The sequence below is a fragment of the Mus musculus genome, chromosome X (assembly GCF_000001635.26).
Source record: "Mus musculus strain C57BL/6J chromosome X, GRCm38.p6 C57BL/6J".
In the NCBI taxonomy this organism is placed as follows: Eukaryota; Metazoa; Chordata; class Mammalia; order Rodentia; family Muridae; genus Mus; species Mus musculus.
Genome location: NC_000086.7, coordinates 30,814,535 through 30,886,623, shown reverse-complemented (window position 1 = coordinate 30,886,623; position 72,089 = coordinate 30,814,535). Strand labels below are relative to the sequence as shown.

Genomic DNA, 72,089 nt, shown 5'->3' with positions numbered 1-72,089 from the left:
ATTTACACAAGGGAATACTACTCAGCTCCTGCTCCTTCGCCTGCTTGCTACGTGAGACTGAGTAACTGCTAGATCCTTGGACTTCCATTCACAGCTGCGACTGAACCATTGTTGGGAATTGGGCTGCCGACTGTAAGTCATCAATAAATTCCTTTACTATCTAGAGACTGTCCATAAGTTCTGTGACTCTAGAGAACCCTGACTAATACAGAAGTGAAGATGTTGTGAAGGCTGTTGTTTCACTAATTTCTTTATCAGCCTGTTTAGCCTTTGAGTAGAGAAAGGCCACTAATTTGTTTGAGTTAATTTTATATCCAGGTACTGTACTGAAGCCATTTATCAGGTTCAGGAATTCTCTGGTGGAATTTTTAGGGTCACCTTTCCCTTCATCTCTTCTCCATTTTTGTACTTTTACACAGGAACAATTCTGGGTCAGAAATTTTAACTTTGTTTTGGTAACCGCATTCCACTATCTGAAGCCCTGTCTATCTACTGGAGGTGGATGCTATTTAAGTTCCCTTTCCCCACTGTTGAGCATATCAATAATTCCTGAGAGTCTTAACTCCAAGGTCCATGGTACTTTCTAGAGGTCCATGGTACCTCAACCCCACCCTGAAACCTGCATATTTCCACTCATTCTTCTACCACTCTGGGCTTCTTTCCTGTCCCAACTAACTGATCCTCTTCCCATTTCTGTTCCATCTCCCCACTCACACCCAGGTTCCTCCTTCCCCCTGACTCCTATGATTATTTTCTTCACCCTCAAATGTTACTGAAGTATCCTCACTTGTGCCTTTCTGTTGTTAAATCTCTTAAGTTCAGTAGGTTGTATCCTAGGTATTCTGTACTTTTTGGCTAATATCCACTTACTCGTGAGCACATACTATGAATGTCCTTTTGGGTCTGAGATACTTAACTCATGATGATAATTTCCAGTTCTAACCATTTGCCTGAAAAACTCATGATTTCCTCATTCTTAATAGCTGAATAATATTCCATTATGTAAAGAAACCACATTTTCTGTCTCTACTCTTCTATTGAGGGACATCTGGGTTGTTTCCAGTTATTACATGTAAGGCTACTATGAACATAGTGGAGCACATGGACCTTTGGAATGTTGGGGCATATTTTGGATATATGCCCAAATTAGTCGAGCTGATTCTTCAGGTAGAACTATATTCCAATTTTCTGAAGAATAGCCAGATTGTTTCCCATAGTGGTTGTACCAACCTGCAATCCACCAGCAGTAAGGGAGTGTTCCTCGGGTTCTACATACTCACCAGCATGTGCTGTCACATGAGCTCTTGTTCTTAGGCATTCTGTTTGGTTTAGGGTGGAATCTTAGGGTTGTTTTGATTTGCAGTCCCATATAACTAAGAACTTTGAACATTTCTTTAAGTGCAACTTTGACTCCATTCAGAAATACATCAAGACTATCATCCATGATGATCAAGTAGGCTTCATCCCAGGGATGTGGGGATGGCTCAATATATGAAAACCAATCCACATAATCCACCATATCAACAAATTGAAAGAAAATATTCACATGATCATCTCATAATATGATGAAAAGGCTTTCAAAAAAATTCACCACCCCTTCATGTCAAAAGTTTGAGATCAGGGATATAAGGCACATACATAAACATAATCAAAGCAGTATATGGAAAGCCAATCAACAACATAAAATTAAATGTAGAGAAACTTAAAACAGTTCCACTAAATTGGAGACAAGTGAATGCACCCCACTCTCTCACTATTTATTTAATATAGTATTAAACGTTCTACCCAGAGCAATAAGTTAACTGATGGAGTTCACAGAGATACAAAGTAGAAAGGAAGAGGTCAATGTATCACTATTTGCAGATGATATTATAGTAAACATAAGCAAGCTGATAAACACCTCCAGCAAAACAGCTGAATATAAAGTTATTTAGAAAATAATACATAGCCTGCCCTCCTTTGATAAATGATAAATGGGACAACAAATAAATTAGGAAATCAACTCTTTACAATAGACACGAACAATATAAAATATCTTTGTGTAACTCTAATCAAGCATGTATAAGGACTTAAATGAGAAGAACTTCAATTCTCTGAAGAAAGAAACTGATGAACATATCAGAAATGGAAAGATCTTCAATGCTCATGGGGCAGTAGGACTAACATATTGAAAATGATCATCTGACCAAAAGCAATTTATAGATTTAATGCAATCCTTATCAAAATTCTAACACAATTTTTCCAGACATTGAAAGAACAATTCTAAGATTCATACAGATAAAAAAACAAAAAAAAACAGGATAGCTAAAACAATCTTAACCAATAAAAGAACTTCCAGAGGTACCACCATACCTGTCCTTGATTTATAATACAGAGAAATAATATTCAAAGCTGCATTCTATTACTATAGGAACAAACTGGTGGATCAATTAAATTGAATGGACGATCCTGAGATGGCCCCACAAACGTATGGACATTTTCTTTTTGACAAAGAAGATAAAACAATACATGGAAAAAGGAGGCATCTTCAACAAGTATTGCTGGTCTAACTGGATGTTTGCATATAGAAGAATGCAAATAGATCCATATCTATCATGCACACACCTGAAGTCCAAATGGACCAAAGACCTCAACATAAATCATATACACTAAATTTCATAGAAGAGATAGTAGGAAATAGGTTCAACACATTGGTACAGGAAACAAGTTCCTGAACAGAACACTAATACTTCATGCTCTAAGATCAAGAACTGATAAATGGGACCTCATGAAACTGGAAAGCTTCTGTAAACCAAAGGACATAGCCCATAGTACAAATCAGCAACCTACACATTATGAAAATTTTTCACTTAACAGACATCCCATAGAGGACTAATGTACAAAATTTATCAAAAACTCAAGAAGTTAACCTCTAAAACACCAAATAACCTAGGTGAAAAATTAGGTACAGATAATTCACAGCAGAAGAATCTTGAATGGCCAAGAAGCACTTAAAGGAATGTTCAATGTGCTTTGTCATTAGGGAAATGCAAATCAAAACATCTCTGAGATTCTGTCATACTATAGTCATATTGGCTAACATCACAAATTTAAGTGGTAATGCATGTTAGTTAGGATGTGGATCAAGGGGAACAAACCTCAATTGCTGGTGGAACTGCAAACTTCTGCATCAATTTTGGAAATCTATTTGGTGTTTCGTAGAAAACTGTAAATATTCTATTTAAGTTCTATTCAAGAGCCAGCTATACCACTCCTGTGCATATACCCAAAAGATATTCCACTGTCCCGAAAAGGACACTTGCTCAACCATGTCCATAGCTTTATTCATAATAGCCAGAAACTGGAAACAGCCTAGATGTCCTTCAACTGACAGATGGATAAAGAAAATGTGACACATCTACACAGTGGAGTACTATAGAGCTATTAAAAACAAACACATCATGGATTTTGTAGGAAAATAGATGGAATGGAGACTATCATCCTGAGCTAGTTAACCCAGACCCCAAAGGACATGTATGGCATGTAGTCACTTATAAGTTGAAATTAGTCTTAAAATACAGGATAAACTTGCTGTGCTCCACAGACCCAAGGAAGCTAAACAAGAAGAAAGGACAATGTGAGGATGCTTGAATCTCACTTTAAAAAATCATGGGCAGCAGATTGGCAAAATTAAGTGAGTGAGAGAAAGAATGGGTAATGACATGGCAGTGTTCAGAATCCAGTGTGGGTAGGGGCAGGGTAGATGTCTAGATGACCATGAGAAATAAGGAAAACTGAAATTTGCAGGGGTATAGAGTGTAGGGGTGTGGCATGTTGAGGATGAGACTGAGACCTGGGAAAGGGAAGGCACTCAAATATCAATGTCGATGATCTTAACTGTGACTTACAATATTGTGCTATGGAATCTGAATGGTCCACATCTTGTGTCTATGTAGGAACTCCAGTGAAGCTATCGTCACACCAACACATCTTCAAACTTTGGACCTAAATTTTATTCTGTCTATGAGAAATACATTGACAAAGGATAGAAAAAACACTAATGCAATGGCAAATCAATAACTGGCCAAACTAGTGACCCATCCCATGGGCAACAAACAATCCCTGACAGCATTAATGATACAGTGATAGGACTGCAGACAGAAGCATGTTGACCTCTAGGAGGCTCTACTCAGCAGCTGACTCAGACAGACACAGACATCCACAGCCAAATATTGAATGGAGCTTGGGTCTCTTATGGTAGAGTTGGGGAGAAAATTGAGGGCCCCAAGGGGGATAAGAGCTCCAAAGGAATACCAACACAATCAAACAACTTGGATCACTGAGGCTCTCAGATACTGAACTAGCAACCAAGGAGCATACACAGGCTGAAGCTGGAGCTCGTACACATTTGTTGCAGAGTGCAGGTCCAACATCAGTATAGATTCCATGATGTTTATTGCAAGAAAAATCAGTGATATTATCGTAGACTCAGAGGGAAGAAGAGATCATGCAAATAAATTTCTTCTCCAGTGGCAGGATGGATCATTGACATCAATTGCGAATCTTGTGTCAAAAAGGGTATTTAATTAATATGATCTGCATTGAGGGCTGCATACATGCATCAAGGAATTCACTATAGTTACTTGTGTCAGGCAGGATCTCAATAATACCTATGTATACCATCTTTTTTGCTGGTAAAATCAAGTATTATTAATATTAGTATAGCTTTCCATTGTAAGTAGGAACACACACATATCTGAGGTGGAAGTCAGAACACTCCACATGAAGTAGGTAGCAGTACTGTCCATGAACTTCAAGATAGATTCTTCTGGCAGTAGGGCTCACAGACATCACCAAGCTCTTGAGAGCAAAAACTGACTAGGGATATCAACATGGTTAACAAAGGCAGCAGGATTAAGTGACATCAAGATATTTTCCTATGCAACTGAGATCAATGATATAATCAATAGGGTCCAAACTGACAGCAAGTATCCCTCATCTTCTTGTGGCTAATGGCAGCCATCATCTGAGATGAACCATGTTGTTTGTTGCCAGGAGGTATCATTGGCATGTACACAGTTTCAGAGGACATATAAGACCATAGACAGTAATGTCCACTCTAGTGGGAGGATAGACCTTTGACATCAAATTGGTTAGAGCTGGCAGTACACATCATATACATAACATGGTGTCAGTTGGCAGAAGTGTGGATTGATGATATCAGTATATATTTTGGTGGCATTTGGAGTAGCTTGTATTAATGTTCCAAGTGGCAGCAGAGAACATGTACATCCTGGATGATCCTGGATGATCCTGGTATCAAGGATTGTGGATATACAACAATGGTATCTTTTCCCAAATTATATCAATGAAATCAATATAACATATCTTAGAACACTTCACAACATGACCTCAAGCAGCAGTATTGACCTTAAAGTTCAGAATATACTCTGGTGGCCACAGGGCTCCTTGATATAAACAATTCCATCAGAAGCAACACAGACCATACATTTCAATATAGATGCTTGTTCCATCATTGGTTATGGATATCAAAATACTTTCTGACAGCACTTTGAATTATTGATTATAATATGGTACTCATTTGCAACAGGGGTCACTGAAATCAAGGTTGCCTGTGGTAGCATAGATCTTGGGGGAAATAAAAAATGGTTACTGTTTCCAGGTGTATCTTTGACATTAGCATAGATTCAGAACCTGGGAATAGTATTAACATAAGTGTCTTCTCCATTGCCAGGATGGATCAATGATACTGTGATCAGTTCTTCTGGTTGCAGTAAAGAGCGTATAAATTATTAAAAAAACCAGGAGGGGCTATATGCATAAATCATGGACATTTCATAGATTCCTGTGCCCCATAATATCTTGAGAGGAACAATAATCACTGTCGTGATTACTGATGTCAGTAGGCAGTCAGGTCACAGGCATGAAAATCATAACTGATTGTAACACAGTACACTTAAGTAAACATGACTTAGGCAAGAGTATTTACCAAAAATTTCAAGACAGAGTCTTCTAGCAGTAGGGATAATAGATTTTAGCAAGATCTTCAGAGGCAGCACTGTCTATAGATATGAACAGAGTTACATGCAGCAATATGGATGGCTATCATCATAATTTTACTATAGGTAGTTGGGAATCACTGATATCATCATGGTCCAAAGTGGCAGCACAAATCTCTAATATGATGTTTGCTATTGGGGGTAAGAATTGTAGATATAGTATGGTATCTGCTGACAAGTGTATCACTGATATTGAAAAGATTCAATTATGGACATAAATCTTTTCTCTGGTGGCAGGAGGGATCAATTACATCAAATATCTTCTTGCAGCAGCAAGGATATTACCCACAACAAGTTCTACAAAAGAAAATACATTCATGTATCAGATATATCAGCACAGTTTTCAGCAGCAGGTAAGCTCTCAGACATCAAGCTTATCCCCAATGCCAGCTCAGAACATTCACCTCAATGTATAACTTTGTACATCAATATGAACCTTGGAATTCAGTCTGTTCTCATGCAGCAAAACAGATCATTGACATTAATAGGTTCTTCCAAGGAATAGAAACTATGGATACAATCATGTTTCCTGGGTTCAGCATATAGCAGTGACAGCAACATAGGTTCAGGTTGTAAGTCACATCAGAGGCTTAAAACAAGTTTCCTATAGGAAAACACACTACTAACCTCATTGGGATCTTGGGCAGAAGTTCTGACCATGCATTTCATAATTGATGCTTTTGTCCACAGTGATCATAGACATTACCAAGATCATCAGAGTCAGCACAAGTGGTTACAAATGGTACAATGGGAGAGTAAAATCAACATATTTATCTTAGCAAATAGGACAATTGGTATCACAATCTGGTCCAAACTGTCAGTAGGTATCATTAACATCCTGGTTGCCTGTGGCATCAAAGTTCTTGGATATACCATGGCGTCTATTGCCAGGAAGAATCAGAACATCGTGATTCTTTCAGAGAGCAGGGAGAACCATGAACAGAAATCACATCTATAGTGTCAGAATGGAGCATTGACTTCAAAATTATCACAGCTAAGAGTATATATATATCTCATAAAAGCCATTCCCACAGGTGAGAGAAGCATATATCACTGACATCAGTATAGATTCCAATGACAGTTGGAATCACTCATATTAATGTGGCCCTAAATGGGAGAAAGGATCAATGACAACATTGTTGCTTGTGGTATCAAAGAGTATAGACATAGAACGATTTGTCTTCCCATGATGTATATATTAGTGAACTCATGGTCCAGAGCAGGGGCTACATGCATATATCAGGGATATCAACAGAATTTCCTGTGGCCAATAGGATCTCAGATATCAATGTGATCTCCATTGCACCTCAGATCCTGTACCTCAATATGATATCCAGTGTCAGTATGGACCATAAAATATGGAATTACCTTAAACAGCAGCAGAGATCATCCTTATGATCATGGTCTCCATCACCTTCAGTAATAGAAACAATGGAATCCATCATGATTGCTGGTCAAACCATTCATTACCCAAATCAACATAGTTTCAGGTTTCAAATACCATTCCAGGTTTCGAAAGTATCTCCAGTAGCAGCACACAGCACTTACCTCATTATGACATTAGGCAGCAATAGTGATCATGAACTTTACAATCGACTCTTTGACTAAAGGATCATAAACAGTACAGTATTCAAAGTCAGACTCTTCAAAGTCAAGACTGTCTCTGAATCTCAACATGTTTACCAGATGCTTTATCGATAAGTAATGTCAATACTTTTAACTTGGCAATTGGGAAGTTGGGATCTCTGATGTCATTACCTGTTCCAAAGAGGCAGTAAGAATTCCTCAGGACCTGGTTGCCAGTGGCAGCTTAGAACTGGTATATACCACCTTGTTTGATGTCAGGAAGTAGCAAGGCCATCAAAATATTTAAGAGGGCATGAATAACTATGTACAGAATCTTCTTCTCTGATGGCAGGATGGATCTTTGATGTAAAAATTGTTGCAGCTGAAAGCATACTTCTCATAAATAACAGCAGAAAAATTTGGATAACTGATATCAGTAGAGATTCTATAGGCAGTTGGAGACGCTTATATTTATGTTGCCCCATAAGTTAGCAGAGATTATTGTGATCACTGCTGCTTGAGGCCTGAAATGTCATGAATATAAAAATGGTATCTTTTGTCATTATGTGTCCTCAGTGTAACAGAATATGAAACTGAACATGACATGGAGGAACAGTATGACCTAAATTTTCACCTTATGTTCAGATGGTCTCATAGATCCTGGACATTAACAATCTCATCAGAAGCATCATGGACTGTGGGTTTAATCAAGGCCACTGATGGCAGCATAAAGGATATCATCATATTTTCTGTAGGCACTTTGAGTGAGTGGCATTAATATAGTTCTCAGTGGTAGCAGAGATCACTAATGACAAGTTGGCCAATGACAGCAAGTAACAAAGGCCATACCATGGAATCTATTGCCATTTATATGTCAATGGCATTAGCATAGATTAAAAGGGAAGAAAAATTATGATCATAAACCTCTTATCAGGTGGCAATATTTATCTTGACAGCGCAATTCCAGGGGCAGTAACAACCATGTACATTACATGGTTGATAGCAGGCAGGAAGATCAACAGAATTTCTTATGGAAGATAGAATCTCAGACATCAATCTGATCTACTGTGTCACCTCAGAACACTTACCTCAATATGACCTCTACCATTAACATGAACCTTGTAAGTCAGAACGTTCTCAAACAACAGGAGAGATCATGGCCATCACCAGGTTTTTCATCAGCAATAGAAAAATAAATGGACTCCATCATTATTGCTGGTCACAGCATGCAGCACTCACATCAAGGTATTTTCAGGTTTCAGTTAGGATTACAGGCATCAAAATAGTCTCCAGTAACAGCGAACAGCACTTACCTCATTATGAACTTAGGCAGCAATAATTACCATGGACTTTACAACAGATTCTTATGGTTGATTTATCATAGACATCATGTAGCTTTTCAATGACCACACAGACTATGGGTGTCAAAATAGTTACCAGTGACAGCATGAATCAGTAATGCCAATATATTTTCCTTGGTAGTCAGGATCACAGATATCTTCAGTATTGTCCAAAGTGGGAGTAGAAAACACTCCTAATCTGTTTGTCTATGGCAGCAGGGATCTCTGATATAACATAGTATCCATTGCCAGTAAGTACAAGGGACATAAAAATACTTTCAGAGGGTTTCATGCAAACAAATCTCTTTTCCAATTGCCAGGTGCATTGTTACATCAAATTGCTTATGGATGGCAAGATACTTCTGAGATTTTATACAGAAGAATAGATAACAGTCATCAGTAGTAATTCCATTTTCAGTTAATGAAAGTTATAATTTGGGCAGAAGAGTCATCAGGGACCACTGACATATTTTCTGCTAGAGGCCTGAAGTATCATGGACATACAGTGGTATCTGATGCCACTACACACACACACACACACACACACACACACACACACACACACACATATATATATATATATCATCATATCATACCTCAGAACATGTAACTCCACATGACCTAAGATAGCATTATTGACTGAACTTCATTGAAGATTCTGACGGTCTCAGGGATTTTTCACATTTACAATCCCTTCAGGAGCAACACAGACAATGGATTTCAACATGGCTACTAGAGGCAGGATGCATGATTCACATCATCCACATTTCTGTGGCACCTGTGCATTAGTGAAGTCAACATGGTTCCAGTGTCAACTAGGATCACTGACAATAATTTTGCCATTGCCCACAATATTCTCAGACAATACCATGGGGTCTGTTGCCAGGTATATATTAGTGACATCAGCATTGATTCAGAGGGCATAAAGAAATTAGGGTCATAAAACGCTTTTCCAGGAACAAGATAGATCACTGACATCACTACCTCTTTTGGTGGTAGTAAGAATATTGTACATTTCATGGATGATAGCAGGTGCTCCATGAAAGTATCAGGGACATCAACAAAATTACCTGTGGTAGGTTGGATCTCAGGCGTCAATCTGATCTCCAGTGCTACATAAGAGCACTTACCTCAACATGACACCAAGTGTCAGTATGAATTTTGGAATTCAGTATGTTCTCTAGAAAAAGCACAGATCATAGACATCACCAAGGTTTCCATAAGCAATAAGAATTGAGTTCATCATGATTTCTGGTTGCAGAATACAACAATGACCTCAACATAGCTTCAGGTTGCAAATATGTTCAGTGGCATCAAACATGTGTCCAGTAGCAGCACACAGCACTTATATCATTATTACCTTAGGCACCAGTACTGACAATGAACTTCAGAACACATTATTCTTGTTGATTTATCATAGACATCACGACATCTTCAAAGACACTGAATGAGGATCTCAACATGGTTACCAGTGGCAGCATGGATGAGTGACATCAATTTCCCAATTCCCTTGGCCAGTTTCCCTAGCATTTGGGATCACTGATATCAATTTGTTCCAAAGTGTTAGTAGTGATCACTCACTGCCTGGTTGCCTGTGTGAGTAGGAATCTGAAATATACCATTGTATCAGTTTCCAGGGATATCAAGAGAGTTTCAAATGTAGATATGAACATGTAAAGAAACTCCCCTAGTGGCACTTTGAATCATGATATCAAAATGTTTACAGGTAGCAGGATACTTGACATAAATTTGACAGAAGCATTGATAACAGACATCAACAATGATTCCATTGGCAGTAGGAGACAGTGATATTAATGTGGTCCCATAAGGCAGAAGGTATCACTGCCATGGATGATGGATGCTTGAAGTATATGTAACAAGCAACAGTGTCCATTGCCACACTATATGTGACCTCCACATAATATATCTCTGAACATGTAATTCAACATGATGTGACACAGCAGAATTTATCTAAAATTTCACCTAAGTCTCTGCTAGCTTCAGGGATCCTTGACATTAACAATAATCCAAGAAGCATCATGAACTTTGGGTTTAAACATGGCTACTTGAGGCAGAATGGATGATTGATATCACCATAGTTTCTACAGGAACTATGTAATAGTGATATTAACATGGTAACCAGGGACAGCAGGGATCACTGGCAACCAGGTTGCAAATGGTAGCATGGACCTAGGGCAATCCCATGGGGTGTGTAGACAGTTATATATTAATGATATCAACCTCAAATCACAGAGAAGAATAAATCATTATCATAATTGCCTCATTTAGTTGCAGGATAAATCACTGATATCCACATTATTTCAGGTGGCAGTAAGGATCTTGCACATTACTTAGTCAACATCATGCAATGTATTCATGTATCAGTGAAATCAACAGAATTTGTTGTGGCTGTTAGGATCTTAGATATCAATCTGATCTCCATTATTGAGAACACTTACCTCAATATAACCTATCATTTCACTATGGGCCTTTGAATTCATCAGGATCTCAAGAAACAACACAGATCATAGCCATCACCAGGGTCTCAATTAGCAACAGGAATAAAAGACCCCATCATGATTGCTGGTCATAGCTGCATCACTGACTTCAAAATAGCTTCAGGTATCCAGCAGGATCACAAGTATCAATATTTATCACATGTTAGATATTGTGAGCTACACATACATGAGAAATACCAATTGATGATCCTGTTGCAGGTAGGTTTCCAGATTTTAATCTGATCTCCAGAACCAGATAAGAATACTTCCCTCAAAATAAACTTGGGCATTATTGTGGACCTTGAGGTTCATTATATTTTCAAGCAGTAGCACAGATCATAGCCACCACTAGGGTTTCCATTAGCAATAGGAATAAAATCAAACTTGGACTCCATCAAAATTGCTGGTATCAACATAGTTTTGTTTTTTGTTTTTTTTTTTTTTTTTTTTTTGGTAACAGGTAGTATCATAATAATGAAAATACCATACATGTTTCACATCAGGAGCTACATGAATGCATCAGGGACATCAACAGAACTTCCTGTGGTGGGTAGGATCTCAGACATCAATTTTCTATCCAGTGTCAGATAACAACACTTACCTCAATATGGCATTATGTATCAGCATTTACCTTGGCATTCAGCAGTTTCTCCAGAAGCAACACTGCTCATAACCATTACCAGGGTCTCCATTAGTAATAGGAAATTGATGTAATAGATTCTATTATGCTTGATTATCACAGCAAACAGCAATGATATCAGCATAGCTTCAGCATTCAGATGTGATCACTGACATCAAAGGGAACTTCAATAACAGTACACAGCTCTTTTGTCATTATAAACTTAGGCAGCAGTACTGACAATGATGTTCACAATAGACATTTATGATTGGGCATCTCAGATGTCATGGACCTCTTCAAAGATAACACATGTTGCTACACCATTCCTGCTACAAACTCTGACTATAAATCTCAACATGGTTACCAGTGACATCATGGATGAATGACTATATGGCCTTTGGGATCTCTGATGTCATTAATTAGTCCAAAGTAAGAGCAAGCTTCACTTTGCTTTGGGGTCTCTGGTGTCATTAATTAGTCTAAAGTGGGAGCCAGATTCACTTTGCTTTGAGGTCTCTGATGTCATTAATTAGTCTAAAGTGGGAGTAAGATTCACCCCTGACCTGGATGCCTATGACAACAGGCATCTGGCATACAAAGTGAAGTTTGTTGCCAAGAAGAATCAGAGACATCAAGGTAATTCAAGAGGCAGGATGCATAGTGACATCACAATTGTTATAGATGGTAAGAATCTTCGCACAAATTGAGCAGAAAAATGGATAACATACATCTGTAATAATTCCATTGACTGTTGGACACCCTCATATCAATATTGTCCCAAATGGCATCAGGTATTACTGGCATGAATGCTGGAGGCCTGAAGTAACATGAACATATACCGATGTCTGGTACCACAATTGATATGTTTTCAACATAACATATGCTAGAATATGTAATTCAACATGACAATAGGCAACACTATTGTACTTGAACTTCACATTTTTCTGATGGTCTCAGGGACCCTTAGCATTAACAATACCTCCAGAAGCAACATAGGTTATATGTTTCAAGAAAGCTAATGGTGGCCCTGCTGGTCCACTCCAGCACTGGGGTTCCTTGCCCACAGAGTCTCTGGACACGTGCAAGGACTCCCACAGGATCCCCCATGGGATCTTAAGACCTGTGATGAGGGGAACAAACCATCTACTCCAATCCAATCACGTGGGACATGTGACTGCCTTAATTAGGGAAGCAGAAAAACCAGCCTCATCAGGGTCACAATTCCCTTCTTGTCCATACCAGCACCGGGGTACCTTGCTCACAGTGTCTCCGGACACCCGCAAGGACCCCCACAGTGTCCCCCACGGGATCTTAAGTCCTCTGGTGAGTGGAACACAGCATCTGCTCCAATCCAATCGTGCGGGATCTGAGACTGCCTTAATTAGGGAAGCAGAAAAACTGGCAAATCAGGGTCACAAGTCCCTTCTGGTCCACACCAGCACTGGGGTTCCTTGTGCGCAGAGTATCTGGAGACCCCCAAGGTCCACACAGGACCCTACAAGGGATCTTAAGACCTCTGGTGAGTAGATAACAACTTCTGTCAGGAGGCATGTTCGAACACCAGATATCTGGGCACTTTCCCTGCAAGAAGAGAGCTTGCCTGCAGAGAATACTCTAACCACTGAAACTGAGGAGAGAGCTAGCCTTCCAGGTCTGCTGATAGAGGCTAACAGAGTCACCTGAGGAACAAGCTCTAAACAGAGACAACTATAACAGCTAGCCTCAGAGGTTACCAGATGGAGAAAGGCAAACGTAAGAATCCTACTAACAGAAATCAAGACCACTCACCATCATCAGAACGCAGCACTCCCACCCCACCTAGTCCTGGGCACCACAACACAACTGAAAATCTAGACCCAGATTTAAAAGCATATGTCATGATGATGGTAGAGGACATCAAGAAGGACTTTAATAACTCACTTAAAGAAATACAGGAGAGCACTGCTAAAGAGTTACAAGTCCTTAAAGAAAAACAGGAAAACACAAACAGGTACAAGTCCTTATAGAAAAACAGGAAAACACATCCAAAAAGGTGATAGAAATGAATAAAACCATACTAGACCTAAAAAGGGAAGTAGACACAATAAAGAAAACCCAAAGTGACTCAACGCTGGAGATAGAAACCCTAGGAAAGAAATCTGGAACCATAGATGCCAGCATCAGCAACAGAATACAAGAGATGGAAGAGAGAATCTCAGGTGCAGAAGATTCCATAGAGAACATCGACACAACAATCAAAGAAAATACAAAATGCAAAGGGATCCTAACTCAAAACATCCAGGAAATACAGGACACAATGAGAAGACCAATCCTATGGATAATAGGAGTTGATGAGAACAAAGATTTTCAACTTAAAGGGCCAGCAAATATCTTCAAGAAAATAATAGAAGAAAACTTCCCAAACCTTAAGAAAGAGATGCCCATGATCATACAAGAAGCCTACAGAACACCAAGTAGACTGGACCAGAAAAGAAATTCCTCCCCACACATAATAATCAGAACAACAAATGCACTAAATAAAGATAGAATATTAAAAGCAGTAAGCGAGAAAGGTCAAATAACATATAAAGCAGGCCTATCAGAATTACACCATACTTTTCACCAGAGTCTATGAAAGCCAGAAGGGCGTGGACAGATGTTATATAGACACTAAGAGAACACAAATGCCAGCCAAGGCTACTATACGTGGCCAAACTCTCAATTACCATAGATGGAGAAACCAAACTATTCCAGGACAAAACCAAATTCATACATTATCTTTCCACGAATCCAGCACTTCAAAGAATAATAACAGAAAACAACAACAACAACAACAACAAAAATACAAGGACAGAAATCAGACCCTAGAAAAAGCAAGAAATTAATCCCTCAACAAACCAAAAAGAAGACTGCCACAGGAACAGAATGTCAACTCTAACAACAAAAGTAAAAGGAAGCAACAATTACTTTTCCTTAATATCTCTTAATATCAATGGACTTAATTCCCCAATAAAAAGACATAGACTAACAGACTGGCTACACAAACAGGACCCAACATTCTTCTCCTTACAGGAAACCCATCTCAGGGAAAAAGACAGACACTACCTCAGAGTGAAAGGCTGTAAAACAATTTTGCAAGCAAATGGCCTGAAGAAACAAGCTGGAGTAGCCATTCTGGTATCGAATAAAATCTACTTCCAACCAAAAGTTATCAAAAAAGACAAGGAGGGACACATCATACTCACCAAAGTTAAAATCCTCCAAGAAGAACTCTCAATTCTGAATATCTATGCTCCAAATGCAAGGGCAGCCACATTCATTAAAGACACTTTAGTAAAGCTCAAAGCACACATTGCACCTCACACAGTAATTGTGGGAGACTTCAACACACCACTTTCATCAATGGACAGATCGTGGAAACAGAAACTAAACAGGGACACAGTGAAAATAATAGAAGTTATGAAACAAATGGACTTAACAGATATCTACAGAACATTTTATTCTAAAACAAAAGGATATATCTTCTTCTCAGCACCTCACGGGACCTTCTCCAAAATTGACCATATAATTGGTCATAAAAGTGGCCTCAACAGATACAAAAATATTGAAAATGTGCCATGCATCCTATCAGACCACCATGGACTAAGGCTGATCTTCAGTAACAACATAAATAATGGAAAGCCAACATTCACGTGGAAACTGAATAACACACTTCTCAATGATACCTAGGTCAAGGTAGGAATAAAGAAATAAATTAAAGACTTTTTAGAGTTCAATGAAAATGAAGCCACAACATACCCAAACCTATGAGACACAATGAAAGCATTTCTAAGAGGGAAACTCATAGCTCTAAGTGCCTCCAAAAATAAATTGGAGAGAGCACACACTGGCAGCTTGACAACACATCTAAAAGCTCTAGAAAAAAAGAAAGTAAATTTACCCAAGAGTAGTAGACAGCAGGAAGTATCAAACTCAGGGGCTAAATCAACCAAGTGGAAACAAGAAGAACTATTAAAAGAATTAACCAAACAAGGAGTTGGTTCTTTGAGAAAATCAACAAGATAGATAAACCCTTAGCAAGTCTCACTAGAGGGCAGAGGGACATCATCCTAATTATCAAAATCAGAAATGAAAAGAAAGACATAACAACAAATCCTGAAGAAATCCAAAACACCATCAGATCCTTCTACAAAAGGCTATACTCAACAAAACTGGACAACCTGGATGAAATGGACAAATTTCTAGACAGATACCAGGTACCAAAGTTAAATCAGGATCAATTTTATGATCTAAACAGTCCTATATCCCCTAAAGAAATCGAAGCCGTCATTAATAGTCTCCCAGCCAAAAAACAAAAAAAACAAAAAAACAAAAAAAAAACAAAAACAAAAAAAAAGCCCAAGACCAGATGGGTTTAGTGCAGAGTTCTACCAGACCTTCAAAGAAGATCTAATTCCAGTTCTGCACAAACTATTCCACAAAATAGAAGTAGAAGGAACTTTACCCAACTCATTCTATGAAGCCACATTTACTCTGATACCTAAACCACAGAAAGATCCAACAAAGATAGAGAACTTCAGACCAATTCGCTTTATGAATATCGATGCAACAATACTCAATAAAATTCTTGCTAACCGAATCCAAGAACATATTAAAGCAATCATCCATCCTGACCAAGTAGGTTTTATTCCAGGGATGCAGGGATGGTTTAATTTACGGAAATCCATCAATGTAATCCATTATATAAACAAACTCGAAGACAAAAAAACACATGATAATCTCCTTAGATTTGGAAAAAACATTCGACAAGATTCAACACCCATTCATGATAAAAGCCTTGGAAAGGTCAGGAATTCAAGGCCCATACCTAACCATGAGAAGAGCAATCTAGCAAACCAGTAGCCATCATCAAAGTAAATGGTGAGAAGCTTGAACCAATCCCACTAAAATAAGGAACTAGACAAGGCTGTCCACTCTCCCCATACCTATTCAACATGGTACTTTTAGTCCTAGCCAGAGCAATTCGACAGCAAAAGGAGATCAAGGGGATACAAATTGGAAAAGATGAAGTCAAAATGTCACTTTTTGAAGATGATAGGATAGTATATATAAGTGACCCTAAAAATTCCACCAGAGAACTTCTAAATCTGAAAAACGGCTTCGGTGAAGTAGCTGGATATAAAATTAACTCAAACAAGTAAATGGCCTTTCTCTACACAAAGAATAAACAGTCTGAGGAAGAAATTAGGGAAACAATACCCTTCTGAATAGTCACAAATAATATAAAATACCTTGGCGTGACTCTAAATAAGGAAGTGAAAGATCTGTATGATAAGAACTTCAAGTCTCTGAAGAAAGAAATTAAAGAAGATCTCAGAAGTGGGAAGATCTCCCATGCTCTGGGACTGGCAGGATCAACATTGTAAAAGTGGCTATCTTGCCAAAAGCAATCTACAGATTCAATGCAACCCCCATCAAAATTCCAACTCAATTCTTCAACGAATTAGAAAGAGCAATCTGCAAATTCATCTGGAATAACAAAAAACCTAGGATAGCAAAAACTTTTCTCAAGGATAAAAGAACCTCTGGTGGAATCACCATGCCTGACTTAAAGCTGCACTACAGAGCAATTGTGATAAAAACTGCATGGTACTGGTATAGTGACAGTCAAGTAGACCAATGGAATAGAATTGAAGACCCAGAAATGAACCCACAAACCTATTGTCACTTGATCTTCAACAAGGGAGCTAAAACCATCCAGTGGAGAAAAGACAGCATTCTCAACAAAGGGTGCTGGCACAACTGGTGGTTATCATGTAGAAGAATGTGAATTGATCGATTCCTATCTCCTTATACTAAGGTCAAATCTAAGTGGATCAAGGAACTCCACATAAAACCAGAGACACTGAAACTTATAGAGGAGAAAGTGGGGAAAAGCCTCGAAGATATGGGCACAGGGGAAAAATTACTGAGAAAAACAGCAATGGATTGTGCTGTAAGATTGAGAATTGACAAATGGGACCTCATAAAACTGCAAAGGTTCTGCAAGGAAAAAGACACCTTCAAAAAGACAAAAAGGCCACCAACAGATTAGGAAAGGATCTTTGTCTATCCTAAATCAGATAGGGGACTAATATCCAATATATATAAAGAACTCAAGAAGGTGGACTTCAGAAAATCAAATAACCCCATTAAAAAATGGGGCTCAGAGCTAAACAAAGAATTCTCACCTGAGGAATACCGAATGGCTGAGAAGCACCTGAAAAAATGTTCAGCATCCTTAATCATCAGAGAAATGCAAATCAAAACAACCCTGAGATTCCATCTCACACCAGTCAGAATGGCTAAGATCAAAAATTCAGGTGACAGCAGATGCTGGCAAGGATGTGGAGAAAGAGGAACACTCCTCCATTGTTGGTGGGATTGCAAGCTTGTACAACCACTCTGGAAATCAGTCTGGTGGTTCCTCAGAAAATTGGACATATTACTACCAGAGAATCCTGCAATACCTCTTCTGGACATATATCCAGAAGATGTTCCAACCGGTGAGAAGGACACATGCTCCCCTATGTTCATAGCAGGATTATTTATAATACCCAGAAGCTGGAAAGGACCCAGATGTCCCTCAATAGAGGAATGGATAAAAAAATTTGGTACATTTACATAATGGAGTACTACTAAGCTATTAAAAGGAATGAATTTATGAAATTGGTAGGCAAATGGTTGGAACTGGAGGGCATTATCCTGAGTGAGGTAACACAATCACAAAAGAACTCACATGATATGTACTCACTGATAAGTGGATATTAGCCCAGAAACTTAGTATAGCCTAGATGTGAGATACAATTTGCAAAAACATGAAACTGAAGAAGAATGAAGACCAAAGTGTGGACACTTTGCTCCTTCTTAGAATTGGGAATAATCGCCCATGGAAGGAGTTACAGAGACAAAGTTTGGAGCAGAGACGAAAGGATGGACCATCTAGAGACTGCCATATCCAGGGATCCACCCCATAATGTGCCTCCAAACGATGACACCAATGCATACACTAGTAAGCGTTTGCTGAAAGGAACCTGATATAGCTGTCTCTTGTGAGACTAGGCTGCGGCCTAGCAAACACAGAAGTGGATGCTCACAGTCAGCTATTGGATGGATCACAGGGCCCCCAATGGAGGAGCTAGAGAAAGTATTCAAGGAGCTATAGAGATCTGCAACCCTGTAGGTGCAACAACATTATGAACTAAGTAGTTCCCTGTAGCTCTTGACTCTAGCTGCATATGTATCAAAAGATGGCCTAGTCGGCCGTCACTGGAAAGTCCCATTGGACATGCAAACTTTATATTCCCTAGGACAGGGGAACGCCAGGGCCAAAAACTGGGAATGGGTGGGTAGGGGAGTGGGGGGAGGGTATGGGGAACTTTTGGGATAGCATTGGAAATGTAATTGAGGAAAATACTTAATAAAAAAATGAAAAAAAAAAAGAAAGCTACTGCTAAAAAGGATGATAAACATTATCCACGTTTCTTCAGACACTTTGGTTTACTGATCTTAACATGGGTTCCAGTGGCAGCATGGATCACTGACCACAATGTTGACAAAGGAAGTATGTATTATGGGCAATAAATACCATGGTGTCTATTGCCAGGTATATACATGTGACATCAGCATAAATTTGGTGAAAACAAATTTATGGGCATAAACTTCTTCTCCAGTGGCAGGATTGGTAGTAGACATCACTACTAATTCTGGGGGCAGTGGCGATTTTATATACTACATGATCAACAGCAGAAAGTACATGCATGCATCAGGAACATCAACTGAATTTCCTGTTAAAGATAGGATGTGACATCAATCTGATCTCCATTGCCAGCTAAGAACACTTACCTCAGTATGCCTTCAGCATTAATTAGTAGGGACCTTGGAATTTTTCAGATTCTCAAGTAGCAACACAGATCATAGCCATCACCAGGATCTCCCTCACCAACAGGAATAATGGACTTCTGCACAGTTGCTGGCCAGAGAATGCACCACTGACATCAGCAAGGCTTCTTGTTACACGTATAATCATAGGCATCAAAATAAATTATATGTTTGACTTTGGTGACTATATGCATGGATAAGGAACATCAACAGAATTCCCTTTGACACTTTGGATCTCCAGTGCTAGTTCTTAATACTTACCTCAATATGACCTCTTGTGTCAGTACAGACCTTGGAATTCAGCATGTTATCCAAAATCAAGATAAATCATAGCCTTTACCAGGGTCTCCATCACTAATAAGAACAGTGAATCCATCATGATTGCTGATCACAGCTCCAGCACTTTCATAAGAATAGCTTCATGTTTTCGGTAGGGTCACAGGCATCAAATTTCTCTCCAGTAGCAGCACACAGCACTTATGTCATTGTGATTTAGACAGCACTACTGAGCATGAATTACAGAAAAGACTCCTCTGGTTCAAAGATCTCACATATCAAGGAGCTCTTCCAGGACAACACTGACTTTGGTTCTCTACATGGAGACCAGTAGCCTCACTGATGAGTGACACAAATATATTTCCCTTTGCAGTTGGGATCTAGTCCAAAGTGGCAGTAAGGTCCAAAGTGGCAGTAAGGGTCACTCATGACCTTGGTGCCTATGGCAGAATTTATCTGGGTATACCATCTTGTCTTTGCCAGGAAATATCATGCACATTCAGACATTTTCAGATACCTAGTAGGACCTTGTAGAGAAACCTCTTTTCTAGTGGTAGGATGCATCATGACATCAAAATGGTTAGGCTGGGAGTATACTTCATCTAAAATAGACAGGAACATGGATAATTGATGTAAGTAAATTTCCATTGATATTCAGAGACACTCATATTATTATGGTCCCACATGGGAGCAGGGATAACTGACATCATACCTGCTGGAAACCTGAAGTCTAATGGATATACAATGGTGATAGTTGCCACTATATATGTTACTCAAAATAACATCTCAGACCCCAAAAATAAAAATATTCTGAGAAAACTGTATTGTTAAATTCTCTGTGGACGTTGCTGGCCTCAGGGATCCTTGACATTAACAATCTCCCCAGAATCATCATGTACTATGGGTTTAAATGGGGTTTCTGAATGATGATTGACATCAACATAGTTTCTGTAGGCACTTTGGATTACTGTTATTAACATGGCTCTCAGTAGCACAGTGATCACTGACAAAGTTGTTGCCAATGACATCGTGTCATGGTATCTGTTGCCAGGTATACAACACTATGTTTAATATCTATTAAGAGTGCAGAAGATATTATGGCCATGCACATCCAGTGGCAGGATAGTGTTTTTTTTTTTGTTTTTTTGTTTTTTGTTTTGTTTTGTTTTTGTTTTTATTTTGTTTTGTTTCATTTCTTTTTTGACATCTCTGTTTCTTTTGGTAGTAGTATAGATCTTATAAATTACATGGTTAACTATGGGCCAACATGAATGTAGTAGAGTCTCCAACAGAATTTCCTCTGGATTGTTTGATCTCAAACATCAATTGGATTGCAAGTGCTAGCTCAGAGATACTTACCTCAATATCACCTTGAGAATCAGGATGGACTGTCAAATTCACCAGATCGCACCAACACAGATCACCGCCATAGATTAGGTCTCCATCATCAATGGGAATAGATTCCATCATTATTGCCATTCCTATCATGCCACTCTGACTTTAATATAGCTTCAGGTTTCAGGTAGTAACATAGGCATCACAGTACATTTCATTTTTAACATCTGGGGCTATATCCATTCATCAGTAAACATAAAGAGAATTTCCTGTATCGGGTATTATCTCAGACATCAGTCTGATCTTCAGTGCCATGTAGGAAAATTTACCTCAATATGAATTCAAGCATCAGTAAGGACTTTGGAATTTATCAGATTCTCAAGCAGCAACACAGATCATAGCCATCATCAGCATCTCCATCAGCAATAGATATAATGGACTCCTGCCCAATTTCTGTTCCCAAAATGTATCACTGACATCAGTATAGCTGCTTCTCACAGGTAGGACCACAAACATCAAAATACATTGTTTGCTTGAAATTGAGGTTGAAATTGATAAATCAAGAACATCAACAGGATTCCTTATGATATGTAGAATCTCAGCCACTGATCTGTTATCCAGTGCTAGCTCAGAATACTTACCTCATAATGATCTTGGGTATCAGTATGGACCATAGAATTCAGCAGTTTCTCCAGAAGCAGTACAGATCATAGTCATCACCATTATCTCCATCAGAAATATTAAAAATAGACTCTATCTTGTTACTGGTGACAGCATCCCGCTGGTATGACCATGACTGAAACCTCTTATCTAGTGACAGAATGAAAATGGACATAAAAATGTTTATAAATGGCAGAACACTTATCATGAATGTGGCAGAATTATACATAATTGACATCAGTAATTATTCTAATGCAGTACAAGACTGTCATATTAATGTGGTCCCATAATGCAGCAGGGATCACTGACATGATTGCTGCTAAAGGCCTAAAGTATCATGGCCATACATTGTCTGTTGCCAGTATATATGTGACCTCAACAAAACATATATCAGAACATTTAACTCAACATGACCTGAGGGAACAGTACTGACTGTGAAGTTCACTGTAAATTCTGATGGTTTCTGGGATCCTTGACATTAACAATATCTTCAGAAGCAACATGAAATGTGGGTTTCAATATGGCTACTGATGGCAGCATGGATAATTGTGATTGTCATAATTTCTGGAGACACTTTGGAGAGTCAGGTTCTAATGAGAAAGATTAATGTAGAAGGAATAGGGAAGAAGGTAAGATAAACTAAGGATATCTGCAAAAGTCATAATAAATCTCACTACTAACTTCATAAAAACCTATACCTCACATAAGCTATAAGTGAATGAGCATGTACAGTTTAATTAGAACTTTACAGTTTCAATTTACTTATTAAACCAATGTATGCAATTGTTTATGTATCTTTTATTTCAAATTATATAACATTTTCTATTTATATATGTTTTGCTCAAATAATAAAATTAGGTTCATATTACTGCTAAATATTACCCAAATATGCATGATGGTTTTTATGTGGGGATTTATTGATACTGTATACATATAGCTAAAAATAATAACAATAGGTTCTCCCCTATGTCCTATCACACCCTGAGCTATTGCTTTTTGGTCAATTTTGCATTAATGAGCACGGTTCCTCTCCTGTGTAGTGAACCTTGAATCTAATAAGAAGCCCAATATCTATTGACTAAAGTCACTTAATTTTCTTATTCTTAGGTCAAGGGTGTTTAGGATCCACTCCCTGTTTTATCCATTCTATTCCTTCCATATCCCTGTAGGAGTAAATGTCTCCTTCATATTTTATCTGTTCTTTCTGTTAAACCCAAGTATTAGCTCCTTTCCAGCTGCTATGATAAAATAACATGACCAAGGCACCTTACAGAAGGAATAGATTTTGACCATAAACTTTCAGATAGAAAAGACTTGATGATGGTAGGATTGTATGTCAGCAAGTGTCAGGAATAGAATGAGGAGGAAACACTGAGCCCTCTTCTTTAACAAGCACAAAGAAGGGGACTAAATTGGAAATCCAGCAGTGTTAAGTATTCTCAATGCCTGCCTCCAATTACACACTTCTTCAGGCATCACCATAAATAACTGCACCTCCGTAAATACCAGCACCAAAGTAGGATAAAGTATTCAAATGCCTAAGCCTATAGGAGACATTTCTCATTTAACCCACCATATTGAGGTTCTTCTGTCATTAGGTGCATCCTTCATATCCTGAAAAAAAAAAAAAAAAGCTAACTTCCATCTCCCAATTGTGACCAGAAAAATAAAAAGTGGTTAAAATTCCTTAGCTAGCAGTGGGATGTTCTAAAGATCTCACCCCTAAATGCTGGGCTTTGTCTGGCTTGATATTGAATTTGTCTTCTACATATAATTATAGTCACTATCATTTCACATGTACAAATGCCTTATTGTTTCTGGAAAACAGACTTTCTTTGTAATCATTCACTACCTTTGGTTCTTGCAATCTTTCAACTATCTTCTCCATGGTGACCTCTGAACCTTGAGAGAAGAAGGTAGTGTTGTGATTTAAGTAAGAAATATTTCCCATAATCTTTAGAATTTATACAATTGGTCCCAAATGGTTAATATTGCTTGCAGGTTTAGAATAGGGGTTAGGAAGGAGTACATTATTGCAGGCTGAATATCAGGGCAATTACCATCTCACTACCACGAATTAATTCTCTCTGCTTTCTGCTTTCAGTTCATGATGTGAGCTCTCACTATCCTGATCTAACATGTATAAGCAAATGAACCTAAGAAGCAACTCGGTTTATCCATTCTAATATCAGAGAGAGAGAGAGAGAGAGAGAGAGAGAGAGAGAGAGAGAGAGAGAGAGAGAGAGAGATTTCAAACCAAAATAAATTAATGCAAACACAAAAAGACACTTCATATTCATCAAAAGAAAAAGTTTCACCAAGGTAATCTTTTAATTTTTAGCATCTATGCCATAAATGGAAGGGTACTGGCATTTGTAAACAAAATGAACAGCATTAAAGCTTAAATTATACAAATTCTTATCAGACTGCTAAAGGACTGATAATGCCAATACTACTGGAATCCATTCACAAAATATAAACAGACAGAATATTTCCAAGTTCATTTTATGAGGCAACATTTATCCTGACACCTAAACCACACAAATATTTAACAAAAAAAGTATATCACAGAACAATTTCCCTCATGAACATTAATGCAAATATACTCATAATAAAATACTCACAAAACAAAAAGACATTATATCACACACCATGATAAGGTACATCTCCTCCCAAAGATGCAGAGGTGGTTCAACATACAACAATCAGAAATGTAATCCATCATATAAAATACTGAAACTGTCATGGTTCCCTGTGAAGCAGAAAAGATTCTGTAAGGCAGAGAAAAACACCGAGTGGCAAAACAGTAACCCACAGAATGGGAAAATATTTTCATCAAGCCCAAATCTGACTGAGAGCTAATGTATAAGAAACTCAAGGAACCAGATATTAAGAAACCTAATAATACAATTAAAAATGGGTTACCTTATCTAAAATGAGAATTCTCAAGAGGATATCAAGTGTCCAAGAAACATTTAAAAATTCTCAATATCTATAGCCGTCAGGAAAATGCAATTTAGAACTACTTTGTGATTCCATCTTACACCTATCAGAATGCCTAAGTTCAAACCACAAGGAATAGCAGATGGTGGCAATCAGTTGGAACAAGGGGAATATGTCTCTATTGCTGATGGAAGAGCAAACTAGAGAGCCAGAGAACCGGACAGCTTCTGGGACAGGCGGAAGCACAGAGCCGCTGAGGCAGCACCCTTGGCGGGCCACAGACAGCCGGCCACCGTCTGGACCAGAGGACAGGTGTCTGCCTGGCTCGGGAGGCAGCCTCAGCCTCAGGAGCAGCGGTTGCCATCTTGGTTCCAGGACTCCCTGGAACTTAGGAATTTAGTCTGCACAGGTGAGAGTCTGCACCACAGAAGCTGACAGCTTCTGGGAACTGCCAAAGCAACACAGCTTCTGAGAAAGGCCCTGTTTTGGGCCTTCTTCTTCGACCAGGAGGAGGTCCAAAAACAAGATATCTGCGCACCTTCCCTGTAAGAGAGCTTGCCAGCAGAGAGAGCTCTGAACACTGAAACTCAGAGGAGAGAATCTGTCTCCCAGGTCTGCTGATAGACGGTAACAGAATCACCAGAAGAACAATCTCTAAACAGAGTCAACTATAACTACTAACTCCAGAGATTACCAGATGGCGAAAGGTAAACGTAGGAATCCTACTAACAGGAACCAAGACCACTCACCATCATAAGAACCCAGCACTCCCACTTTGCCCAGTCCAGGGCACCCCAACACACCCGAAAACCTAGACCTAGATTTAAAAGCATATCTCATGATGATGGTAGAGGACATCAAGAAGGACTTTAATAAATCACTTAAAGAAATACAGGAGAACACTGCTAAAGAGTTACAAGTCCTTAAAGAAAAACAGGAAAACACAATCAAACAGGTAGAAGTCCTTACAGAAAAAGAGGAAAAAACATACAAACAGGTGATGGAAATGAACAAAACCATACTAGACCTAAAAAGGGAAGTAGACACAATAAAGAAAACTCAAAGTGAGGCAACACTGGAGATAGAAACCCTAGGAAAGAAAACTGGAACCATAGATTTGAGCATCAGCAACAGAATACAAGAGATGGAAGAGAGAATCTCAGGTGCAGAAGATTCCATAGAGAACATCGGCACAACAATCAAAGAAAATGGAAAATGCAAAAAGATCCTAGCTCAAAATATCCAGGAAATCCAGGACACAATGAGAAGACCAAACCTCCGGATAATAGGAGTGGATGAGAATGAAGATTTTCAACTCAAAGGACCAGCAAACATCTTCAACAAAATTATTGAAGAAAACTTCCCAAATATAAAGAAAGAGATACCTATGAACATACAAGAAGCCTACATAACTCCAAATAGACTGGACCAGAAAAGAAATTCCTCCCGACACATAATAATCAAAACAACAAATGCACTAAATAAAGATAGAATACTAAAAGCAGTAAGGGAAAAAGGTCAAGTAACATACAAAGGCAAACCTATCAGAATTACACCAGATTTTTCACCAGAGACTATGAAAGCTAGAAGAGCCTGGACAGATGTTATACAGACACTAAGAGAACACAAATTCCAGCCCAGGCTACTATACCTAGCCAAACTCTCAATTACCATAGATGGAGAAACCAAAGTATTACACGACAATATCAAATTCACACATTATCTCTCCACGAATCCAGCCCTTCAAAGGATAATAACAGAAAAAAAAATACAAGAATGGGAACAATGCCCTAAAAAAAACAAGAAGGTAATTCCTCAACAAACCTAAAAGAAGACAGCCACAAGAACAGAATGCCAACTTTAAAGACAAAAATAACAGGAAGCAACAATTACTTTTCCTTAATATCTTTTAACATCAATGGTCTCAACTCCCCAATAAAAAGACATAGACTAACAAACTGGCTACACAAACAAGACCCAACATTTTGCTGCTTACAGGAGACACATCTCAGAGAAAAAGATAGACACTACCTCAGAATAAAAGGCTGGAAAACAATTTTCCAAGCAAATGGTATGAATAAACAAGCCAGAGTAGCCATCCTAATATCTGATAAGATTGACTTCCAACCCAAAGTCATCAAAAAAGACAAGGACGGGCACTTCATTCTCATCAAAGGTAAAATCCTCCAAGAGGAACTCTCAATTCTGAATATCTATGCTCCAAATACAAGGGCAGCCACATTCATTAAAGAAAATTTAGTAAAGCTCAAAGCACACATTGCACCTCACACAATAATAGTGGGAGACTTCAACACACCACTTTCACCAATGGACAGATCATGGAAACAGAAACTAAACAGGGTCAAGTTGACATTCTAAACAGTCCCATATCCCCTAAAGAAATAGAAGCAGTTATAAATAGTCTCCCAGCCAAAAAAACCCAGTACCAGACGGGTTTAGTGCAGAGTTCTATCAGACCTTCAAAGAAGATCTAATTCCAGTTCTGCACAAACTTTTTCACAAGATAGAAGTAGAAGGTACTCTACCCAACTCATTTTATGAAGCCACTATTACTCTAATACCAAAACCACAGAAAGATCCAACAAAGATAGAGAACTTCAGACCAATTTCTCTTATGAATATTGATGGAAAAATCCTCAATAAAATTTTCGCTAACCGAATCCAAGAACACATTAAAGCAATCATCCATCCTGACCAAGTAGGTTTTATTCCAGGGATGCAGGGATGGTTTAATATATGAAAATCCATCAATGTAATCCATTATATAAACAAACTCAAAGACAAAAACCACATGATCATCTCGATAGATGCAGAAAAAGCATTTGACACCCATTCATGATAAAAGTTCTGGAAAGATCAGGAATTCAAGGCCCATACCTAAACATGATACAAACAATCTACTGCAAACCAGTAGCCAACATCAAAGTAAATGGAGAGAAGCTGGAAGCAATCCCACTAAAATCAGGGACTAGACAAGGCTTCCCACTTTCTCCCTACCTTTTCAACATAGTACTTGAAGTATTAGCCAGAGCAATTCGACAACAAAAGGAGATCAAGGGGATACAAATTGGAAAGGAGGAAGTCAAAAATATCACTTTTTGCAGATGATATGATAGTATATATAAGTGACCCTAATAATGCCACCAGAGAACTCCTAAACCTGATAAACAGCTTCGGTGAAGTAGCTGGATATAAAATTAACTCAAACAAGTCAATGGCCTTTCTCTACACAAAGAATAAACAGGCTGAGAAAGAAATTAGGGAAACAACACCCTTCTCAATAGTCACAAATAATATAAAATATCTCGGCGTGACTCTAACTAAGGAAGTGAAAGATCTGTATGATAAAAACTTCAAGTCTCTGAAGAAAGAAATTAAAGAAAATCTCAGAAGATGGAAAGATCTCCCATGCTCATGGATTGGCAGGATGAACATTGTAAAAATGGCTATCTTGCCAAAAGCAATCTACAGATTCAATGCAATCCCCATCAAATTTCCAACTCGATTTTTCAATGAATTAGAAGGAGCAATTTGCAAATTCATCTGGAATAACAAAAAACCTAGGATAGCAAAAACTCTTCTTAAGGATAAAAGAACCTCTGGTGGAATCACCATGCCTAACCTAAAGCTTTACTACAGAGCAATTGTGGTAAAAACTGCATGGTACTGGTATAGAGACAGACAAGTAGACCAATGGAATAGAATTGAAGACCCAGAAATGAACCCACACACCTATGGTCACTTGATCTTCGACAAGGGAGCTAAAACCATCCAGTGGAAGAAAGACAGCATTTTCAACAATTGGTGCTGGCACAACTGTTTGTTATCGTGTGGAAGAATGCGAATCAATCCATACTTATCTCCTTGTACTAAGGTCAAATCTAAATGGATCAAAGTACTTCACATAAAACCAGAGACACTGAAACTTATAGAGGAGAAAGTCGGGAAAAGCCTTGAAGATATGGGCACAGGGGAAAAATTCCTGAACAGAACAGCAATGGCTTGTGCTGTAAGATCGAGATTTGACAAATGGGAACTAATGAAATTCCAAAGATTCTGCAAGACAAAAGACACCGTCAATAAGACAAAAAGACCACCAACAGATTGGGAAAGGATCTTTACCTATCCTAAAACAGATAGGGGACTAATATCCAATATATATAAAGAACTCAAGAAGGTGGACTTCAGAAAATCAAATAACCCCATTAAAAAATGGGGCTCTGAAATGAACAAAGAATTCTCACCTGAGGAATACCGAATGGCAGAGAAGCACCTGAAAAAATGTTCAACATCCTTAATCATCAAGGAAATGCAAATCAAAACAACCCTGAGATTCAACCTCACACCAGTCAGAATGGCTAAGATCAAAATTTCAGGTGACAGCCGATGCTGGCGAGGATGTGGAGAAAGAGGAACACTCCTCCATTGTTGGTGGCTTGTACAACCACTCTGGAAATCTGTCTGGCGGTTCCTCAGAAAATTGGACATAGTACTACTGGAGGATCCAGCAATACCTCTCCTGGGCATATATCCAGAAAATGCCCCAACTGGTAAGAAGGACACATGCTCCACTATGTTCATAGCAGCCTTATTTATAATAGCCAGAAGCTGATAAGAACCCAGATGCCCCTCAACAGAGGAATGGATACAGAAAATGTGGTACATCTACACAATGGAGTACTACTCAGCTATTAAAAAGAATGAATTTATGAAATTCCTAGCCAAATGGATGGACCTGGAGGGCATCATCCTGAGTGAGGTAACACATTCACAAAGGAACTCACACAATATGTACTCACTGATAAGTGGATATTAGCCCAAAACCTAGGATACCCAAGATATAAGACACAATTTTCTAAACACATGAAACTCAAGAAAAATGAAGACTGAAGTGTGGACACTATGCCCCTCCTTAGAAGTGGGAACAAAACACCCTTGGAAGGAGTTACAGAGACAAAGTTTGGAGCTGAAATGAAAGGATGGAACATGTAGAGACTGCCATATCCAGGGATCCACCCCATAATCAGCATCCAAACACTGACACCATTGCATACACTAGCAAGATTTTATCGAAAGGACCCAGATATAGCTGTCTCTTGTGAGACTATGCCGGGGCCTAGCAAACACAGAAGTGGATGCTCACAGTCAGCTAATGGATGGATCACAGGGCTCCCAATGGAGGAGCTAGAGAAAGTACCCAAGGAGCTAAAGGGATCTGCAACCCTATAGGTGGAACAACATTATGAACTAACCAGTACCCCGGAGCTCTTGACTCTAGCTACATATGTATCAAAAGATGGCCTAGTCGGCCATCACTGGAAAGAGAGACCCATTGGACACGCAAACTTTATATGCCCCAGTACAGGGGAACGCCAGGGCCAAAAAGGGGGAGTGGGTGGGTAGGGGAGTGGGGGTGGGTGGATATGGGAGACTTTTGGTATAGCTTTGGAAATGTAAATGAGCTAAATACCTAATAAAAAAATGGAAAAAAAAGAGCAAACTAGTACAGCCACTATGAAAATCCACATCATGGTTCCTCAGACTATGGGAAACTGTTTTGTCTCAAGATCCAGATATACCTATCTTGAGCATACACCCAGAATACTCTCCATATTACCACAAGGACACTTCCTTAATCATCTTCATTGCAGCTATACTCATAGTGGCCAGAAATTGTAAACAACCTAGATGTCCCTCAACTGAATAGTAACTAAAGAAAAAGTGGTGAATATACACAATGGAACACTATTCTGTGAGGAAAAAAAAAGATACCATCCTTAAATTTGAAGACAAATGGATGGAACTAGAAAAAATTATACTGAATGAGGTAACCCAGACACAGGAAAACACACATGGAATGTACTCATTTATATTTGAACATTCGTTTTTCTTTAAAGGAAAATAATACTACAATCCTCAGATACAGCAAGCCTAAGCAAAACATGAAGAGCTCAAGGAGGGGGAACTTATTGATCTCCTTAGGAAGGGAAACAAATTTTGTAGGTAGATTTGAGTCAGGTGCGGATGAAAACATGAGGAATGAGTGAGTGCATGAGAAAGATGGAGGAACAGAGTACTAGGAGAGAAACTGATAAAAATACAAGAAAAATGAACACCATTGAAATCATTTGACAGTAACAAAAAATGAAATGTCATTAAGGTACTTTGAAAACCAAAGGATACTTAATACTACTCTTACACTAATAAGCACTGATGGGAAAACAATTGAAGTAATATTTATCTAAATTTAATTTTTAATAAAGATTTGTATCTTAAGGTAGCAGGTTCCACGAATAAATAATAAAGCTTATATTGATAAAACCAAACCAACATAGCATATATTATTATATTCAACATGTACATTAAAACCACGAAAAGAACTTCATTGGTAAATAAAATATAAAAGTTTATATAATAAAGGAGTGGGGGTAGGGGAAGAATTGGCACAGTTACACAAACATGGGCAATTTAAACATCAGAGAGTAACTCTAAAGGGAGGGTGTTTGTCTTGGTGGGCAGGACATCTGGCTAAGCTCAAACCATATCAGCAGGTGGTCCACTACTCATCTTGAGCTTGTCTGGGGGATTATCCTTGCATGCCTTTCTTACCTCAAAGGCTAGTTGGTTCCTGGGATGACTTTACATCCTTTGTTCTTTGCTCTAAGCCCAAAAAGCCCTCCTAACTAGCAAGCTGCATGAGACATGGACCTTGAATAAACTTTCTGGGTAGGGCTTTAAAGTCTTGAATTTAGTTTTCTTTGTTTCAATAGGAACCAAATTTGAGATATTAACATAGTCTTTCCTTTTATGGTTACATTATAATTGGCTATAAAGGAGTCTCCATTGTTCTGCACAACCTTGATAAAACATTTTACCATGAACAAATGTAACAATTTTTTTTAAAATTACAATTATAAAAGAAGCAACAAATATATATATATATATATATATATATATATATATATATATATATATATATATATATATATATGTTTGTTTGGGGTGACCACAACATAGGGAACAGTATTAAAGGATTGCCAGCATTAGGAAGGTTGAGGACAACTGCTATAAATGGTACAAATAAGCTACCAGATGCAAGGTAATAACAAGTGAGTTTATAGTAATAGTCCTCTGAAAATACTACAGGCCTTGATACAATGGTCAAGATATGATTAGATATTTCCTAATAAACAGACTAGTTTTATCTAGTTGAAGTAAGACTACACACACTAACATTTTCTGTACCTTGCTTTTTGTCTTGTTGAGAGTGTCCTTTGCCTTACAGAAGTTTTGCAGTTCCATGAGGTCCCATTTATGGATTGTTGGTCTTAGAGTCTCAGCTATTGGTGTGTTATATTCAGGAAATGTCTCACTATGCCATTATATTCGAGTTTACTTTCCACTTTCTCTTCTATTAAATTCAGTGTATCTCGTTTCATGTTGAGGTCCTTGATCCACTTGAATGTTAGCTTTGTGCATGGTGATAAATATGAATCAGTTTGCATTCTTCTACAGGCAGACTGCCAGTTAGACAAGCACCATTTGTTGATGCCTTATTTTTTTCCACTGTATGGTTTTAGCTTTTTTGTCAAAGATCAAGTGTCCATAGGTGTATGTGTTTATTCCTGGGTTTTCGTTTTTTATCTCATTGATCAACCTGTCTGTCTCTGTACCAACTCCATGTGGGTTATTATTATTATTATTTTTTTTATTATTAATTTTTCTTAAGTGATTCTTCTAGATATTCTTTTATTGTTCAGAATTGTTTTGGCTATCCTGGTTTTTTGTTTTCCCATATGAAGTTGAAAATTGTTCTTTCCAAGTCTGTGAGGAATTATATTGGAATAGTGATGGAAATTGTATTGAGTCTATACATTTTCAACCTAAAATTGTTCCTATGTAAAAGAAATGCGGGGGAAAATGAAGTAATAACTAAAGGAATGGCAGACCAGTGACCAGCCCAACTTGGGATCTATCTCATGGGCAGGTACCAAACCCTGACAGTATTACTGATGCTCTGTTGTACTTTCAGAGAGGAACCTAGCAGAGAGGAACCTGATCTCTGATATGCTATACCAACAACTGAATGAGACAGATGTAGATGCATATATCCAACTACTAGACTGAGGTCAGAGACATGTATGGAAGATTTAGGGGGAGGAATGAAAAAACTGAAGGGGTTGGCAACATGGAAGACCAACAGTGTCAACTAATGTGTACCACTGGGAGCTCCCAAAGACTAGGTCACCAATCAAAGAGGAAATAAGTCTGGTCTGAGGCCACCAATATATATGTAGCATTGGACTGCCTTGACTGGCCTTAGTGGGAGAGGTTCTGCCTAATCCTGTAAAGAGTTGCAGACCCAGGGAAGGGGGATGCCTATGGTGATACCCATCTCAGAGGCAAAGTGAGAGGGAATAAGGTGAAGAACTGTGCAAGGGGGTGCAGGAGCAGGACAGTATTTGAGATGTAAATAAAACAATGATAATGGTAATAATATGCTCTTTAAATAAAGATGAAAAATAACATTTTTCTGACTTCACTGGATCTCAGAACAAAGGAAAAAAAGGACCAATGAAAAAAGAATATGAAAATATTATGGAAACATAGAAAGACAGACTATGTGTGAAAGAGAACTTGGTTGGCACAGCTGGAGACATTGAAGTCTCAGTATATTTCTACTGTGTCTTACATGATCATTTCTGGGGGAATCTAATCTTCACCTTTATCCAACAGAGTCCTTTGAAAATATAAAAATTATGCCTTTTTTAATAATAATAATCACATAACATATATGCACAGTGTGTGTATAAATAGAACCAATTGATATGAAATAATGATTATTAATTTTTAGGCAGATAAGGTAATAAAAGACCAAACAGTTAAAATAGTGTGTTCCTGGAGACATTAAAGCCTGAGTATCATTGGTCTTAGGAGGATTGCATTATAATACATTGTGACTGGTGCAAAAGCTAGAAGGGGAATTGGGGTTGGTATAAAATAAAAATAGAAAATAAAAAGATAGTAGGGGATAAAGACTGAGTATCCAAATACCACTCATGCATTTTGCTTACTGAGAGATTAGACCATGATTGATAGAGATTACAAATGGATTGTCAATCTTTTCCAATTGTTAAAAAGCACCACAGAAAGACATAGGAATCAGTGGACTACTCATTGATAACTTGTGAGTTTGGACATTTGATGGAATTCACTTTGGGAGTTGAATGTGTAGTGTGCACATGCTAAGTGTATAGTTCCATGAGAGAGATAAACAAATAATGCAAGAATAAAGCCAAAGCTCCTGAACAACAAACTATATTAACTATTCTGCTTCTAAGTAACTAACAAAATACACAGGCTGGATCTAGGCCTCTCAGCTTAAAGGTAATAGATGTACAGCTTGGTCGTCACGCGGGTCCTGAAGAACTAGAATGGGGGTTATCTCAAAAGAAACAACAATTTGAAAATTCATTGGGAATAACAAAAAACCTAGGATAGTGAAAACTATTCTCAACAATAAAAGAACTTCTGGTGGAACCACATTCCCTGACCTCAAGTTGTATTACAGAGCAATTGTAATTAAAAAAAAAAAAAAAAAAAACTGCATGGTATTGGTACAGGGACAGGCATGTAGACCAGTGGAATGGGATTGAAGAACTAGAAATGAGTCAACACACATATGTTCACGTGTTCTTTGACAAGGGAGCTAAAAATAATCCAGTAGAAAAAAGACAGAATTTTCAACAGATGGTGCTGTTTCAAGTAGAAGTTAGCTTGTAGAAAAATGCAAATTGATCCATTCTTGCCTTCTCGTACAAAGCTCAATTCCAAATGGATCAAGAACCTCCTCATAAAACCAGATACATTGAAACTAATAGAAAAGTAAGTGGGGAAGAGACTTGGGCACATGGGCACAGGGGAAAATTTCCTGAACAACAAGAGTTAACAAATGGGACCTCATAAAATTGCAAAGCTTCTGTAAGGCAAAGGACACTGTCAATAAGAAAAAATGGAAACCAACAGAATGGGAAAAAAAATTTTAACAATCCTACATCAAATAGAAACCTAAAATCCAGTATATACAAAGAACTCAAAAAGTTAGATGCCAGAGAAAAAATGACCCTATTAAAAATGGGGTACAGAGCTAAACAAAGAATTCTCAACTAGGGAATATCTAGTGGCTGAGAAGCACCTAAAGAAATGTTCAACATCCTTAGTCATCAAGGAAATGGAAATCAAAACAACCCTGATATTCCACCTCACACCATTCAGAACGGCTAAGATCAAAAACTCAGATGACAGCAGATGCTGGCAAGGATGTGGAGAAAGAGGAATACTCTTCCATTGCTGGTGGGGCTGCAAGCTGGTACAACCATTCTGGGAATCATTTTGGTGGTTCCTCAGAAAATTGGACACAGTACTACCTAAGGACCCAGCTATACCACTCCTAGGCATGAACCCAGAAGATGTTCCAATTTGTAATAAGGTCACATGCTCCACTATGTTCATAGCTGTCTTATTTATAATAGCCAGAAACTGGAAAGAACCCAGATGTCCTTCAACAGAGGAGTGGATAAAGAAAATGTGGTATATTTATACAATAGAATACTACTCAACTATTAAAAATTAATTTATTAAATTCTTAGGCAAATGGATGTCTCTGGAGGATAACATCTTGAGGGAGGTAACCCAATCACAAAACACATGATATGCACTCATTGATGAGTAGACATTAGCCCAGAAGTTCTGAATGCTCATGAAAAAATTCACAGACCACATAGGTGTAGATGAGAATGAAGAATTTAAACATAAAGTTACAGGAAATATCATCAAAAAATATATAAGAAAACTTCCCATACCTTAAGAAAGAGATGGCCATGACCATACAAGAAGCATACACAACTCCAAATAGACTAGACCAGAAAAGAAATTCCTCCTGACACATAATAATCAGAACAACAAATGCACTAAATAAAGAAAGAATATCAAAAGCAGTAAGGGGAAAAGCTCAAGTAACATATACAGGCAGAACTATTAGAATTACTCCAGACTTCTCACCAGAGACTGTGAGAGCCAGAAGATCATGGACAGATGTTATACAGACATAAAGAGAACACAAATTTTTGCCTAGGCTACTGTACCCAGCAAAACAATCAATTACCATAGATGGATTAACCCAAGTATTCCATGACAAAAACAATTTCACACAATATCTTTCCACAAATCTAGTCCTTCAAAGGATATTAATGGGAAAACACCAACACAAAGATGGAAACTACATCCTAGAAAAAGCAAGAAAGTAATCCTTCAACAAACCTAAAAGAAGACAGCAGCAAGAACAAAATCGCAACTTTAACAACAATAATAACAGGAAGCAACAATTACTTTTCTTTAATTTCTCTTAGCATCAATAGACTCACTTCCCCAATAAAAGACATAGACTAATAGACTGGCTACAAAAACAGGACCCAACATTTTGCTGCTTGCAGTAAACCCACCTCAGGGAAAAAGACAGACAGTAATTCAGAGTAAAAGGCTGGAAAATAATTTTCTAAGCAAATGGTCCCAAGAAACAAGATGGAGTAGCCATTCTAATATGGAATAATATTGACTTCCAACCCAAAGTTATCAAAAAAGACAAGGTGGTGGGAATCATACTCATAAAAGATAAAATCTACCAAGATGAAATCTCAATTTTAAACTTCTATGCTCCAAATGCAAAGGCATCCACATTCATAAAAGAAATTTTAGTAAAGCTCAAAACACACATTGCACTGCACACTATAATAGTGGAAGACTTCAACAACCCTCTCTCATTAATGGGCAGATTTTGGAAACAAAACCTAAACAGACACACAATAAAAGTAACAGAAATTATGAAACAAATGGATTTAGTTGATGTCTATAGAATATTGTATCCTAAACCAAAAGGATATCCCTTCTTCTCAGCACCTCATGATGCCTTCTCCAAAATTGACCATATAATCAATAACAAAACATGCATCAATAGATATAAAAATATTGAAATAATCCCATGCATCCTATCAGATCACCACAGACTAAGGCTGATCTTCAATAAAAATATAAATAATAGAAAACTCAAATACACGTGGAAGGTGAACAACAATCTACTCTATGATAACTCTGTCAAGTAAGAAATAAAGAAAGAAATTAAAGACATTTTAGAGTTTAATGAAAATGAACCTACAACATACCCAAACTTATGGGAAACAATGAAAGCAGTCCTAAGAGGAGAACTCATAGCTTTGAATGCCTCTAAAAAGAAACTGGATAGTGGATACAGGAGCAGCTTGACAGAACAACTAAAAGTTCTAGAACCAAAGGAAGCAAATTCTCCCAAGAGGAATAGAAGGCAGGAAACAATCAAACTCAGGACTGAAATCAACCAAGAAGAACAAAAAGAACTATAAAAAGAATCAACCAAACCAGGAGCTGGTTGTTTGAGAAAATCAACATGATAGACAAACCCTTTGCTAGACTAACTACAGGGCACAGGGACAGTATCCAAATTATCAAAACCAGAAATGAAAAGGGAGACATACCAAAAGAAATTTAGGAAATCCAAAAAAAATCATCAGATTCTACTACAAAAGCCTATACTCAACAAAACTGGAAAATCTGGATGACTTGTACAGTTATCTAGACAGATATCAGGTACCAAATTAAAACCAGGATCAGATAAACCATGGAAATACTCCCATAACCCCTAAAGAGATAGAAGCAGTCATCAATAGTCTCCCAAACAACAACAACAAAAAAAGCCCAGGATCTGATGAGTTTAGTATAAAATTCTATGAGATCTTCAAGAAGACCTAATACCAATACTATTCAAAATATTATGCAAAATCAAAAGAGAAGGAACACTATTCAATTTGTTCTATGAAGCCAGAATTACAATTATACTCTAACCATATAAAGACCCAATGAAGAAAGAAAACTTCAGACCAATTTCCCTTATGAATATCAATGTAAAAATACTCAATAAAATTCTTGCAAACTGAATCCAAGAATACATCATGATCAAGTAGTAGTCTTCATCCCTGCGATGAGAGGATAGTTAAGTATACAGAAATCCACCAACTTAATCTACTAGAGAAAAAAACTCAAAGACAAAAACCACATGATCATCTCATTAGATGCTGAGAAAGCATTTGACAAAATACTACACCATTTATAGTAAAAGTTGAGGAAAGATCTGGAATTCAAGGCCCATACTTAACATAATAAAAGCAAGAGACAGCAAACCAGTAGCCAACATCAAACTAAATGGTGAGAAACTTGAAGCAATCCTACTAAAATCAGGGACTAAACAAGGTTGCCCACTTTCTCCCTACTTATTTAATATAGTACTTGAAGTCCTAGCGAGAACAAATCAACAACAAAAGGAGAACAAATAAATACAAATTGGGAAGATGGCAAAATATCAATATTTCCAGAAGATATAATAGCATGTATCAGTGACCCCAAAAATTACACCAGATAAATCCTAAACCTGATACACAACTTCAGTGCAGTAGCTAAATATACAATTAACTGAAACATGTCAGTGGCCTTTCCCTACACAAAGAATAAAGAGGATGAGAAAGAAATTAGGGATACAACACACTTCACAACAGTCAAAAAATATAAAATACGTTGATGTGACTGTAACTAAGGAAGTGAAAAGTCTGTATGACAAGAACTTCAAGTCTCTGAAGAAAGAAATTGAAGAACTCAGAAGATAAAATGATCTCCTATACTCATGGATTGGCAGGGTTAATATAGTAAAAATGTCTATTTGCCGAACAAAATCTACATATTCAATGTAATACCCATCAAAATTCTAACTCAATTCTTGACTGAGTTAGAAAAGGCAATTTGCAAATTCATCTGGAATGACATAAACAAAAACAAAAAACAGAAAAAAAAACAAAAACAAAAAACTAGGATAGCAAAAACTATTTTCAATAATAAAAGAACCTCTAGGGGAATCACCATGGCTGACCTCAAGCTGTACCACAGAACAATTGTGATAAAAACAGCATGGTACTGGTACAGCAACAGACAGGTAGATCAATGGAATAGAATAGAAGACACAGAAATGAATCCACCCTGAGATTCTACCTCCCACCAGTCAGAATGGCTAAGATCAAAAATTCAGGTAACAGCAGATGCTGGCAAGGATGTGGAGAAAGAGGAACACTCCTCCATTGTTGGGTTTGCAAGCTTGTACAACTCTGGAAATCAGTCTGGCGGTTCCTCAGAAAATTCGACATAGTACTACTAGACGATCATGCAATTTCTCTCCTGGGCATATATCCAGAAGATGTTCCAACCAATAAGAAGGACACATGCTCCACTATGTTCACAGAAGCCTTATTTATAATAGCCAGAAGCTGGAAAGAACCCAGATGACCCTCAACAGAGGAATGGATACAGAAAATGTGGCACATTTACAAAATGGAGTACTAATCAGCTATTAAAAAGAATGAATTTATGAAATTCCTAGGCAAATGGATAGACCTGGAGGCCATCACCATGAGTGAGGTAACCCAATCACAAAAGAACTCACACAATATGTACTCACTGATAAGTGGATATTAGCCCAGAAACTTAGAATACCCAAAATATAAGATACAATTTGCGAAACACATGAAACTCAAGAAGAACGAAGACCAAAGTGTGGACACTTTGCCCCTTCTTAGAATTGGGAACAAAACACCCATGGAAGGAGTTACAGACACAAAGGTTGGAGCTGAGGTGAAAGGATGGACCATCTAGAGACTGACATACCCGGGGATCCATCCCATAATCAGCCTCCAAACACTGACACCATTGCCTATACCAGCAAGATTTTGCTGAAAGGACCCTGATATAGCTGTCTCTTGTGAGACTATCCCGGGGCCTAGCAAACACATAAGTGGATGCTCACAGTCAACTATTGGATGGATCACAGGGCCCCCAATGGAGGAGCTAGAGAAAGTACCCGAGGAGCTGGGGGTATCTGCAACCCTATAAGTGGAACAACGATATGAACTAACCAGTAACCCCCGGAGTTCATGTCTCTAGCTACATATGTATCAGAAGATGGCCTATTCGGCCATCAGTGGAAAGAGAGCCCATTGGTCGTGCAAACTTTACATGCCCCAGTACAGGGTAACATCAGGGCTGAGAAGTGGGAGTGGGGGAGGGGAGGGGGGGGAGTGGGTCGGGGACCGTGTGGGGGACTGTTGGGATAGCATTGGGAATGTAAATGAAATAAATACCTAATAAAACTTAAAAAAAAAGAAATGAACCCACACAACTATGGTCACTTGATCTTTGACAAGAGAGCTAAAACCATCCAGTGGAAAAAAGACAGCATTTTCAACAAATGGTGCTGGCACAACAGGTGGTTATCATGTAGAAGAATGAGAACTGATCCATTCTTATCTCCTTGTACAAAGTTTAAGTCAAATGGATCAAAGACCTCCACATAAAATCAGAGACACTTAATTTTATAGAGGAGAAAGTGGGGAAAAGCCTCGAAGATATGGGCATAGTGGAAAAAATTCCTGAACAGAACAGCAATGGCTTGTGCTGTAAGATCAAGTATCAACAAATGGCACCATATAAAATTGCAAAGATTCTGTAAGGTAAAAGACACTGTCAATAGGACAAAAAGGCCACCAACAGATTGGGAAAGGATTTTTACCAATCCTAAATCTGATAGGGGATTAATATACAATATATACAAAGAACTCAAGAAGCTGGACTCCAGAAATTCAAATAACCCAAAAAAATGGGGTACAGAGCTAAAAAAGAATTCTCAACTGAGGAATACCGAAGGTTTGAGATGCACTTGAAAAAATGTTCAGCATCTTTAACCATCAGGGAAATGCAAATAAAAACAACCCTGAGATTCTACCTCACACCAGTCAGAATGGCTAAGATAAAAAATTCGGGTGACCTCAGATGCTGGCGAGGATGTGGAGAAAGAGGAGCACTCCTCCTTTGCTCGTGGGATTGCAAGCTTTTACAACCACTCTGTAAATCAGTCTGGCAGTTTCTCAAAAAATTTAACATAGTAATATCTGAAGATTCAGTAATTCCTTTCCTGGGCATATACCCAGAGAAGGACACGTGCAGTAGTATGTTCCTGGCAGCCTTTTTTATAATGGCCAGAAGCTGGAAAGAATCCAGATGTCCCTCAACAGGGGAATGGATACAGAAAATATGGTACATTTACACAATGGAGTACTACTCAGCTATTAAAACAGTGGATTTATGAAATTCCTAAGCAAATGGATGGACCTGGAGGACATCATCCTGAGTGAGGTAACCCAATCACAAAGAAGTCACTTGAAATGCACTCACTGATAAGTGGATATTAGCCCAGAAACTTACAATACCCAATATACAATTTGCAAAAAAAAAAAAAAAAAAAAAAAAAAAAAACACAAGAAAATCAAGAAGGAAAACAACGCATGGACACTTCATACTACCTTAGAATAGGGAACAAAATACCCATGGAAGGAGTTACAGAGACAAAGTTTGGAGCTAAGTCGAAAGGATGGACCATCCAGAGACTACCCCACCCAGGCATCCATTCCATAATTAGCCACCAAATGCAGACACTATTGCACATGCCAGCCAGATGTTGCTGAACAGACTCTGATATAGCTGTCTTGTGTGAGGATATGCCAGTGCCTGGCAAATACAGAAGTGGATTTTCACTGTCATCTATTGGATGGAACACAGGGTCCTAATGGAGGAGCTAGAGAAAGTATTCAAGGAGCAGAAGGGGTCTGCAACCCTATAGGTGGAACAACAATATGAACTAACCAGTATCCCCAGAGCTTGTTTCTCTAGCTTCATATGTAGCAGAAGATGGCCTAGTCAGCCATCACTGGGAAGAGAGGCCCGTTGGTCTTGCCAACTTTATATGCTGCAGTACAGGGGAGTGCCAGAGCCAAGAAATATGAGTGGATGGGTATGGGAGCAAGACGGGGAGGGGGAGGGTATAGGGGACTTTCAGGATAGCATTTGAAATGTAAATGAAAAAAATATGTAGTAAAAAAATTGAAAACAAACAAAAAACAAAGAAAAGGAATACACCTCACAAGGAAGTTGTACAAGGCATGAAATAGGACAAAAGGAGTTATAGAGAAATATGCAAATTAAAAAATATCAGTGGGTTTTGTGTGTGTGTGTGTGTGTGTGTGTGTGTGTGTGTGTTAGGTCAACATTAATTTAAACACACCAGATGCATGCCTGGTACCTGAAGAAACCATAGGAATGCAAATAAGTGCACAAAACAGTGGTTGGAAAAATGACTCATCTGTTAAAATCACCTGTTCTATGCAGATGACCAGGCACAAAACACCCACATCGTGGCTCACAATTTATGCACAGCTAAAGTTTCAGAGAATCAGTGCACACTTCCAGCCTCTGTAGGCAACAGAGGCATAAGTGAGAGAGAGGGCCAGAAGGGTCTAGCATGTTCTTGTAATCAAGGTCAGTACTAGGAAGGTGGAGACAGGAGGGTACCAGGGGATATAGGGGATCTGGATGCTCCCTTCTGATCTCTTAGGACAGAATAAACTCTTGTGGTGTGCTTATGTACATTCAGAAAGAGTCCACACACATTCATTGTTACGCATATGAATAAATACAAACCAAAATGGCATGCAAGAGCCTCTACTGTTGAAATAAAGTAGTGCCGTTTGCAGTGTTTCATATGTTTCACATTTGTTCAAGTTTTTCAAGTATGTAAGGGCTTAAAACCTAGAAATTGTCTTAAAGCCAGTAGTAGCTCATTCCCACCTTCTGAAAACTCCCTTTGAAGCGATGGTGCCTGGTACTCCATGTACGCATGAGCAGGATATATTCAGCCAATCAGCACAGACCTGATTTCTCCAGCTTGCATCACAAAGGGTCCTCAGAATCCTCAGTCCAGGAATCTCTGCTGACAACGGTTTTTTACCATTGAGGAGTTGAGCACGGAAGGGTGCAGTTGTGAAGGTGTTCACCTCTGAGATAACCTTTAAGTGATAATCGGCTCTGCTCAGGGTTGTTGGACAGTTAATCGAGGTATGACAGGGTGGGGCATATCAGGCCCAGGTGGCCACTAGGTGAGGGAATGCCTCATGATCGCCATTTCCTATGGCTTCTGATTGTTAACTGAAGGTGGAGGACCATATTCATGGCAGAGGATTGAACAGGTCAGGGCCTTAGAAGATTGTGAACCCTTGGAGGACACAATCATGGGGCCTTGGGATAGGATCAGAGAGCTGGCTGCAGGATTGTGGGTCGGGGGAGCATGGGGCTGTGAGTGAGGAGCCTTGGCGCTTGTCCTGTGTGCTGTAAGGAGCCTTAGGGTCCAACTTGGCGCTTGCCCTGTGTGCTGTCCCGGATCCAATTAAAACACACTGAGGATTCCTCCCTCTTCATTGTCTTCTCTACGGTGTGTTCCTTTGGTATAGACTGTATGGACATTGCAGAGAGGGGAGTGGCGTAGGAAGAATGAATGAAAAGAAGAAGAGGAGACATTACAAGAGATTAATAAGTAATCTGGGAAGGATTCTGAACAGGGATCCTCCTGTCTAATCGCCCATGTATTGGGATTAAAGACTTGGACCACCAAGTTCAGCTTTTTCTCTCAGTTTTAGTTCTGTAGGATGGGATCTTCCTTTGTAGCTCAGACTGGTCTGGCTTGGGCTGGCCTTTAACTTATAATCTTCAGATGTTTGAAATCCTCGGCTTCCCCCAATCCCAAATTTCTCCAATATAAGGATTTTCTGTGTGGGTAGTGGTGGTGAGTGTTTGTTGTAGACTGAGCATTGGGTCTTCTTGACATGAATATATAGTTACCATGTTCATCATCTTTCTGGATAGTACTATGAATTTACTTTAAAACTGAGATATACTGAAAATCAGAATTGCTGATGTTTTGTTTAAAAAGAATCTTTGGGAGATAGTACCAAAATTCAGATGCCTCAAAGTTTAAATGCAAACACATTTTGCTCATCATTTTTGGTGAGAAAGGGAGGACTCACGTATTAAAGGCTGGCCTGTTTTTGCCTTTTTTAAACTGAGAAATGACAGATTGTTAACTTGGGTTCTAAAGAAGGATTTAAAATAAGTAAGTTAAAGAAGATTTTAAAACAAAGTTGGGAGGGAGAGGGACATGATAAATGGGATACATGAAGGAAATTTTAAGGGGAAGCATATATATATATATATATATATATATATATATATATATATATATATATATATATATGTGTGTGTGTGTGTGTGTGTGTGTATACATATACACATACACACACACACATACACATGTACACGTGTGACCATATTGAATATGTATGCAAAACTCTCTGATAAAAACAAATTATTAAAAATATAAGTGTTAAAAAACAAAAGAAACAATCTTTCAATGAGCTAAGATAATTATATAATTATTTGACTTTTTGACATTTTTAACTATTTAAATGATACCTTTGGATTTAGATAACTACATTTTTTTCTTTTTTCCTTTTTATTTTTATTTTTTAACTAAGAAGACAACTGAGCGCTTAAGAGAAAAATGTCTATTAAGAAACTGTGGGTGATACCAAAGGATGGTTACTTATTACTTCTTGACTATGATTCAGATGAAGAAGAAGAGCAGGCTCATTCTGAAGGTATCCAGTCTTCAGTATTGATTGTGTCCTGAAGTTCATTAGACCTTTCCCAACTCACCTGCAATGGAAGAAGTCTTTTCTAAGTTTTCATATACTTCATTTCTAATTTTACCTATATCTATATATTCCTATACCTGAGTTTTAGCAGTGCATATACCTACTCTTGGCACTGTAGACATAATATGTTGAGAAACGATAACTTGCTATGATTTTACCCCAGAAAAAGACATGAACGTTGTTCCTATATGTTAGCAAAACATGAATTTATTTCATAATATCTGCAAATAAATTATTTCATTCCTTTTTTCTATTGTATATTTTCTTTATTTACATTTCAAATATTATCCCCTTTTCTATTTCCCCTCTGCAAATCCCCTCTCCTCTTACCTCTCCCCCTGCCCCCAACACACCCACCCCCAATTCCTGGCCCAGGCATTCCTTAATACTGGGGCATAGGACCTTTACAGTACCAAGGGTCTCTCCTCCCGTTGATGACATACTAGGCCATCCTCTCCTACATATGCAGCTGGAGCCATAAGTCCCACCATCTGTTTTATTTGATTGGTGCTTTAGTCCCAGGGAACTCTGGGGGTACTGGTTAGTTCATATTGTTCATCCTCCTATGGAGCAGCAAACCCCTTATGATCCTTGGGAACTTTCTCTAGCTCCATCATTGGGGACCCTGTGCTCAGTACAATGGATGTCTGTGAGCATTCACTTCTGTATTCGTCAGGCACTGACAGATCCTCTCAGGAGACAGCTATATCAGTCTCCTGTCCCCAAGCTCTCGTTGGCATCTGCCATAGTGTCTGGGTTTGTTGATTATTTATTGGATTGATCCCTGAGTGAGGCAGTCTCTGGATTCATTCAGTCTCAGCTGCAAACTTTGTCTCTATAACTCCTTCCATGGACATTTTGTTTCCCATTCTAAGAAGGAATGACGTATCCACACTTTGGTCTTCCTTCTTCTTGAGTTTCATGGGTTTTGCAGATTGTATCTTGGTTATTCTGAGCTTCTGGGATAATATCCACTTATCAGTGAATGCATATCATGTGTGTTCTTTTGTGATTGGGTTATCTCCCTTAGGAAGATATCATCCAGATCCATCCATTTGTCTAAGAATTTCATGAATTCATTGTTTTTAATAGCTGTGTAGTATTTCATTATGTAAATGTACCACATTTTCTGTATCCATTCCACTGAAGAGGGACATCTGGGTTGTTTTCAGCTTCTTGCTATTATAAATAAGGATGCTATGAACATAGTGAAGCATGTCATTATTACAAGTTGGAATATCTTCTGAGAATATGCCCAGGGAGGAGTATTGCTGGATCTTCCAGTAGAACTATGTCCAATTTTCTGAGGAAACACCAGACTGACTTCCAGAGTGGTTTTACCAGCTTGCAATCTCACCAGCAATGGAGGAGTGTTCCTATTTCACCACATTCTCGCCAGCATCTGCTGTCATCTGAGTTTTAGATCTGAGCCATTCTGACTGGTATGAGGTGGAATCTCAGGTTTATTTTGACATGCACTTCCCTGATAATTAAGGATGATGAACATTTTTAGGTGCTTCTCAGCCATTCGGTTTTCCTTAGTTGAGAATTCTTTGTTTATCTCTGTCCCCATTTTTTAATGGGGTTATTTGATTTTCTGGAGTCCAGATTCTTGAGCTCTTTATATATATTGGATATTAGTCCCCATCTGATTTAGGATTGGTAAAGATTTTTTTCCCATCTATTGGTTGCTGTTTTGTCCTATTGACAGTGTCCTTTGACTTATAGAAGCTTTGCAATTTTATAAGGTCACATTTGTCTATTCTTAATCTTACAGCACAAGCCATTGCTGTTCTGTTCAGGAATTTTTCCCTTGTGCCCATGTCTTCGAAGCTCTTCCCCACTTCCTCCTCTATAAGTTTCAGTGTCTCTGGTTTTATGTGGAGTTCCTTGATCTACCTAGACTTGAGCATTGTACAATGAGATGAAAATAGATCAATTTGCATTCTTCTACATGCTAACTGCCAATTGAGCCAGCACCATTTGTTGAAAATGTTGTCTTTTTTTCCACTGGATGGTTTTTGCTCCTTTGTCAATGATCAAGTGACAATAGGTGTGTGGGTTCATTTCTGTGTCTTCAGTTCTATTCCATTTATCTACCTGTCTATCAGTATACCTGTACCATGCAGTTTTTATCACAATTGCTCTATAGTACAGCTTGAGATCAGGCACGGTGATTCCAGGAGAGATTCTTTTATTGTTGAGAATAGTTTTTGTATCCTAGGTTTTGTTCTTATTCCAGATGAATTTGCAAATAGCCCTTTCTAACTCAGTTAAGAATTGTGTTGGAATTTTCGTGGGGATTGCATTAAATCTTTATATTGCTTTCGGCAAGATAGCCATTTTTACTACATTAATCCTGCCAATCAATGAGCATGGGAAATCTTTCCAACTTCTGAGATTTTCTTTGATTTTTCTTCAGAGACTTGACATTTTTATCATACAGATCCTTCTTTCACTTACTCAGTTAGAGTCACACCAACGTATTTTATATTATTTGTGACTATTGTGAAGGGTGTTGTTTCCCTAATTTCTATTTCATCCTGTTTATTCTTTTTGTAGAGAAAGGCCACCGATATGTTTGAGTTAATTTTGTATTCAGCTACTGCACTGAAGCTGTGTATCAGATTTAGGATTTCTCTGGTGTAATTTTTGGGGTCACTTATATATACTATCATATCTTCTGGAAATAGTGAGATTTTGCCTTCTACCTTTCCAATTTGTATTCATTTGTTCTCCTTTTGTTGTCTAATTGCTCTGACTAGGACTTCAAGTACTATGTTGAATAGGTAGGGAGAAAGTGGGCAGCCTTGTTTAGTCCCTGATTTTAGCGGGATTGCCTCCAGTTTCTCACCATTTAGTTTGATGTTGGCTACTGGTTTGCTGTCTACTGCTTTTATTATGTTTAGGTATAGGCTTTGAATTCCTGATCTATCCTGGACTTTTACTATGAATGGGTGCTGTATTTTGTCAAATGTTTTCTCAGCATCTAATGAAATGATCATGTGATTTTTGTCTTTGAGTTTGTTTCTATAGTGGATTAAGTTGATGGATTTCTGTATATTAAACCATCCCTCATCACAGGGATCAAGTGTACTTGATCATGATGGATGATCATTTTTATGTATTCTTGGATTCAGTTTGCAAGGCTTTTATTGAATATTTTTGCATCAATTTTCATAAGGGAAATTGGTCTGAAGTTTCCTTTCTTCATTGGATCTTTGTATGGTTTGAGTATAATTTTAATTCTGGCTTCATAGAACAAATTGAATAATGTTCCTTCTCTTTAGATTTTGCATAATGGTTTGAAGAGTATTGGTATTAGGTCTTCATGAAGATCTGATAGAATTCTTTACTAAACCCATCAGATCCTGGGCTTTTTTGTTTGGGAGACTATTAATGACTGCTTCTATTTCTTTAGGTGTTATGGGAGTATTTCTAGGGTTTATCTGATCCTGAATTATATTTGGTACCTGATATCTGTCTAGAAATGTGTCCATTTCATCCAGATTTTCCAGTTTTGTTGAGTATAGGTTTTTGTAGTAGGATCTGATGATTTTTTGGATATCCTAAGTTTCTGTTGTTATGTCTCCCTTTTCATTTCTGGTTTTGTTAATTAGGATGATGTCTCGGTTTCCTTTAGTGAGTCTGGCTAAGGGTTTACCTATCATGTTGATTTTCTCAAACAACCAGCTCCTGGTTTGGTTGATTCTTTGTATAGTTCCTTTGTTTCCAATTGGTTGATTTCATTCCTGAGTTTGATTGTTTCCTGCCTTCTATTCCTCTTGTGAGAATTTGCTTCCTTTTGTTCTAGAGCTTTTAGTTGTGCTGTCAAGCTGCTCCTGCATCCTCTATCCTGTTTCTTTTTAGAGGCATTCAGAGCTGTGAATTTTAGTCTTATTACTGTTTCCATTGTGTACCATATGTCTGGTTATGTTGTAGCTTCATTTTCATTAAACTCTAAAAAGTCTTTAATTTCCTTCTTTATTCCTTCCTTGACCAAGTTATCATTGAGTAGGTTGTTGTTCACCTTCCACATATATGTGGATTTTCTATTATTTATATTATTATGGAAGATCAGCATTAGTCTGTGGTGATCTGATAGGATGCATGGGATTATTTCAATATTTTTATATCTGTTGAGGCATGTTTTGTGACTGATTATATGGTCAGTTTTGGAGAAGGCCTCATGAGGTACTGAGAAGAAGGGATATCCTTTCGATTTAGGATACAGTGTTCTATAGATATCAACTAAATCCATTTGTTTCATAACTCCTGTTGGTTTCACTGTGTCTGTTTTTAGTTTTTGTTTCCAGGATGTGTCCATTAATGAGAGACGGGTTTGGAAGTCTTCCACTATTATAGTGTGCAGTGCAATGTGTATTTTGAGGTTTACTAAAGTTTCTTTTATGAATGTGGCTGCCCTTGCATTTGGAGCATAGATGTTCAGAATTGGGAGTTCCTCTTGGTAAATTTAATTTTGATGAATATGAAGTGTTCCTCCTTGTCTTTTTTGATAACTTTGGGTTGAAAGTCAATTTTATTTGATATTAGAATGCCTACTCCAGCCTGTTTCTTGTGACCATCTGCTTGGAAAATTGTTTTCTAGACTTTTACTCTGAGGTAATATCTGTCTTTGTCTGTGAGGTTTGTTTCTTATATGAAACAAAATGCTGGGTCATGCTTACACATTAAGTCTTTTAGTCTATGTCTTTTTATTGTGGATTTGAGTCCACTGATATTAAGAGATATTAAGAAAAAGTCGTTGTTGGTTCCTGTTATATTTGTTTTTAGAAATGGAATTTTGTTCATGTGGCCATCTTCTTTTAGTTTTGCTGCAAGATTACTTTCTTGCTTTTTCTAGAATGTAATTTCCCTCCTTGTTTTGGTGTTTTCCCTTCATTATCCTTTGAAGGGCATGATTTGTTGGAAGATATTGTGTAATTTTGGTTTTGTCATAGAATACCTTGGTTTCACCATCTATGGTAAAAGAGTTTTACTGTTTATAGTAGCCTTGGCTGGCATTTGTGCTCTCTTAGGGTCTGTATGTCAACTGTCCTGGATCATCTGGCTTTCATAGTCTCTGGGGAGAAGTTAGGTGAAATTCTGATAGGTCTGCCTTTATATGTTACTTGAACTGTTTTCCCTTACTGCTTTTAATATTCTCTTTTTTGTGTGCATTTGGTGTTTTGATTATTATGTGATGGCAGGAATGTCTTTTGTGGTCTAAAGTATTTGGGGATCTGTAGGCTTCTTTTATGTTCATGGGCATCTCTTTCTTTAGGTTAGGGAAGTTTTCTTCTATAATTTTGTTGAAGATATTCACTGGCCCTTTAAGTCTGAAATCTTACTTCTCATCTATACCTATTATCCTTAAGTTTTGTTTTCTCCTTGTATCCTCAATAACCTTGATGTAATTATTTCATTTATAAAACTGTTTGAAAAACTCACGTGGGCAGTTTTTCCAGAGAAATGCAAATTGAAAATACTTTATTAACTATTACTTATATAGCATACTTTCAAATGTTTCCATTTTCTATTGTCAATATAGTAAAGAGGCCAGCATTTGGCAAACATGAGAATATGCCGCCTCACGTAGAAGCAGATGAAGATATAAGGTAATATTTTCAATTTTTCCCAGTTCAATAGAGTACTTCAAAAGTAGTGTTTGTGATCCCTTCACTGGAGGAGTAGATTCAGGAAAATCAACAATTCATGGTCAGATGCAGCTATATATTGAGTTCAAGCCCAGCTTGGGGTCCTTAAGTCCTTGTCATCACAAACACATAGCAACTAGGACAATATACCCACCTGCATGGGATCTTCCCAGATATACACACAAACAAAAGGAGAAACATAATAAAAATAAGAGGGGGACCATCTGGGAAGAAGAAGGGTCTCAGCAAGTGTGGGAGAGTTATGAATAAACTACTGTGTGTTGTAAATGTATGAATTGTTAAAAGTAAATAATTCAGGTTCACTTTGGTTGTCTGCCATGTATTTTATATGCAAATGACATTTGTTCCAAACCAAACATTATATATTTATTCTAAATAATTAAAAGAAGTTCCTGTGTAAAGTTTTTTGTGTGCTAGGCAAATGCTCTACCAGTCCACTATATTTCTAGCTTTAAAATTTTATTGTCCTTTCTTCACAGAGATGAACAAGACAGTATGTTGGATAAATCTGGAGGTAGGTGTTTTTGGAGATATTTGCCTGTTGTTTGAAGAGGACATAAGATGGCATCAGATCTCTATAAACCCTACAGCATAAGAGGATAATTTTAGGTTTCACAGTAATTGTAGTTTTCTTTAAAACACATACAGATGACTACTCACCCAACATTCAGAAACAAAGATTAGCTGAAGGTGTACCTCAGTGGTACAGCACCATGTAAAAGCTATGAGTTTCATCTTCAGTGGTGAAAAAACAAAACAAAACCCAACCAACACACGAAATTAACAAAACACCCACCAAACAAACAAAACACAGCAATAAGCCTAGCAAATGAAATGTTAGTTTTCCCAGTTTGCCCAATTAACTGTAAAGTGAGCAAGAAATGCAATTGGCTATTATAAGGAAACAAACAAAACCAGCATTAAGCATTTTAGGAACCTAAATTTAGGCATGATTAGAGAAATACACCCCCCCCCCCAAAAAAAAAGACAGTGGCTACAGCAACATAACAAACCTTGCAGAGTGGCTAGAATTATGGCTCACTTGGTAAAGTGCTTTCCTTGAAAATATATGGACTTAAGGTGGGGACCTAGAATCCACTTTAAAAATGCAGGCTGCAGTCCAGTGCTGAGTAGGTAGAGATAGCTAGCTGGCTAGCCAGGCTAGTGACGTTGGTGAGCTGCAGATTCAGAGACACCCTGTCTCTGAAGATTTAAGTTGGATCAGGCAGTGGTGGCGCATGCCTTTAATCCCAGCGTTTGGGAGGCAGAAGCAGGGGATTTCTATGTTTGAGGCAACCCTGGTCTACAGGTTGAGTTCTAGGTCAACCAGGGCTATACGGAGAAACCCTGTCTGGAAAAACAAACAAACAAAAAATGTAAGTTGGAATATGATTGAGAATAAAGCCTTCTTCTGCACACATATACTGAAATGTATACACATCATTTTTGCTGAATCTCTTTTTATGATTTACAGAATCCTTTAAAATTATGTTTTTTTTCTTTTTCTGGAAATAGACAATATTAGGAAAGTGTCATATTTCTATAATCTCCACTGTATATTAAAAATAAACATCTATCGAGAGAAATGATCCAGCATACCTTAAAACACACACAGGACAGGGATGGAAAGATAGCTTTCAAATTAAGACCACTTGTTGCTCGAAAACCAAGGTTTAGTTCCTAGGACCCATATAATGGCTCACAACCATTTGTAATTCTAGATCCAGGGGAATTGGCATCCTATTCTAGTTTCTATGAGCACCAGACATGCATGTTGAACAAATACAAACATGCAAAAGCACGTTAGTTAAATAAATAAAACAAATCCGAAATACACATAACAGCCCCTTCAACTGAAACAAAGTAGGAGAGTCTTCTTTAGGGTTCATTTTATTTTAAGTTTCAAGTTAGTATTGCAAACTTGGAAAATGGAAAACTTCTGGGTAGTAGTGGCAGCTAAAATACTATCTCTTATTTGCTGCTTGGATGACAGATGACTGATAGAGCCTCTCTCACTTTAGTAAGCATGTGCAAACACGGCCAATCAGCAAGGGGCTTGGCTGAGATTGTTTTCCAGCTGCCCAATCCCTGTTACCCAGTATGCTTTGTGGTGGCCACGAAGCTGAGTTCTTGAGGAAGGGAAGTTTCTTGAGGAAGCATGGTAGGGGGAAGTCTCTGTGGAGGTAGTCAGTGACCTGTTAAAAGATGGTTAATAATGGTTCAGGTGGGGGTCCGGGTGGGGTGAAGGTGGCGGGGCGGAGGTGTTACTTCCAGAGTAAGGAGAGGAGGTGACCCTCCCTGGACTCCTGATAGCACTGCTGCTGGGTTCACAATCGACTTTACCCACTTAGACCTCTGCGGTGAAAAACGGAGAACTTCACTAAGGGCAGGAGTTTGAAAAGCCTAGCATCTAGCAGAAAGCAGGAAGGCCATGGAATTGGAGACCCTGAAAGTCTTCCTTGGGCCTGGGGATGTGAAGTGTGAGTAAACTGGAGGTCAGTTAGTGGCAGAAACAGACTAGAACCTTTTCTGTGCTGCTGCTACCCGACAGAAATTCATTAAAAACAAACTGAAGACGAGTCTTCATTTTCTTCTACCTGGTGTTGAAAGGCCAGATTGCCGAAATTTGTATATATATAGGATCCAAACGGCCTCAAAATCCCGAGGCTCCTCTCAGCCTCTGAAGTGCTGGAACTTCAGACATACTTCAGGCCAGGCTGTGTTTATTTATGTGTTGTTTTGGTTTAGGGAAGTAAGCTCTAACTCTGTATCTCAGGAGTGTCTGAAACCTCATGTGCAGCTTGAACTGGCCTCGAAACTGAAGTCCTCAGCCTTACAAATGTACTGGGACCTGAGGAAACATACTTGTTTTATTTTTTACTTTTAAAATTTGTGGGGGTTTTTCATAGTTGAAGATTGAACCCAGAGCTTCTTGCTGTAGCAGTGAAATATATGTCCAGCCAGACAGAACTTTATAATTTAGATTTGTATTTCGATGAAAAAGATTGAGGAGCTTGGTTGTGATAATAGCAACTATGATTTTATTTGGAGATTGAGATGCAGACACATTTGCTCTAACTTATCAAAAACCTTGCAGGAATGGGACCAACATGCAGATCCTCCTATGTTTAGATATAAACCCACATGAAGTCACAGTTAAAGCCATCATAGTGTGTGTGTGTGTGTGTGTGTGTGTGTGTGTGTGTGTGTCTGTGTGTGTGTGTGTGTAAAAGAGAAAGAGAGAGAGAGAGAGAGAGAGAGAGAGAGAGAGAGAGAGAGAGAGAGAGAGAGTTTTAAACTAAAAAATAACAAACCTCTATTCTTTTATAGTAAGGAAGACCAAGATACTTTATTCAACTTAAATAATTCTTTTTAAAAATGTGTACATATTAAAGTTAAGGTTATTAATGGCTATCTTTGAAGCCAACTATTGTGTTCCATGTTTAAATACTAAAGTCTTTAGTATTAAATCAGAGGGTAATAGAAATATGGTTTTATCTTTAAACTCTTCATGCAATTATGAAGTGCTGTTTTTGTAAAAATCATTCCTTAATGTTATTTTATATTTCAATTTTATTAGTTTAAGTGATTTTTTATTCAAAAGGCTTGAGAAAATTTCTTTTTTTATTTTAAATCAGAAAACGTAAGTTTCTCAGAGGAATGGCAGCGTTTTGCACGTTCTGTAGAGACACCAATGGAAAACTGGAATTTGTTAAGTGGTGAACAGCAAGTTAGGAATGCTTCAGAATTGGACCTTATGGAAGGTACCAGATATTTAATGATGGGCATTGATGTTACACTTCCTTTTTTTCTCAGTTGTTCTTCTTAGGCTTGTAAAGGAGATCAAAAATCTCATATTGTATCTCTCGTCTTTAATCACAACATATAAATAAATAGCTTAAAACATATTTTTAGATGACAATTAGACATTACTTGATTTTGTTTAACTTCTAGGCAAATAATAGATCTGCTTTAAAACCTAATGTTGGCACTATGCCTGAATGATCACAAAGTATTTCATTAAAATTTGCAAAATAACATAATTGTTTTAATATCTTGTTTTATTACGAACCCAGTACAGAATCCAGTAACTCATGATGATGGGAATGCAAATCCTGAAGAAGTAGTTGGAGATACACGGTAATATGTTCAAACTTACTATTTCCTTCTTAGTGTAAGTACTTCCAGAAAAGTTTAATTGATTGTATAGCAAGTAATGTATATTAATAATTGAAATATGATATATACTATAAACAATATTTCTATAAGATTAATCCTTAATTTGAATGGTTTTCTTGGAGGCTGTAATGTTGTGGGTCAAACTCTCATCGTCCTGCTTGTAGGACAAAAGCTGAGCAATCAAACAGTATCCCCAGCATCCTTACTTTGTAAAGCTTTAATTACTTCACAGATCTCCAGTACAAAATATACTGGGAAATTTTGAAGGTACATTTTTGGATATATAATTTGTTTAAAACTATATAGTATTAACATAATTTATATATTAGATAATATTGATTAATATACTATATGACATCTTAATGACTTATTTATATGTAGTATTTTGTGAATATTTTTATTTTAATTTAATTTATTTATTATGTGATAATATCTTTATTTACATTTCAAATAATAGCCCTTTCCTGGTTTCACCCCAGAAACTCCCTATTCCATTACCCCTCCCTGTGATACTATGAGGGTGTTCGCCCACCCACCCACTCCCACTTCCCCACCCTCGCATGTGCATACACTGGGGCATTGAACCTTCACAGGACCAAGGACCTCTCCTCCCACTGATGTCTGACAAGGCCATCTTCTGCTATATATGCACTGGAGCCATGATACCCCCTCTTTTGTTGATGGCTTAGTCCCTGGGTGCTCTGGGAGGTCTGGTTCATTCATATTGTTGTTCTTCCTATAAGGTTGCAAACCCCTTCAAATCCTTCAGTCCTTCCTCTAACTCCTCCACTGGGAACCCTATGATCAGTCTGATGGTTGGCTGTGAGCATCAGCCTCTGTTCTTGCCAAGCTCTGAAAGAGCCTCTCAGGAGAAAGTCATATTAGGCTCCTGTCAGCAAGCACTTGTTGGCATCCACAATCGTGACTGGGTTTGGTGTCTGCATATGGGATGGATACACAGTTTGGGCAGACTCTAGATGGTCATTCCTTCAGTCTCTGCTCTGTACTTTATCTCCATGTTTCCTCCCAGGAGTATTTTGTTCCCCATTCTAAGAAGGACTGAAACACGCACACTTTTGTCTTCCTTCTTCTTGAGCTTCATGTGGTCTGTGGATTACATTTTGGGTATTCTGAGCTTTTAGACTAATATCCACTTATCAGTGAGTGCATACCATGTTTGTTCTATTGGGATTGGGTTACCTCACACAGGATTATATATTTTAGATCCATCCATTTGCCTGTGAATTTCATGAAGTACTTGTATCTGTACCATTACCATACATTTTTATCATTATTTCTCTATAATACAGCTTGAGGTCGGGAATGATTCCCCCTGAAGTTCTTTTATTGTTGAGAATAGTTTTTTGATATACTGGATTTCTATTATTCCAAATGATTTTTCAAATTACTCTTTCTATTTCTATGAAGAATTGAGTTTAAATTTTGATGGAGATTGCATTGAATCTGTTGATTGCTTTTGGCAAGATGGCCATTTTTACTAAATTAATTGTGCCAATCTATGAGCATGGGAGATCTTTCCATCTTTTGAGATTTTCAATTTCTTTCTTCAGGGACTTGAAGTTCTTATCATACAGATCTTTCACTTGCTTGGTTCGAGTCACACCAAGGTATTATAATTTGTGACTATTGTGAAGGGTGTTGTATCCATAATTTCTTTTTCAGCCTGTTTATCCTTTGAGTAGAGGAAAGCTACTGATTTGCTTGAGTTAATTTTACATCCAACCACTTTGCTGAATTTGTTTATCAGGTTTAGGAGTTCTCTGTTGGAATTTTGGGGGTCACTTACATATACTATCATATCATCTGCAAATAGTGATATTTTGAATTCTTCCTTTCCAATTTTTATCCCTTTGACCTCTTTTTGTTATATAGTTGCTATGGATATAACTTCTAGTACTATAAAATTCTACTATATTATATACTACTGTGAATAGGTAGGAAGAGAGTGGTCTTGTCTTGTCTGATATTAGTGGGATTGCATCAAGTTTCTCTCCATTTAATTTGATGTTGGATACTGGTTTGCTCTATATTGCTTTTACTATGTTTAGGTATGGGCCTTGACTTGATCTTTCCAAGAATTTTATCATGAAGAGTTATTGAATTTTTGCAAATGATTTCTCAGCATCTAATGAGATAATACTGTTTTTTTTTCCTCAAGATTTTTTACATAGTGGATTACGCTGATGGATTCCCATATATTGAACCATCCCTGTATCCCTGGGATGAAGAACACTTGATCATGAAGGATGATCATATTAACATGTTCTTGGATTAGGTTTACCAGAATTTTATTGAGTATTTTTGCATCAATATTCATAAGTGAAACTGGTCTCAAGTTCCCTTTCTTCATTTGGGTCTTTGTATGTTTTGGGTATAAGTGTAATTGTGGCTTCATAGAAAATTGAATAGTGTTCCTTCTCTTTTGATTTTGCATAAAAGTTTGAAGAGTATTGGTATTAGGTCTTCCTTGAAGGTCTGATAGAATTCTGTACTAAACCCATCTGATCCTGGGCTTTTATTTTTTGTGAGGGGGTTGGGAGCCTATTAGTGACTGCTTCTATTTCTTTAGGGGTTATAGGAGTGTTTACAGGGTCTATTTGATCCTGATTTAAATTGGTACCTGATATCTGTCTAGACAGTTGTCCATTTCATCCAAATTTTCCAGTTTTGTTAAGTATAGGCTCTTATAGTAGGATCTGATGATTTTGGGGGGGGGGGGTTCCTAAGTTTCTGTTGTTATGTCTCTCTTTTCATTTCTGGTTTTGTTAATTTGGATACTGACTCTGTGCCCTCTCTTTAGTCTGCCTAAGGGTTTATCTATTTTGTTGATTTTCTCAAAGAACCAGCTCCTGGTTTGGTTGATTCTTTGTATAGTTCTTTTTGTTTCCACTTGTTTGATTTCAGCCCTGAGTTTGATTATTTCCTGCCTTCTACTCCTCTTGGGTGAATTTGCTTCCTTTCGTTCTAGAGCTTTTAACTGTGCTGCCAGGCTGCTAGTGTATGTTCTCTCCAGTTTCTTTTTTGGAGGCACTCAGAGGTATTAGTTTTTCTCTTAGGAATGCTTTCATTGTGTCCCATAAGTTTGGATATGTTGTAGCTTCATTTTCATTAAACTCTAAAAGTCTTTAATTTCTTCCATGACCGAGTTATCGTTGATTAGACTGTTGTTCACCTACCACGTGTATATATATGGGTTTTCTATTATTTATATTTTTATTGTTATTATTATTATTATTATTATTTGGGGGGTTAAGACAGGGTTTTTCTGTGTATCCGTGGCTGTCCTGGAACTCACTTTGTAGACCAGGCTGGACTTGAACTCAGAAATCCACCTGCCTCAGTGTCCCGAGTGCTGGGATTAACGGCATGTGCCCCCATGCCTGGCTTATTTCTATTATTATTGAAGATAAGCCTTAGTCCGTGGTGACTTGATAGGATGCATGGGATTATTTAAATATTTTATATCTGTTGAAGCCTGTTTTGTGACCCATTATATGGTCAGTATTGGAGAAGGCATCATGAGGTGTTGAGAAGAAGGCACATTCTTTTGTTTTATGATAAAATGTTCTATGATATCTATAGATATAGATATCTGTTAAAACCATTTGTTTCATAACTTCTGTTAGTTTCACAGTGTCTCTGTTTTGTTACTGTTTCCAGGATCTGTCCGTTGCTGAGAGTGGGGTGTTGAAGTTTCCCACTATTATTATGTAGGGTACAATATATACTTTGAGCTTTAGTAAAGTTTCATTTATGAATTTGGTTGCCCTTGCATTTGGAGCATGGATGTTCAGAATTGTGAGTTCATCTTTGTTGATTCACCCTTTGACAAGTATAGTGACAGTCCTTATCTTTAAAAAACAAAAACAAAAACAAAAACAAAACAATAACAAAAAAAACAATAACAAAAACCTTTTGGTTGTAAGTTGATTTTATTCCATAGTAGAATGGCTATTCCATCTTGTTTCCTGGAAATATTTGCTTGCAAAGTTTTTTCCAGACTTTTCCTCTGAGGTAGTGTCTGTCTTTGTCACTAAGGAGGGTTTCCTGTATGCAGCAAAATCCTGGGTTCTGTTTATGTATCCAGTCTATTACTCTATGTCTTTTATTGGGGAATTGAATCCATTGCTAAGAAGAAATATTAAAGACCAGTGACTGTTGGTTGTTTCCTGTTACTTTTGTTGTTTGAGGTGGAATTATGTTTATATTGCTATCTTCTTTGGGGTTTCTTGAAAGAAGATTTCTTTCTTGATTTTTGTATGGTGTAGTGTTTCCCTCCTTGTGTTGTAGTTCTCCATCTATTTTTTTGAAGGTTTGGATTCGTGGAAAGATATTGTGTGAATTTGATTTTATCATGGAATACTTTGGTTTCTCCATCTACGGTAATTGATAGTTTTGCTGGGTATAGTAGCCTGGGCTGGCATTTGTGTTCTCTCAGAGTCTATATAACATCTGTCCAGAATCTTCTGGCTTTTATAGTCTCTGGTGAGAAGTCTGGTGTATTTCTAACAGGTCTGCCTTTTTATGTTATTTGACTTTTTTCCCTTACTGCTTTTAATATTTTATCTTTAGTGCATTTGTTGTTCTGATTATTATGTGTCGGCAGGAATTTCTTTTCTGGTCCAGTTTATTTGGAGTTCTGTAGGCTTCTTGTATGTTCATGTGCATCTTTCTTTAGGTTTGGGAAGTTTTCTTCTATAATTTTGTTGAAGATATTTGCTGGCCCTTTGACTTGGGAATCTTCTCTCTCTTCTATACCTATTTTCCTTAGGTTTTGTTTTCTTATTGTGTCCTGGATTTCCTGGATGTTTAGGGTTAGGAGATTTTTGCATTTTGCATTTTCGTTCACTGTTGTGTCAATGTTTTCTATGGTATCTTCTGTACCTGAGATTCTCTATTCTATCTCTTGTATTCTGTTGGAGATGCTTGCATGTATGTCTCCTTGGTTTTCTTTCTCCAGGTTCATCTCTCTTTGTGAGTTTTTATTCTGTATTTCCATTTTTAGATCTAGATGGTATTTGTTCAATTCCTTCACCTGTTTGATTGTGTTTTCTTTAACTCTTTAAGGGATTTTTGTGTTTCCTCTTTAAGGGCTTCTAGCTGTTTTCCTGTATTTCTTTAATGGAACTATTTTTGTTCTTAAAGACCTCTATCATCATCATGAGATGTGATTTTGAATCTGAATCTTTCTTTTCCAATATGTTGAGGTATTCAAGACTTGCTCTGGTGGCCAAACTGGGTTATGATGATGCCGACTAGTCTTGGTTGCTATTGCTTATATTCTTGCACTTACCTCATGCCATCTCATTTTCTTTGGTGCTACCTTCCCTTGCTGTCTCTGTCTGGAGCCTGTCCCTCCTGTAATCCTAGTTGTGTCAGAACTCATAGGAGTCCAGCTGTCTCTGAGATCTTGGGATCCTGGGATCCTGATATTTTGGGGGTGTCTGAGCTCCTGGAAGTCATGCTGCCTCTTGGATCTTGAAATCCTGGTGTGACCAATCTCCTGAGATCCTGCTGTGTCAGAGCTCCTGGGGGTTAAACGTTTTCTTGGTGTTGCAAGATTTGGTGGGGTGCCAGAGCCCTAGGTTTTCTCTAGACACAGTTGCATACTGCAAGGAACCTGTGCCTCTGGCCGGGAGGATGATTTTGTTTCCCTGGTTCTTGTGGGGGTCCCAGATACACAGGTTGTTGGGAAAGATGTTGTGCCCTCAGCTGTGCTCTTCTGTCAGAACTCCAGTGTTCCTGGGTGTGTCTGATCTCCTGGGAGTCGAGCTTCCTCTGTGATCCTGTGATCTTGGGCATTTCAGAATACCTGGGAGTCATGCTCCCTATGGGTGTTTTAAGAGTGGGTGCAGAGCCAGTACCCCAGGTCTGATCCAAGTGCATTTTCAGACCAGAAGGAATCCATGCCACTGGCAAGGCAGGAGTTCCTGTGTCCCTGGATCCTTAGGGACTCAGTTACTCCTGATGTTGGGGCCATTCCTGTGATCCTGGTAGTGTTAGAGCACCTGGGATTTGAGCTTACTAGGGGTATTGTGGGACTAGGTCAGCACCCAAGATCTACTCATGACACGGACTCTTGCAAATATTTTTGATTTAGCATCATGGACTTATTTTTGCCTGTGGTACAGAAGTGAAAATGGTGCTTTTTCAACAGGTGTGACATTAATTAAACTTAATTTTAATTTTTTCGTATATTTGTGTCTGTGGTGCATATATACACATGTGGAGGGCAGAGGAGGATGTTGGGTTTTGCTCTATTTCTTTCCACCTTATTCCCGTAAGACCTGCTCTTTCACTGAACATGTAGCTAGATAAGCAGCCAGCAAGTCCTAGCAATTCTCACTCTGCCTACCACAGTGCTGCTATTGTAGAAGCAACCATCCATGGTTAGTTTTCCAAATGGGTACTAGAATCAAACTTGCGAATGTCCTCCTTTCACAGTAAATCCTATTTATTACTGAGGCATTTTCATAACTGCATTGAAGGGATTTTTAGAGGAAAAAAATGATGTAAACTTTTCTACATTCCATGTATTCAAAGCTAAGTGATATGTATACAAAATTCTGTACATGCAACAGTATTTCGTTGACCCAGTATTAATTTTATATTAAGTCAGTTTCTTTTCTAAAACTCCTCTGTGCTTTTCTTTATATGACACAATGGAAAAATGAATTCTTTAATATAACCCTTATTACTTATTTTTTTAAATTTTATTTTATGGGTATGTTTGTTTTGCTTGATTGTGTGTATGTACACAGCTTGTATGTCTTGTACCTGAGGAGGCCAGATGAAGGCATTGAATTCCCTGGAACTGGAGTTATAGGTTGTGAGCAACCTTGTGGATGCTGGGAATCCATTCTCACATCTCTGGAAGGGAACCAGTGCTCATAACTGATGAATCATCTCACCAAACCCCTCACTGATTTTTATAAAATGAATTATGTAACTGAAAGTGAAAGACAAATTTACTAACCAGTGAGGGAATGAAACTCAGATCCCAAAGAATCTATTTTAAATTATATGTAATTGAATGTTGCATGAGCTTTCTTTGAGGATAATAATTTGTCTTTGATATATAGTCTCACTATGTATGTCAGGCTGGCTGGAATTTTCCTATGTAACCTATGTTGTCCTTTACACTGGAAATCTCCTGCTAAGCTTCCTAGACTAGGATCATAGACCCAAAACGTCTTACATGGCTTAAGAAACAAAGCTCTTAATACCTATTTTTCAGACATATTTGTGTATTAGTGTTTTGCTTACAGGTATATATGTGCACCACATATGTGCCTGTTTCCCATAGATATAAGATGATTATTTCAGACACCTTGGACCTGGAGTCACATAAAGAGAAAACACATGGAAACTTATATCAAAGATTCTTTCAAAAAAAAGCAACCAGAAATTAGAATGACTTTGGCAAACAAACAAATGGGAGAGGTAGAGTTGTTAGGTTTGTAGGGTCACATTTGTATCATTTTAAAAATTATATGTGGCTGAAGTTAAAAAAAAACATTACTGAACTTTTAGTAAAAATGTGCGTCTTTGATTTTGTCTAAGCAGTTAACCCTATAACTTCATGCCTTCAAGGAAACTAAATCTAAATCTTAGAAATCTGTGAAAATTTTTATTTTCTACTTTAAGTACCTGTTAATGAGATTTTAAAATTTGGTTTACATTCATTGTGGAAACACAGAAGTCTTGCACAAAATCTTAGAAATGTAATTTGTTGTTTATTATGTTTAACAATATGGAAAAAATCAATTACATATGCAGACAATTTGTATATTTTAATTGACTTATGTTTTGCACTAAGTCTTAACTGAATCAATATAGCAAAATAAATTAGACATTATATTTGATAGAAAATAATGAAAAAATACTTTGAAATACAATTAATTTTCTAAAATAAGATATATATGTATTAAAACTACTTTAATTTTTGAAAAGCTAAAACATAAAAGAAGACTTCTCTGATAATCTTTCAGGGAAAAAAAACTATAATGATTTCCCATTAGATAATATTTTACTGCTGTTTTTCTTTTTATAGTATGAAATGGTCAATTTAATTTGTTTTGAGTGTTCTTTTTCATATTGGTATGAAATGTGACTGCTTTTATTACTGTGCTTTACAGAAAGAAGATCAACAACAAATTGTGTGAGCAGAAGTTTGATATGGATATACAGAAATTCAATGAAGAACAAGAAAAATCAGTGGTTGGTATCATAACTAACTTTATAATTAACCTAGAATAACTAAGTATCAAGTAGGAATGGAGAAACTAGCCTTGTGTTGGGCACATGAAACGAAGTTAAGTTTCATTATCTATCTATCCTTGGTTCTGTTCTAGTCCTACTGAATTGTAAAGCAGAGAAGTATGATCACATACTATATCAATGAAAACCACTAGGTATTTTCTTGTAGACCAGATTATAAATTTTCAAGAGGCAGACTTTTGCTGAAAGATGAAGAGAGGATTACCAGTTTCTACAAAAGTAAGCACACTATGTCAGCCTCAGGTACAGTTGAAAGGAGAGAGAAAGCTTACTTACTGGTGTCATCTGGACTCTGTTGTTAATATTCGAAAGCCAACTCAAACTGGCAAATCAGTTCTTACAATCCTAAACTTAGTACAAATTTTGTAACAACAGTGGATAGAAACAACCTTTCTCAACAGCCCTGGCAGAATATTCCTGTGGAAGAATATCACCAAACTATTTTAGATCATCTCTCCATTACTGTACCAATGACTGTAGTCAGCACATAGTTTCCAAGTAAGATCTGAGATGATGACCATATTAACTATTTTTTATTTGATTGGTTAATAGTTTGAGAAGTATTCAATTTGAAATGAACAGGAGATCCATTCCTGCCTGGGAAGGCATTGAGGAAGCCGCCATTATGAGTCAGTTCTGGAAAGAGATAGGGACTAAAGATAAAAAGTAAATGAATACTCCAATTGAAGGCAATTTTTAAACCTTGAACCCTGGATGAAATTTCAAGGGGGAGTAATCATCCATGTATATGAGGAGTCTAAAGACGGACTCCCAGAGTACTTCAATATTTGTAATTCTGCATGAGGTAGGGGTAGGGGGGTGAGAGTGAACCAGTAAGGGAAGAGAAAAATTGGTACAAATAAAACTACCATGAGTGAAGGAAAACATTTAAGGAAGAAAAGTTCACTAACTTTGTCATATGCTGCTAATGGGCCAAATAAAATAGATTTGCAGGGCTGGAAGATGGTTTATTTGGTAATCTTTCTCACTGTAGGCATGGAGACTCGAGTTTATATTCCCTGAGTAAGCATGCACGCACACACCTCCACCACCACCACTACCACCAACACCACCAACAACAAAACAAACTAGCAAAACTAAAAACAAACCACCACAACAATAAAAGTTGGTGTGGTGGTGAGCATTTTAGAACCACCAAACTCAGATTTAGTTCAGAGATAAGAAGATTCCCAGAGCTTCCTGGCCACCAGTTGTAGCCTAATGGATGAGCTCTAGGTTCATTGAGACCCTGTCTCCCAAACAGTGGGATGCAACCAAAGAAGACACCCAATATTAATCCTTTGTCTCCATATGTATGCACGTGTACATTTTTTAAAGGGAAACTTCACAAAGTGCAGGTCATTGTACTTAATCAGGATGATTTGAGTGGAAATGTGAGGTACAAAACTGATCACAGTGAATAAAGGACAAAATAGGAATCTAGTAGCACAATGAGAAAAGGTGGAAACGGCTTGTCTTAATTTTTTTAAATGCAAATTACCATGGTTGTCTGCCAACATAAAGAATACGAAGAGAAATTTATATTACTTCTTCCATGTGTTACTTGAGATTGGAACCTAGAGAAAACAAATCTACCACTAAACTTTGTCCCCAGACATCTTTTTACACTTTATTTCGAGGCAGGGTATCTTTAAGTGATCAAGACTATTCATGATCTTGTGATCATTCTAACTCAAACTTTATAAAAGTTAGTTTTATAGGCATTACACTGACAACCAGCTAAAGTCATGAATTTAAAATAACAGTTACAATTGCTGAAACTCTTGACAATAGTTGAGAAAAGTGAAGATGTTGGACTTAGTAAAGAATAAGTATAAGGCATCCTTAAGAAAGGAAGAGAAAGTAGAAGACATGGCACATACACCTTAGGTGGGGACTAGATACAGAGATGAGGTAGTGAACCACCTCCTGGGATTACTTCTGCTAGTTAGAAAAAGGAGGCCACCATATGGTAAAAGCATTAACACTAGCTAGAGTTAAGCTTACAGGGCTAGGATTTTACCAAGTTCATGTTTACATGGTGCATGCCTATAAACTTAAGTACTTGAGAGGCTAAGGCCAGTCTCTGCAGCATGGCAAACAATTTCTCATAAAAAAAAAGTTTTATTAACCCACAATTGGTAGTATAATTGTATTTCATGTTACTTAAAAATATAAGTATATTTAGTCATAATAGTTGTTAAAATGTTAAATCACTTGGAAAACTATTCCTTTTACTTTTCATATGGAATTATTTTTGCTCACGTAAACATTTTAGTATTGGAAATACATTAAGTGGTTGGTTGTTAGCCTAGCATTCATGCTGCATGGCAGTAACAACAAAAATGAACAGAATTGTTACAGTAATGTTTTCCTTTTACATTTGTAGAACAATTATCAAAAAGAACAACAAGCATTAAAACTGTCCGAATGTAGTCAGAGTCCGACCATGGAAGCAATTGAAGACATGCATGAGAAGTCCATGGAGGTATGTTGCACATGGTCCATAAAATGTTCTTAGGAAACGAAATATGTTTTAGGAATCAAAAAGTTTAACTACTTGCTATTTTGAATTATTTCTTGCTGAAGTGACTGATATTATCTGTAAAATCCTAATGACTTTGTAGGAATTATTCAAGACATGAAATGATAAATTGGGAATTTGACCTCAGATGTACCTCATAGTTTATTAACACTATAATTATCCTGCTTAACTAAACATAGCACATCTATACATCATTTGCACAGAATCTTTCATATTTGTATCCTTGGGAGTTTCTTTAGTAAGAAGTGCTTTTCTGTTTTAGGGTTTGATGAACATGGAGACCAACAACTACGATATGCTTTTTGATGTAGATGGTGAAGAGACATTATGAAGCATACTCTGAAGTACTCTTCTCCTTTCCCATCTTCAGACTAATGAAGCATACATATTTCTCACTTGCGGGTACATTTGTAACCTAATAAAAAATTCACTAACATTTTTGTCTCCTATGAAACAGAGTTTGAAAGGCTCTTTAATCCTTGTAATTCTGATGATTCTAAGAATGAAGTTAACCCCCATGATTACAAAGTTAACTAGGAGGTATACCTTTAGAGTCAAAATAGAACTCCTTTATTTTTAAACATCTTTAATCATTTTCTTGTTTAAGTGTAAGAGCCTCTTTATATTAACTTCCAAACAAAATCTAAATGAATAAGTGAGTGGCAAATAGTCCTTTGTACCGAACTTCCACACACTAATGTAGTGAATTATTTAAAATTTATTCCTTAATCTTTTTTTAAAGTCCAGACTTTATCCCCCTCCTTGTCCACCCTCTGATTGTTCCACATCCCATACCTCCTTGCCTCATGCTCCCACACCCCCACTCCTCATCTCTAAGAGGATATCCCCACCATCCTACCCCCACCCCACCAGACCTCCCTACTCCCTGTGGCCTCAAGTCTCTTGAGAGTTAAATGCACCTTCTCTAACTGAGAACAGACCTGGCAGTCCTCTGCTGTATATGTGTTGGGGGCTTCATATCAGCTGGTGTATGCTGCCTGGTTGGCGGCTCAGTGTCTGAGAGATCCTGGGAGGTCCAGGTTATTTGAGACTGTTGGTCCTCCTCCTTCAACTCCTCTTCCTCAGCTTCTTCTAGCTTTTCCCTAATTCAACCACAGGGGTTCCCAGCTTCTGTCCATTGGTTGCATGTAAATTTCTGCATCTGACTCTTTCACCTGCTGGTTGGGTCTTTAAGAGGGCAGTCATGATAGGCCCATTTTTGTGAGCACACCATAGCATCAGTAATAGTGTCAGGCCTTGATGCCTCTTATTGAGCTGGATCCCAATTTGCGCCTGTCACTGGATCCCCTTTTCCTTAGGTTTTTCTCCATTTTTTTCCAGTAGTTCTTTCAGACAGAAACAATTCTGGGTTAGAGCTTTTGACTGTGGGATGGCAACCCCATCTTTCCACTTGATGTCCTGTCTCTCCACTGGAGGAGGACTCTACAAGTTCCCTCTCCCCACTGCAGGGCATTTCATCTAGGGTCCCTCCCTTTGAGTCCTGAGAGTCTTTCACCTCCCAGGTCTGTGGTATATTCTAGAGGGTTTTCTAACCTCCTACATATCAAAGATGCCTGTTTCCATTCTTTTTGCTGGTCCTCAGCGCTTCAGTCCTTTTCCCCAACCCCACAATACCTGATCCTCTCCTCTTCTCCTTGTCTGCTTTCCCACCCAGGACCCCTCCACCCTCCCTGTAGTGATTTTTTTTAACCTTCTTAACATTTCTAATTATTTTTATTCATAAGGATAATTGAAATTTATTTTTGATTCATTATCTTATTAGTTCCCAAAGGTACAAGATACAAATATAGAAGGCACATTGGTTTGGTTTTATTTCATTTATTTTATTTTTGAGATAGGCACTTAGTATTTTTTGTATGTCTAGTAAGGTCTAGAATGTTTTGGTTCAGCATTCCATGTAGGTGCTATACAGGAATGTGACAACATACCTGGCTTACACTGTTCTTAAGAAAATAGTCCCAAAAAATCTCCTATAAACACTATAAAATTAACACTGTCAGTTCTGAGAGACGAAAATATTTCCTGTTCACTTACAAAATTCATTGACAGAAAGTATATTTGTTTCTTGAAACAAACTAAACTGCTAACTGTGAGGCAGGATAAAAGAACTGATTAGCCCCATCTCACTGTTCCAGGCCCAGCCCCTTCTCTCTGTTCCCATTGTTCTTGTTTCTGAGCTCTCTGTCTCTGTCTTTGTTCTCAGCTTCCCCTCTATCTGTTCTCTGCCCTACTTTTTCTGACCTAATGACTTTGCTTCTTCTGTCTGTCTGCCTCTATCCCTTCCCCAGTTCCTCACTCTTCTCCCCTCCCCCAATAAATCCATTTTATACCAGGTCTGTTGCATGGTATAATTTCTCAGGGGCACACCTTGCATGAGCCCACCAAAGGTACTCCCTTGCCATGTTATATTTCATAACACTAACACATTAAATGCAACTGACAAAATCTATAAATATTAGTTTGAGACATGGATTTTTGTATTCTCATAAAGGCATCAAAACATCATTTCATTGTGCTTGGCCTTCAGATAAATAACACCTAACCTTACCTAATGCTTAAGAATGCTTCACATATGTCTTCAAACATAAGTAATCAAGAATGCCTTCTATTTTCATGTTCAGCAAACATATAGAAGTTTGATTTTTAGATTCATTCTTTTTTTAGTATTAGTATTTTATTTATTCATGCAGATTCAACATCTTGCAAACTTTATATGTTTCAGTATGGGGGAACAACAGGGCCAAGAAGTGGGAGTAGGTGGGTAGGGGAGTAGGGGGAGGGTCTAGGGGGTTTGGGGGATAGCATTTGAAATGTAAATGAAGAAAATACCTAATTTTAAAAAAGAAATAATTCTGATAGGCCTGAATTTATGTGTTACTTGACCTTTCTCCCTTACTGCTTTTAATATAATATCTTTATTTAGTGCATTTGTTTTTCTGATTATTATGTGTCGGAAGGAATTTCTTTTCTGGTCCAGTCTATTTGGAGTTCTGTAGGCTTCTTGTATGATCATGGGCATCTCTTTCTAAAGGTTTGGGAAGTTTTCTTCTATGATTTTGTTGAAGATATTTGCTGGCCCTTTAAGTTGAAAATCTTCGTTCTCATCAACTCCTATTATCCATAGGTTTGGTCTTCTCATTTTGTCCTGTATTTCCTGGGTGTTTTGAGTTAGGATCCTTTTGCATTTTGTATTTTCTTTGATTGTTGTGCCGATGTTCTCTAAGGAATCTTCTGCACCTGAGTTTCTCTCTTCCATCTCTTGTATTCTGTTGCTGATGCTCACATCTATGGTTTCAGATTTCTTTCCTAGGGTTTCTATCTCCAACTTTGCCTCACTTTGGGTTTTCTTTATTGTGTCTACCTCCCTTTTTAGGTCTAGTATGGTTTTGTTCATTTCCATCACCTTTTTGGATGTGTTTTCCTGTTTTTCTATAAGGACTTCTACCTGTTTGTTTGTGTTTTCCTGTTTTTCCTTAAGGACTTGTAACCCTTAAGCAGTGCTCTCCTGTATTTCTCTAAGTGAGTTGTTAAAGTCCTTCTTGATGTCCTCTACCATCATCATGAGATACGCTTTTAAATCTGGGTCTAGCTTTTCGGTTGTGTTTGGGTGCCCAGGACCAGGTGGGGTGGGAGTGCTGCGTTCTGATGATGGTGAGTGGTCTTGATTTCTGTTAGTAGGATTCTTTTTTTTTTTAAATTAGGTATTTTCCTCGTTTACATTTTCAATGCTATCCCAAAGTTACCCCATACCCACCACCCCAATACCCTACCCACCCACTCCCCCTTTTTGGCCCTGACGTTCCCCTGTACAGGGGCATATAAAGTTTGCAAGTCCAATGGGCCTCTCTTTGAAGTGATGGCCGACTAGGCCATCTTTTGATACATATGCAGCTAAAGACAAGAGCTCCCGGGTACTGGTTAGTTCATATTGTTGTTCCACCTATAGGGTTGCAGTTCCCTTTAGCTCCTTGGGTAATTTCTCTAGCTCCTCCATTAGGGGCCATCTGACCCATCCAATAGCTGACTGTGATCATCCACTTCTGTGTTTGTAAGGCCCCGGCATAGTCTCACAAGAGAGAGCTATATCTGTGTCCTTTCAGCGAAATCTTGATAGTGTATGCAATGGTGTCAGCATTTGGAAGCTGATTATGGGATGGATCCCTGCATATGGTAATCACTAGATGGTCCATCCTTTCGTCACAGCTCCAAATTTTGTCTCTGTAACTCCTTCTATGGGTGTTTTGTTCCCATTTCTAAGAAAGGGTAAAGTGTCCACACTTTGGTGTTCATTCGTCTTGAATTTCATGTGTTTGGCAAGTTTTATATTATATCTTGGGTATACTAAGTTTCTGGGCTAATATCCACTTATCAGTGAGTACATATTGTGCGAGTTCCTTTGTGATTGGGTTACTTCTCTCAGGATGATACCCTCCAGGTCCATCCATTTGCCTAGGAATTTCATAAATTCATTTTTTAAATAGCTGAGTAGTATTCCATTGTGTAAATGTACCACATTTTCTGTATCCATTCCTCTGTTGAGGGGCATCTGGGTTCTTTCCAGCTTCTGGCTCTTATAAATAAGGCTGCTATGAACATAGTGGAGCATGTGTTCTTCTTACCGGTTGGGACATCTTCTGGATATATGCCCAGGAGAGGTATTGCGGGATCCTTCTGTAGTACTATGTCCAATTTTCTGAGGAACCGCCAGATTGATTTCCAGAGTGGTTGTACAAGCTGGCAATCCCACCAACAATGGAGGAGTGTTCCCCTTTCTCCACATCCTCGCCAGTATATGCTGTCACCTGAGTTTTTGATCTTAGCCATTCTGACTGGAGTGAAGTGGAATCTCAGTGTTGTTTTGATTTGCATTTCCCTGATGGTTAAGGATGTTGAACATTTTTTCAGGTGCTTCTCTGCCATTCGGTATTCCTCAGGTGAGAATTCTTTGTTCAGCTCTGAGCCCCATTTTAAATGGGGTTATTTGATTTTCTGGAGTCCACCTTCTTGAGTTCTTTATATATATTGGATATTAGTCCCCTATCTGACTTGGGATAGGTAAAGATCCTTTCCCAATCAGTTGGAGGCCTTTTTGTCTTATTGACGGTGTCTTTTGCTTTGCAGAAGCTTTGCAATTTTATGAGGTCCCATTTATCGATTCTTGATCTTACAGCACAAGCCATTGCTGTTCTATTCAGGAATTTTTCCCCTGTACCCATATCTTCAAGGCTTTTTCCTACTTTCTCCTCTATAAGTTTCAGTGTCTCTAGTTTTATGTGGAGTTCCTTAATCCACTTAGATTTGACCTTAGTACAAGGAGATAGAAATGGATCAATTCGCATTCTTCTACATGAAAACTGCCAGTTGTGCCAGCACCATTTGTTGAAAATGTTGTCTTTTTTCCACTGGATGGTTTTAGCTCCCTTGTCAAAGATCAAGTGACCATAGCTGTGTGGGTTCATTTTTGGGTCTTCAATTCTGTTTTATTGGTCTACTTGTCTGTCACTATACCAGTACCATGCAGTTTTGATCACAATTGCTCTGTAGTACAGTTTTAGGTCCGGCCTGGTGATTCCACCAGAGGTTCTTTTATCCTTGAGTAGCGTTTTTGCTATCCTCAGTTTTTTGTTATTCCAGATGAATTTGCCGATTGCCCTTTCTAATTCGTTGAAGAATTGAGTTGGAATTTTGATGGGGATTGCATTGAATCTGTAGATTGCTTTTGGCAAGATAGCCATTTTTACTATATTGATCCTGCCAATCCATGAGCATGGGAGATCTTTCCATCTTCTGAGATCTTCTTTAATTTTTTTCTTTAGAGACTTGAAGTTCTTATCATACAGATCTTTCACTTCGTTAGTTAGAGTCACGCCAAGGTATTTCATATTATTTGTGACTATTGAGAAGGGTGTTGTTTCCCTAATTTCTTTCTCAGTCTGTTTATCCTTTGTGTACAGAAAGTCCATTGACTCTATTGAGTTAATTTTATATCCAGCTACTTCATTGAAGCTGTTTATCAGGCTTCGGAATTCTCTGGTGAAATTTTTAGGGTCAATTATATATACTATCATATCATCTGCAAAAAGTGATATTTTGACTTCTTCCTTTCCAATTTGTATCCCCATGATCTCCTTTTGTTTTCTAATTGCTCTGGCTAGGACTTCAAGTACAATGTTGAATAGGTAGGGCGAGAGTGGACAGCCTTTTCTAGTCCATGATTTTAGTGGGATTGCTTCCAGCTTCTCACCATTTACTTTGATTTTGGTTATTGGTTTGCTGTAGATTGCTTTTAACATGTTTAGGTATGGTCCTTGTATTCCTGATCTTTCTAAGACTTTTATCATGAAAGGGTGTTGGATTTTGTCAGATGCTTTCTCAGCATCTAAGGAGATGATCATGTGGTTCTTGTCTTTGAGTTAGTTTAT

General features: G+C 37.9%; 1 protein-coding gene and 1 long non-coding RNA gene across 2 annotated transcripts; one reads left to right on the top strand and one right to left on the bottom strand.

Moving 5' to 3' along the window:
- Positions 1–6,701: 6,701 nt before the first annotated feature.
- Gm42183 lies at positions 6,702–8,077 on the bottom strand. Its single transcript, XR_880632.1, has 3 exons — positions 7,818–8,077; positions 7,428–7,663; positions 6,702–6,736 (listed from the first exon to the last, which is right to left on the bottom strand). It is a non-coding gene; the product is annotated as a predicted gene, 42183 (long non-coding RNA).
- Positions 8,078–43,154: 35,077 nt separating this feature from the next.
- Gm10487 (predicted gene 10487) lies at positions 43,155–66,082 on the top strand. Its single transcript, NM_001100609.1, has 9 exons — positions 43,155–43,291; positions 44,764–44,886; positions 50,495–50,561; positions 51,101–51,135; positions 54,260–54,385; positions 54,698–54,761; positions 62,960–63,041; positions 65,491–65,589; positions 65,909–66,082. The coding sequence occupies exons 2-9, from the start codon at positions 44,790–44,792 to the stop codon at positions 65,975–65,977; spliced, it is 639 nt and encodes a 212-aa protein (NP_001094079.1). The 5' UTR covers positions 43,155–43,291; positions 44,764–44,789; the 3' UTR covers positions 65,978–66,082.
- The last annotated feature ends 6,007 nt before the right edge of the window (positions 66,083–72,089 follow it).

Coding starts and splice junctions, on each gene's coding strand:
- Gm10487 (NM_001100609.1), top strand. CDS start 44,790: ATGTCTATTAAGAAACTGTGGGTGATACCAAAGGATGGTTACTTATTA. Junction 44,887..50,494: donor AGAGCAGGCTCATTCTGAAG/GTATCCAGTCTT, acceptor TTGTCAATATAG/TAAAGAGGCCAGCATTTGGC. Junction 51,136..54,259: donor TATGTTGGATAAATCTGGAG/GTAGGTGTTTTT, acceptor ATTTTAAATCAG/AAAACGTAAGTTTCTCAGAG.